Raw genomic sequence first — 72,089 nt, 5'->3', positions numbered from 1 at the left:
AAAAATGCCTCACCAAAGAACATATCATAAAATCATAAACACTTAGAACTACAATCTTATGTTTTTTATTCATGACAATCATAATATGACACAAATATTCATAATGGTTTTTATTATACAATATGTTGTGTTTGTTGAGAATTAAAAGTATGTTTATTTACACTTATTTTTATAAACAGGGGAGAAAAGGTAGTGGGAAGGAGGCTCAGCATACTTGTCAGTTAAATCACAGAGGCAGCCTGGTGAGTCAGTCAATTTTTATTCTGAAAATCTTGGGCAGGTTACTTAATTTTTCTGAGCTTTGAGTTTCTCACCTCAAAAAAAGCAGCGCTAATAAGTTAATCAGTGTAAATAAGGAAAGCATTTGGAAATGCTTTTGGAATTTGTAAAGCATTTGTGGCAGACTATATTTTCCAAATATATCTGCAACAATAGCTCCCATTCCATATACTCACTTTCATATGACTTTGACACTTCTCCTATCAAGAGGTGGGGATTTTCTTAAGACTTCCCTGATGGCCTAGTGTTTTAGATTCGGCAGTTCCAATACAGTGGGCACAGGTTTAATCCCTGGGTGAGGAATAAGATCCCACGTGCCATGTGATGTGGCCAGAAGATTAAAAAAAAAAAAAAAAAGCTGGGGATTTTCTTATTTGAGCTGCCTTTAAAAATTACCATATATTGAATGCCTTAAACAACAGACATTTATTTCTTACAGTTCTGGAAGCTGCAAGTCCAAGATCTGGGTGCCAGCATGGTTGGGTTCTGGTGAGAGCCCTCTTGGTTACAGATTGCTAACTGCAACTGCTAACTTCTCACTGTGTCCTCACGTAGAAGAAAAAAAGCAAGCTAGCTCTCTGGTTTTCAGTCTTATTACCTAATTACCTACCTCTCAAAGGCCTGACTTTCAAATATGATAACACTGAGATTTAAATTTCAACATATGAATTTTGTAGAAATGCAAACCATTCAGGTTGTAACACGGTCTATATTCACTCCCCTTGTATCTGGAAGGGTTCATAATTATGGTGAGGGTGATGCTATGTGACTCCCAAGTTTAGGTCTTGAAAGAAGATGCTGAGAAAGAAAATAAGCAGTTTTTAACATTTGGAAGCTGGCCTGGCACTTATTGCTAGGTCATATTTTTCTCTTATTGAACATAAACAATCTCAGAGTACCGCTCTAAGACAAGACTACCTTGAGCCCATGATAAAATGAGACAAAACAAGGCTACTTCATAATTTTATCTAAACAAACAAAAAAGGTCTCTCACTGTGACACCCCCAAAATACCAACTCTCCCCCTTTAGTCAAAATGAGTGACTGCTATTTCACTGTCAATTGTAGTTTTATCCTCACCCTAGTCTAGTTTATGAGGTACCAATCAGAATTGCATCCAATCTCACAGCATTCAATCTAGGGCAAATCAATTCCTGCTTCCTCAGACCCTCCCTCAAACCACTCAAACATGCATGCATGCTAAGTCGCTCAGTCGTGTCCAATTCTTTGCAACCCTATGGACTGTAGCTTGCCAGACTCCTCTGTCTATGAGATTCTCTAGGCAAGAATACTGGAGTGGATTGCCATGCCCTCTTCCAGGGGATCTTCCCAACCCCAGAGTCTATTACATCTCCTGCATCGGCAGGTGGGTTCTTTCCCACTAGCACCACCTGGAAGCCCAAACCCTAACAGGTCCTTTCTAACATCCTCTTACCAAGATGTCTGGTAATTCTCCCATGGCTTTGTTCTCTCTCACTTCAGGGAGTAATAAATTCAACTTGTTTAATTACATGTATATTCATGGAGAAGGCAATAGCACCCCACTCCAGTACTCTTGCCTGGAAAATCCTATGGATGGAGGAGACTGGTAGGCTGCAGTTCATGGGGTTGCTAAGAGTCGGACATGACTGAGCGACTTCACTTTCACTTTCCACTTTCATGCATTGGAGAAGGGAATGGCAACCCACTCCAGTGTTCTTGCCTGGAGAATCCCAGGGATGGGGAAGCCTGGTGGGCTGCTGTCTATGGGGTCGCACAGAGTCAGATGCGACTGAAGCAACTTAGCAGCAGCAGCATGGTAGATCTTTGGTTGGATCACATAAACAATACTTTGGCTTTTTTATCTTTAGACACTTGCTTGGAGGGCAACCAGCTGCTGTGTAAGCTGTGTAAGCAGACCAATTACTCTAAAGTCATCAGTTTGTGAGGAAGCCCAAATTAGCACACAATAAAAGACCACAGAGCTCAGATGGTAAAGAATCCACCTGCAATAAGGAAGACCTGGGTTCCATCCCTGGGTCAGGAAGATCCCCTGGAGGACAGCATGGCAACCCACTCTAGTATTTTTGCCGGGAGAATCCCCATGGACAGAGGAGCTTGGTGGGCTACAGTGCATTGGGTCGCAAAGAGTTGGACATGACTGAGCAACTAAGCATAGCAGCAAGAGACCACATAGAACTAAATGCAGAGAGATGCTTGTCAGCCATAACACTGGATGCTGTCACCATAACACTCCCACACCCTCACCCCCTTGCCTTCCAGCTTCAGCTACTTTCTGATTGTAATGGCAAGAAAGATTTTGAGCCAGAACTGCCTGGTCCAGACCTCGTTAAATTTCTGATCCACAGAAACCACAAGAGATAATAAAATGATTGTTGTTTGAAACCAGTAAGATTTGGGGTGATTTGGTACATAACAAGATAACTGAAACAGGATTGAAAATTATATTAAGTATTAGGCACACAGTAGGTGCTCAATAAGTGGTAGCTCTTTTTTGGTGCTTCTAAGAAGATTGAAAAGTGAAAGTGAAAGTTACTCACTTAGTCCTTTCTGATTCTTTGCCACCCATCCAGGCTCCTCTATCCACAGAATTCTCCAGGCAAAAATACTGGAGTGGGTAGCCATTCCTTTCTCCAGGGGATGTCCCTGACCCAGGGATCAAACCCAGGTCTCCTGCATTGCAGCTAGAGTCTTTACTAGTTGAGCCACTAGGGAAGCCCCAGAAGTAAGGTTATTATGTGCAAAATCTCCAACACCTGAACACATTTTAAAAATATTTATTTTACACTTTTTATTTATTTATTTATTTGGTTGTGGCAGGCCTTAGTTGTGGCATGCAAGCTCTTAGCTGTGGCATGTGGGATCTTGTTCCCTGACAGGAATGGTATCTGGGCCCCATGGATAGGGAGTGAGGAGTCTTAAGACACAGGACCACGAGTAGTCTCCCTAAACAAAATATTTCAGTAAATTTTCTTTGACAAAAACCTGTGGATTAGTGTCCACAGATCCACTCAATGTATTTTAATCCTGAATCCTTAGTAAGAGGCTGCACTCGTTTTGGAACAAAGCTAGAGCAATACTATTAATGTTACCAAAAGGAGGGTGTGAGGGGTCCGGCTGCTCACTGCTCAAAAGGCCAGTTTGGTGTAAAGGAAAGTTTGGTTTATTTCAGTTGCCGGCCACTGTGCAAGGAGGGTGGTAGACATCTGTTCAAAGGCTGACTTCCCCCTTGACAAGCAGTAGGTGATAGCATTTATAGACAGAGTGGGTGGGGGTGGGGGGATGTCTAAGGCAGAAACAGCACAGTCCTCTCTAACAGTCATCTTCAAATTGGCCATCAGTGGTCTGACCAGCATCATCTTGGTGGTTTTAGGTACAGATAATCTTCAGTTCTGGAAGGCACTTGTTCACACTTCTTTGCAGTCAGTTCTCAGAATTGTGACAGTTCATGTCCTGGGTACAGTCTGGTCATCATGTCGTTAACGTTTCCACCTGGGGTTTTAGTATCTATAAGACAGCTCACAGGATATGTTTCAGAATACTATCTACAGACCTTGAGAAAGAACTAAAGGTCCTTGACTATGCTTAATGAAAGTGAAAGTGAAGTCATTCAGTCGTGTCCGACTCTTTTCGACCCCGTGGACTGTAGCCCACCAGGCTCCTCCATCCATGGGATTCTCCAGGCAAGAATACTGGAGTGGGTTGCCATTTCCTTCTCCAGGGGATCTTCCCGACCCAGGGATTGAACCCAGTTCTCCTGCATTGCAGGCAGACACTTTAACCTCTGAGCCACCAGCTTAATGATTACATTATTATTATTTAGTCTCCTTAGACTGTTTTCCTTTGTCTCAGCATTTCTCACTTCTCTGATTAAACTTATTCTTTGATTAAAGTTTTCCACAGGCAAAAGGCAGGCAGAGGACATCGTCGAGGGGCAAGTACCATATGGTCCTGCTCCATTTCACTAGTGCTACTTTCTGAGGAAGAGTTTATGTTTAGAAAATACATATAACTTTATCCATAAATTTGGAATCTACATCAGTGGTTGACTACATTTCCTGGTCCCCATTTTCCTGTAGGGGTAAAATGTTGAGCCAAACATGATAGATCTTTGTTGGCAAAGTAATGTCTCTGCTTTTTAATATGCTGTCTAGGTTGGTCATAACTTTTCTTCCAAGGAGGAAGCATCTTTTAATTTCATGGCTACAGTCACCATCTGCAATGATTTTGGAGCCCAAGAAAATAAAGTCTTTCACAAATCTAATCTCTTTTAGTTCTGGAGGTCAGAAGTCTGAAATCAGTTTTACTGGGCTATAGTTAAGGCTTCAATTGACAGAGTTATTTACTTCTCATGGTTCTAAACTTCTAGTGGCTGCCTTTACTCCTTGGCTTGGAGATTCCTTGATCTTCAAAGTTATTACTCCAACTTGTGCTTGTGAAACAGAGAAGGGCCATGTGGGGCTCCCAGGCATGGAGAACTTTCTGTCCCCCATTTCTTGTAAGAAAGACTGCAGCCATTATGACCTTTCCTGAGTTCCAAAGGGTGGAATGGAACAGTTGGTAATTAAGGGAGAAGCAGCCAAGAAAACACCTGAGGCAAGATTAAAGGGACCAGAGCAGCTTATCAAGATTAGGAGCCAACAACCTGAGATCCCTCAAACACCAATCTTGTCAGGGACCCTCACCTTTGACTCCCTGTTATAAAATCCCTCATCAAAGTTCTTGGGGTTGAGACACACAGTTTTTTGAGACAGGAGCCTGATGTGTCTCCCTTTGCCTGGCAAAGCAATAAAATTTTCTTTTTCTACTACAAAGAACCCCTCAATGAAAGTGAAAGAGGAGAGTGAAAAAGCTGACTTAAAACTCAACATGCAAAAAACTAAGATCATGGCATTTTGTCCCATTAATTCATGGAAAATAGATGGAGAAACAATGGAAACAGCGAGAGACTTTATTTTCTTGAGCTCCAAAATCACTGCAGATGGTGACTACAGCCATGAAATTAAAAGATGCTTGCTCCTTGGAAGAAAAGCTATGACAAACCTGGACAACATATTAAAAAGCACATATATTACTTTCCCAACAAAGGTCTGTTTAGTCAAAGCTATAGTTTTTCCGGTATTCATGTATGGATGTGAGAGTTGGATAGTAAAGAAGACTGAGCACTGAAGAATTGATGTTTTTGAACTTTGGTGTTGGAGAACACTTGTGAGAGTCTCTTAGACTGTAAGATCAAACCAGACAATCCTAAAGGAAATTAATCCTGAATATTCACTGGAAGGCCTGATGCTGAAGCTGAACCTCCAATACTTTGGCCACCTGATGCGAAGAACTGATTTATTGAAAAAGATCCTGATGCTAGGAAAGATTGAAGACAGGAAGAGAAGGGGATAACAGAGGATGAGATGGTTGGAATGTCATCACTGACTCGATGGACATGAGTTTAAGCAGACTCTAGGAGTTGGTGATGGACAGGTAAGCCTGGCATGCCGTAGTCCATAGGGTTGTAAAGAGTTGGACATGATTGAGCGACTGAACTGAACTGAACTGAACTTTCTACTACACCCAAAACTCTGTCTCTGTGATTTGATATTGGACCAGTGTACAGAGAGGGGCTTCCCAGGTGACTTAGTGGTAAAGAATCTGCCTGCTAATGCAGAAGATCTCCTGGAGAAGAAAATGGCAACCCACTCCAATATTCTTGCCTGGGAAATCCCAGGGACAGAGGAGCCTGGTAGACTACAGTCCAAGGGGTTGCAAAAAGTCGGATACAACTGAGCATGCACATGCAGATACAGAGAGATTTCATTCAAATTTGGGGTTTCTGTAGCTGCTATCTTCCTGGGTCGGGAAGATCCCCTGGAGAAGGAAATGGCAACCCACTACAGTACTCTTGCCTGGAAAATCCCATGGATGAGAAGCCTGGTGGGCTACAGTCCATGGGGTCACAAAGAGTCGGACACGACTGAGTGACTTCACTTGGTAGCTGCTAAACTTGGAGTTCCTCAAGCTACATTTCATTTTCTGAAATCTATTTTCTTTCTTAGAATCTTCTCATGGCCTGCTCCCCACTTTGGCCACCTGAACCTTGCCCTGGGAAGGACGCAATCAGGGAAAAGTGGTCCCAACTCTTTCTCTTGTCTTTCTTATCTCCTTTCCAGAAGCAGGAGTCTACAAGACCCACCAACGTCCTCATGTCAATGAATCAGGAACTTTATGACCCCAGTTCCTAGTCCCAAGGGCCTGCACAATCACGGGAAGCCATGACCCAGGTCCAGAGCACCCTAGCTGAGTGCCAGGGGTTGGCATTCTTCTCTGACACCTCAGAGACAATTCTGAATGTTGAAAGGCAAAATGAACACACCTGTAAGGAAGGAGACACACCTATTTCCTGCCATATCAGTTAAGTAAACATCTTAGAACCAACATCCCTCCAATATGAGCTGGTGAGCCCTAAGGGCAGAGGAAGGAGACCACCTGTGATCTAGCAGCCATCAGACTGCAGCCACTCCCTACATTGACACCAAAGAAGCTCAGGATGTGAAAAAACACAGGTTACTGTCCCCAGATAGCTGAGATACATATGAAAGCAATAATTTCAATGAGCCCAGACTCTTGTATCTTCCCATACATAGAGAGGATCTTCCCTGTAGCTCAGACAGTAAAGAATCTGCCTGCAATGAAGAAGACCTGGGTTCGATCCCTGGGTCAGAAAAATCCTCCAGAGAAGGGAATGGCAATCCACTCCAGCATTCTTGCCGAGAATCCCATGGACAGAGGAGCCTGGCGGGCCACAGTCCATGGGATCGCAATGAGTCGGACATAACTGAGTGACTAACACTAGTACTACTTTTATACACAGAGAAGCCCTAAATCCCTTAACTTGGGATAATCTGGTTTTCTTTAAATAACAATAATCTTTTGATGTTCAGACTACCTCCCCTGTGCTGTAAAACTTCTGTATAATCTGGTTCCTTCTTGTGCCTCTCGGGGCAGTTCTCTCAGGGTCACTTGAGATGCTGTCTCTCAGGCTTGAAGTCCTAAAAGTTTCCACCTAATAAAACATAACTCTCAGCTTTTAGGTTGTGATTATTTTTCAAGTCAACAACATGCTTCCAGGATCCTTTTAAGATAGGACACAAGATTTTACCTGTGTTTTCAGTAGAAAGGAGACACAGAATAAAGCATTTTCAGTTCTTTTAGATGGCAAATATCTTTTATGTTAGTCAAAGGGAGGAAGACTAGGTCAGGGGAAGGGTTAGCTGGTCCTTTCAAGTTAGCAGAGGTCAAGAACTAGAGGCTGTAGTGATGCTGAGCAGCGCCCTGTGGGGCTCCCGGCCATGGAGGCCTTTTGTTCTCTCATTTCTTGTATGCAAGACTGCAGCTTCCAAGACCTCCCCTGAGTTTCAAACAGCAGATTCATACAGTTGCTTATCAAGGAAGTAGCAGCCTTGAAATAAGGCTCATCCTATATTAGGAGAGGCACCACCTGAGACTCTGTACACAGCTTAATTTTGTCAGTTGGTGTTGTTCAGTTGCTCAGTCTGACTCTTTATGATCCCATGGTCTGCAGCACACCAACTACCCTGTCCTTCACCATCTCCCAGAGCTTGCTCAACCTCGTGTCCATTGAGTCGGTGATACCATCCAACCATCTCATTCTCTGTTGTCCCTTTCTCCTCCTGCCTTCAATCTTTCTGAACATCAGGGTCTTTTATAATATCAGCTCTTTACATCAGGTGGCAAAGTATTGGAACTTCAGATTTAGCATCAGTCCTTTCAATGAATATTCAGGACTGTTTTCCTTTAGGATGGACTGGTTGGATCCCTTTGGAGTCCAAAGGACTCTCAAGAGTCTTCACCAAAACCACAGTTCAAAAGCATCAATTCCTCAGTGATCAGTCTTCTTTATGATCCAATTCTCACATCCATACATGACCACTGGAAAAACCATAGCTTTCACTAGATGGACCTCTGTTGGCAAAGTGATGTATGTGCTTCTTAATATGCTGTCCAGGTTTGTCATAGCTTTTCTTCCAAGGAGCAAGCATCTTTTAATTTCATGGCTGTAGTCACCATCTGCAGTGATTTTAGAGCCCAAGAAAATAAAGTCTGTCACTGTATACATTGGTTCCCCGTCTTTTTGCCGTGAAGTGATGGGACTGGATGCCATGATCTCAGTTTTTTGAACGTAGAGTTTTAAGACAGATTTTTCACTCTCCTCCTTCACCATTATCAAGAAGCTCTTTATTTCCTATTAATTTTCTGCCATAAGGGTGGTGTCTTCTGCATGTCTGAGGTTATTGATATTTCTCCCAGAAATCTTGATTCCAACCTGTGCTTCATCCGGCCTGGCATTTCACATGATGTACCCTGCGTATAAGTTAATTAAGCAGGATGACAATATATAGCCTTGGTGTACTCCTTTCCCAATCTGGAACCAGGCCATTGTTCCATGTCTGGTTCTAACTGTTGCTTCTGGACCTGCATACAGATTTCTCAGGAGGCAGGTTAAGTGGTCTGGTATTCTCATCTCTTTAAGAATTTTCCACAGCTTTTTGTGATCCACATAGTCAAAGTTCTTGGTTCATCTACTGTTGAAGGCTTGCACAGAGAATTTTGAGCATTACTTTGCTAGCATGTGAAATGAGTACAATTTTATGATAGTTTGAACATTCTTTGGCATTGCCTTTCTTTCTTTGGAATTTAAATGAAAACTGACATTTTCTAGTCTTGCGGCCACTGTTGAGTTTTCCAAATTTGCTGGCATATTGAGTGAAGCACTTTCACAGCATCATCTTTTAAGATTTGAAATAGCTCAGGTGGCATTCCATCACTTCCTCTAGCTTTGTTTGTAGTGATGCTTCCTAAGGCCCACTTGATTTCACACTCCAGGATATCTGGCTCTAGGTGAGTGATCACACCATCATGGTTATCTGGGTCATTAAGATCTCCTTTGTATAGTTCTTCTGTGTATTCTTACCATCTCTTCTTAATACCTTCTCCTTCTGTTAGGCCCACACAGTTTCTGGCCTCTATTGTACCCATCTTTGCAGGAAATTTCCCTTGTTATTTCTGTTCTTGAAGAGATCTCTAGTCTTTCCCATTCTGTTTTCTTCCTCTATTTCTTTTCATTGATCACTTAAGAAGGCTTTCTTATCTCCCTTTGCTATTCTTTGGAACTCTGCAAACAAATGTGTACATCTTTCCTTTTCTCTCTTGCTTTTAGCTTCTCTTCTTTTCTCAGCTATTTGTAAGGCCTCCTCAGAAAACCATTTTGTCTTTCTTTTTCTTGGGGATGGTTTTGATCACCACCTATTGTACAATGTTACAAACCTCCGTCCATAGTTCTTCAGTCACTCTGTCTATAAGAGTGGTCAATACTGAGGTCAGATTGATTATATTCTTTGCAGCCAATGATGGAGAAGCTATATACAGTCAGCAAAAATAAGACTGGAAGCTGACTATAGCTCAGATCATGAATTCCTTATTACCAAATTCAGACTGAAATTGAAGAAAGTAGGGAAAACCACTAGACCATTCAGGTATGACCTAAATCAAATCCCTTATGATTATACAGAGGAAGTGACAAATAGATTCAAGGAATTAGATCTGATAGACAGCATGCCTGAAGAACTATGGACTGAGGTTTGTGACACTGTACATGAGGCAGTGATCAAGACCATCCCCAAGAAAAAGAAATGCAAAAAGGCAAAATGGTTGTCTGAGGAGGTCTTACAAATAGCTGGGAGAAGAAGAGAAGCTAAAGGCAAAGGAGAAAAGGAAAGATATACCCATTTGAATGCAGAGTTTCAAAGAATAGCAAGGAGAGATAGGAAAGCCTTCCTCAATGATCAGTGCAAAGAAATAGAGGAAAACAATAGAATGGGAAAGACTAGAAATCTCTTCAAAAAACTTAGAGATACCAAGGGAACATTTCATGCAAAGATGGGCACAATAAAGGACAGAAATGGTATGGACCTAACAGAAGCAGAAAATATTAAGAAGTGGCAAGAATACACAGAAGAACTACGCAAAAAAGATCTTCATGACCCAGATAATCACGATGGGGTGATCACTCACCTAGAGCCATGCATCCAGGAGTGCGAAGTCAAGTGGGCTTTAGGAAGCATCGTTATGAGCAAAGCTAGTGGAGGTGATGGAATTCCAGTTGAGCTATTTCAAATCCTTAAAGATGATGCTGTCAAAGTGCTACACTCAATATGACAGCAAATTTGGAAAACTCAGCAGTGGCCACAGGATTGGAAAAGGTCAATTTTCATTCCAATCCCAAAGAAAGGGAATGTCAAAAAATGTTCTCACACGCTAGTAAAGTAATGCTCTACATTCTCCAAGTCAGGCTTCAACAGTACATGAACCGTGAACTCCCAGATGTTCAAGCTGGATTTAGAAAAGGTAGAGGAACCAGAGATCAGATTGCCAACATCTGTTGGATTGTAGAAAAAGCAAGAGAGTTCCAGAAAAATATCTGCTTCTGCTTTATTGACTATGCCAAAAACTGTGACTCTGGATCAGAACAAACTGGAAAATTCTTCAAGAGATGGGAATACCAGACCACCTGACCTGCCTCCTGAGAAATCTGTATGCAGGTCAAGAAGCAACAGACCTGAAATGGAACAATAGACCGGTTTCAAATCAGGAAAGGAGCACATCAAGACTGATTGTCACCCGGCTTATTTAACTTATATGCAGAGTACATAATGCAAAATCCTGGGCTGGATGAAGCACAAGGTGGAATCAAGATTGCTGGGAGAAACATCAATAACCTTCAGATATTCAGATGACACCACCCTTATGGCAGAAAGCAAAGAAGAACTAAGAACCTCCTGATGAAATTTAAAGAGGAGAGTGAAAGTTGGCTTAAAACTCAACATTCAGAAAACTAAGATCATGGCATCTGGTCCCATCACTTCGTGGCAAATAGACGGGGAAACAATGGAAACAGTGAAAGACTTTATTTTCTTGGTATCCAAATTTCACTGTAGATGGTGACTGCAGCCATGAAATTAAAAGATGCTTGCTCCTTGGAAGAAAAACTATGACCAACCTGGACAGCATATTAAAGAGCAGAGATATTACTTTGCAACAAAGGTTTGTCTAGTCAAAGCTATGGTTTTTCCAGTAGTCATGTATGGATGTGAGAGTTGATCTATAAAGAAAGCTGAGCATTAAATAATTGATGCTTTTGAACCGTGGTGTTGGAGAAGACTCTTGAGAGTCCCTTGGATTGCAAGGAGATCCAACCAGTCCATCCTAAAGGAGATCAGTCCTGAATATTCATTGGAATTACTGATGCTGAAACTGAAAGTCCAATACTTTGGTCACCTGATGTGAAGAACTGACTCATTGGAAAAGACGCTGATGCTGGGAAAGATTGAAGTTGGGAGGAGAAGGGGTCAACGTGGGATGAGATGGTTGGATGGCATCACCATCTCAATGGACCTGAGTTTTAGCGAGCTCCAGGAGTTGGACAGGGAAGCCTGGTGTGCTGTAGTCCATCGGCTCACAAAGAGTAGCACACAACTCAGCAACTGAACTGACTGTCTATTACATTTAATCCCTTGAATCTTTTTGTCACTTCCACTGTATAATGGTAAGGAATTTGACTTAGATCATACCTGAATGACCTAGGGGTTTTCCCTACTTTCTTCAATTTAAGTCTGAATTTTGTAGTAAAGGGTTCATGATCTGAGCCACAGTCAGCTCCCAGTCTTGTTTTTGCTGACTGTATGGAGTTTCTCCATGTTCAGGTGCAAAGATATAATCAATCTGATTTCAGTATTGACCATCTGGTGATAAGCATATGTAGAGTTGTCTCCTGTTGTTGGAAGAAGGTGTTTGCTATGACCAGTTCTCTTGGCAAAACTTTGTTAACCTTTGCCCTTTCATTTTGTACTCCAAGGGTAAACCTGGACTCTACACACACCTTAATCTTGTCAGTAACCCCACCCTTTTAAAACTTCGCTGAAGAAAGCTAGAGTTTTACTGCCTTGAGCCTTATCACACTCCCCTGCCAGACTATACAACTTTTACCTATTCACCAGGGACGGGGGCATTGTTCTAGAAACGCTAGCCTTCTGGATTCCCCGTTTGCCTGGCAAAGAAAGCAAGCCACTCTTTCCTTCTCTATGGTTCTGACTCCCTATTTCTGTTTGTGATTGGTACATAGAGAGTCAAGCTTTTGGCGGCAGTAGCTAAATCACCGCTTCTTAGGTTAGTACACTGGCATAACCTCGATTCACCTCATTTGCTGATTTTAAATAAAGAACTTGAAATGCATACTGGGTGTCGCCCAGCAGTGAAGCTCCACTGCCAAGGCGGGAAAAAAAAAAAAAAAAGCGCCTTTTCTCCTGCTGCTGCTTGCTCTCGGAGGTGCCAGACTGTCATCTGCTGATGGATCGTCTGGCCCCAGGGCCTTGACAGTTAATGATTTGCCGCAGAACGAGTCCGCCCAGCAGAGGTGAGAGAGGGACGCCGGCGAGAGCGAGAGCGCGGACCCACTGGCCGAGCCAAGCCCCCACCGGCCGCACAAGCGCCGCCTCCCGTCTTCCGGGACCCGGCACTTCTAGGGGTTCCGGGCGCCGGAGACCGCGGGGCTCCCATGGAGGCCGCCTCGCCGGCGGGACCTAGCGGCCGGCAGCCGCACGCGCCGGGCTCGGCCAGCCTGCTGCTCTGGATCAAGGGCAAACTCTTCACCTGGTGAGTGGAGGGCAGTGCCCCGCGGCCGGCTGGGCTGCGGGCGCCGCAGGGAGCACCCCGGCTCGGGCTCGGCGGCCGCGTGCGCTGGGGAAGCTGGTTCAGGCGGCTCAACACGTGCCGCTGGGGTTTTACTCCTTACTGGCTTTATGAAGCTCTTGGTGTCCCTCCCTGGGCTCCCTCTTAGAAATCGTGGGGATGTGTTTCATAAGATTTGATGGGAAATTCTTTGGGCATCGTTAGGTCTGTCCCCGGTGGCCTCCCAGCCTGCAGGGGATGGAGCCCCCAGGGATGCTGTGAAGGAGGGGTCCCCACCCTCGGGCTTGGTAGGTGGGTAAGCTCCTCTCCCTGGAGCCTGTGTCCACATTCCACTGCTGCGGAGCCCAGTCCACTCAGTTGAGTTCACCCAAGTGAAAAATCGGGGTTGAGTTTTCTGGTGCCGCCTGGAGGTAGTCGAGAGCCAGCTCCTTCCTTGGGCTGAGATGAGAGGCGACGCAGCCACCTTTGGGTCCAGGGTCCTCAGAGAAGCTGCTTCTGTTGTCACCATGCTCTGTGGAAAACAGAAGTGTGTTTAAGGGATTGGGAGAGACTCTGGGTCGGGGAAAACATTTTTGTGGTCGGTGGACGACTTGTATCCTGGAAATAGAGATAACTCAGGATCTAAATAATGAAAGCCAGCATTCATGGAGCATTCACAGTCAAGTACTGTGCTTAGGAATTTTTATGGATAATATTATTTAATCCTTACCACTTTATGAGATGGCACTGTTGTTATCCCTACTTTGCCGATGGAGAAACAAAGAAAGCTAAAGCAACTTTGCAAGGCCATGCAACAACCGGTAAGGAATGACGCCTGTCCACCCCAGTCTCAGCTGACCTGAAGTGCTCCTGGCCACTGGCTCATTATGACACAGGCATTCCCCGCCCCCCCTCCCCTTTTTTCAGATTAACAAATCGAATTTTTCATAAAAGGTTGTGAAAACTATGTCTTGAAAAGTCATACCATTTTCAAAACTAGATCGATAATGGTGTATATATTTTTGTCATGTAAATAAGAATAGTTTTAAACAGCTGTATATCTTTAAAGGGGAAAGGTGGCCAAAAATCACCTTGCATTATCCAGCAATATACAGTATGCCTGATAATTTAGACAGAAGTTCTCAGCTGGGAGGCGGTATCTAAGAGTACATGTCTTAGAGTAATGTCTAAGAGTACAGACTCAAATTCTGTTTGTGCCACTTACCAGCTGACTGACTGTGGATGAGTCATTTAACTCCTCTGTACCCCAGTTTTCTCACTTGTAGAATGGGGATAATAACAGTACCTATTTTGTTGTGATATTGCACCACAGGAGTGGCAGACAGCTTGGTTCATGGTACTATTCATGGGTTAGTTTCATTCATCATCAGCCCCCAATTCTTGGGTAATAGGAAGGCGTGGTGTTGCTTTAGGAGATAACAGCAACCCCGAGACAAGACAGACGATACAGCAGATTAGTTTAGCAAGACACAGGAAAGATGAGCAATATTTTTTCCCCTAATGCTCTAATATTTTCAATCTGTTCCATTTTATTAATACGAGGAATATCTCATAGCTTCCTAGACATGAGATTTCTTCTCTCTCTAAACACACTATTTTTGTGTGCCTCCCTTATTGATTTTTATTTTCTTCCCTGTGTGATAGCTGTTTGTGTGCATCTTACATTCCTGATGGACAAAGTCCTTAACAGCAGGAAGTCAGATCTTTTTTTCCCCTCCACAATCCCACAAGTGAATGAATGAATAAGGGATGACTAGAGTTCTTGAGACTTCCTTTCCACTCTACCATACTCCCTATAATCTTCCCTTTATTGATCTTTATTCTGAGGGTCTTGGGCTGGAGCTTTTGGCAGAGCTCTTTTGTTCATTTAGATTTTCAGTCCTACCTCTGGCAACTGTCCAAACATAAATTCTGATTTGCAGTTTCTCTTTGTCTAACCCAGCAATCAGAAAAATGCATTTTACCCAATAGCCAGTACTCCTTATATTTAGTATTTTAAACTCTCAGTGTTAAAACTCATCTCTTCTGCTAGACTTCAAGAGGTGAAGTAGCTCATTACCTTAGGAGCTGGAGGGAGCTGGGTGGAGGAATGGTTCCTGGCTAGAAAACCTGAACCTTTTTAACTTCTCAGCACTGCAGGAAGTTGTTACAGGGATGGGCAGTAATGCGGTGTAGGGAGGAGGTAAATGTGGACTTTAAAAGCCTTCCACGTGGCCTCTGGCCTTCTCTGCCCAAGGGTATATTCCTCTCCCTACCCCCCGCCCCCCAGAACAGTTCTAGGAATAACCCAAAGGTTATTCCTGCTTATCTCTGCTCCTTTCTTCAGGTTCATTTGGAGGAATATGAGATGGCTGCCAGTGCTTATTTCTCTTCTCAACAGTGCTTCCAGAAAGTATCTGGCGTCTACCTCCCGCTCTAATCCCTATTGTCACTACTTAAGTTTAGATCTTTATCATTACTGGCACATTTGTCACAGCTTCCATTCATGCCTTCATCTACCCTAAATCATCTCATTACAGAGGAACCAGTGAAGTGAGTAAAGTCGTTCAGTCGTGTCCGACTCTTTGCGACCCCATGGACTGTAGCCTACCAGGTTCCTTTGTCCATGGAATCTTCCAGGCAATAGTCCTCGAGTGGATTGCCATTTCCTTCTCCAGGGGATCTTCCCAACCCGGGTATCGAACCCGGGTCTCCCGCATTGTAGACAGACGCTTTACCGTCTGAGCCACGTGCATGTCCAGAGTAATGCCAAGTAACACTGAAGGGTACCAATAACTGCCATCAAATGAGAATTTTACCCCCAATAAGGTATCCTTCAGGCTTCTCTAATAGCTCAGTTGGTAAAGAATCCGTCAGCAATGCAGGAGACCCTGGTTCCATTCCTGTGTCGGGAAGATCCGCTGGAGAAGGGATAGGCTTCTAACTAACATTTCATCAGCCCTTATAAAAAGTTTTTTTAGTCCCTTTGATAGCAGGTTGGACTTCCCTGGTGGCTCAGATGGTAAAGCGTCTGCCTACAATGTGGGAGACCCAGGTTCGATCCCTGGGTCAGGAAGATCCCCTGGAGAAGGAAATGGCAACCCACTCCAGTACTCTTGCCTGGAAAATCCCATGGACGGAGGAGCCTGGTAGGCTACAGTCCATGGGATCGCCAAGAGTTGAACACGACTGAGTGACCTCACTTCACTTTGATAGCAGGTAAGTAATTTGCCTAAGGGCAGATTGCTGTTGATGATCTCACAGAGGCAGCTGTGAGCAGGGGCCTCACATCTTAATTCCCTGCCCAAGAATTGAACCTGGGTAGCGCAGTGGGAGAAGGCGATGGCACCCCACTCCAGTACTCTTGCCTGGAAAATCCCATGGACGGAGGAGCCTGATAGGCTGCGGTCCATGGGGTCGTGAAGAGTCGGGCACGACTGAGGGACTTCAATTTCACTTTTCACTTTGATGCATTGGAGAAGGGAATGGCAACCCACTCCAGTATTCTTGCCTTGAGAATCCCAGGGATGGGGGATCCTGGTGGGCTGCCGTCTATGGGGTCGCACAGAGTCGGACAAGACTGAAGTGACTTAGCAGTAGCAGCTCAGTGGTAAAGAATCCTTCTGCCATTGTAGGAGATGCAAAAGACTTGGGTTTGATCCCTGGGTCAGGAAGATCCCCTGGAGAAGGGAAGGGCTTATTCTAGTATTCTTGCCTGGAGAATTTCATGGACAGAGGAGCCTGGTGGGCTACAGTCCATGGGGTTGCAAAGAGTCAGACATGTGTCCTACTTAGCAAACAGGAGGCTGGTTTTAAGAGTCTGGCATGAAGCCCATCTTTCTCTTGCTCTAAGAAATGTAAACAGGTGGCCAGTTGTAAATGCCTAACTGTGGCCCAACTGTCTCCTGCCCCAGGGAGAGGCAAAGTGGAGATAGTTTCATTTGATTCATGTTGTTGTTGTTTAGTTGCCAAGTGGTGTCCGACTCTTCGCAGCCCCATGGACTGTAGAATCATTTGATTCTAAACTAAACGTTTGCAGTACTGTTTTAGAAATCTCACTGCATCATGTTGAGGGTGAAACCTTTTGGCTTCCTCCCATTACCTGCACAGTGGTTTGCAATTTGGGGAAGCTCTTGGTGAGAGCACTGAAGTTTCCTCTGGGTCCATTATGGGGGCAAGATGGGAAATAGAAGCTGGTGGGCTCCTGGGCTGGCCTTTGGCCCCTACTCGGTCCGTGGCTTTGCCTGTTTTACAGTTGGGCTTTTGTGCAAGGTGTTTGAAGACAGGGTTCTGCAGTTAAAACAAGGCTGAGAGCCGCTGGTTACTGCATGGAGCTCAAGCTGTGGCTGTTGGTACTGCTTCTGGCCGCTGTTCCCTCCTTTTCTTTCCTCTCCCTCTCCCTTCTTCCCTCCTTTGTCTTCTCCTTACCTGAACACAATTATTGTATTTTTAGAGGTTTTTATTATGATAAAATATATACATATATAACGTAAAGTTTACTGTTTTAACCATTTTAAGTGTCTAATTCAGTGACATTACGTATATTCACAATGTTGTGCATCCATCACCACTCTCCATTTCCAGAACTTGTTAATTATTCCAAACGGAAACCCTGAACCTGTTATCCCCTAACTCCACATCCCTTTCTCCTCACAGCCTTTGGTAACCACTATTCTGCATTCTGTCCTTACAAATTTGACTATTCTAGGTCCCTTTTATAAATGGAATCATGCAAAATTTTTCCTTTTTTTGAGAGCTCAAAGTTCTTGACATGAACTGTGAGGCTGTCTATCACTGGCCCACTTCCCTCTCCAGGCTCATTTCCCAGGACGTGCATCTCTCATGTGGTGGCCCAGCAACACCGGCGCCTCTGAGTGCCTTGCTGCCACACGTCATAATCCATGTCTTTATACTCGTACCTCCCTCCTTGAATGCTTTCCCCTCTGACCTCATGGCTGCTTAAAGACTCTTTGCGGACAGCACTAAGTCAGGCAGTCTTCTTCCTTGGCTCCTTGCTGTCTCTCTGTTGGGTGCCCTTCCTGTATGCTCTTCTGTACCTGTTTCCTAACTCATTACATTACCATACTGTAACAAAAAAGTAGTTTTCATGAGCTACAGCTATGGAAGAAGCAAATTGCCTCTCAAGGTAACTGCTTGTGTACATTAGTTTTGGTAGGTTTATTAAAAAGTTATAAAGCTTCCTTATATTTTTATTTACTGAGGAACATCAGAGAAAATGAAATATTTCATGCAGGTGAATTTTACAGGTAACTCACTTTTTAAAAAATATTAAGACTTACTTTTAAACCCAATCAAAGTGGCACTGTTTATGTAATGGATTACTGACTTCTGTTGTCATAATTTTGGGCAACAGTTCTTCACCATTTAATTGGTTTGTATCAAACAACTGTCTAGGTTAGGACCACCCACTGAAATACTTAGTGAGTCCATTTGCAACTAATTCTGGAGATTTTACCAAGGAAAAAATCCGTCATTTAGAAGTCTTCATGGTATATTTAAAATAGAAATGAGACTACTCGCCTTTTAATAAACAAAGTGCATTCAACATAGTACCTTTTCTTAATGATTCAGGATCATCATTATGATGATTATGATAATTAAAATTATTCTGCTGAGTAGTCATAATATGCTAAGAGGCCATTTGAGTTAATATTTTGTCTTATTTTTTTTGGACTTCTTTCTCATAGTTGTCACACATGTTTTTTTTTCTGTATTATGGAGTATATCTAAAAGTCTACATTTTTCTAGATTATGACTTCTAACCTATTGATCCTGTAGAAACTAGATAACTCATTTCTTAGAATTGCTTATAGTCAAAGTATAAATAGGCCTTATTTATAAATCTTTATAAATAGTATAAAGATTTAAATGGTTTTTATTTTAATAAATTATAAAAACTTTAAGTCTACAGATTGTGGGACTTCTTTTTAGATGGTTAGAGGGGTCTTTGTTAATTAAAGTCATCAGATAAGTAATATGTCATGAAAACTTGGTTATTTATGCCAATGATGCAGAGAAAGATTCCATTAAAAACCACCTGTGAATCTCAGACTTCTTTCTAGTCATTTCTTGGAAGTCAGAGTATTTAAGGAAAGTATTGACTCAGTTTCTGCAGTCCAGCAAATCCTACTGAGATCTTGAGGCTAGTATTACTATGCTATGTGATTTAGAGCTTCCCAGAGTAGTACTCTGCAAAAGAGTACTACAGAATATTTTTTGAGTTTTTATTTTATGATGGAGTATAGCTGACTAATAATGTTGTGATAGTTTCAGGTATACAGCAAAGCTACTCAGCCCTATGTATACATGTATCTGTTGCAGGAAGGGGGATCCAAGAGAACTGTTGTCTAACACTCAGAAATGAATTGTCCAAGGAGACATACATGCTGACAAAGCAAGGGATTTTACTGGGAAAGGGCGCCCATGCAGAGAGCAGTAGGGTAAGGGAACCAAGGAGAACTACTCTGCCATGTGAATCGCTGTCTCAGGCTTTATGGTGATGGGATTAATTTCTGGGTTGTCTTTGGCCAACCATTCTGACTCAGAGTCCTTCCTGGTGGCGCACACATTGGTCAGCCAAGATGGATGCCCATGAGAAGGATTCTGGGAGGTGGTCTGACACGTGGTGTCTCCTTTTGACCTTTCCTGAACTGGTTGGTGGTGGCTTATTAGTTCCACTGTAATGGACTAGGACTTCCTGTTGTAAAGTAACTCATGCAAATGGTTATTACTATGGTGCGTGGCCAGGGTAGGCAGTTTCAGTAAGTGTGCTTCCCCTAACATATCCATTAGAAGAATATTTCTTAAGCTTTTCACTGTGGTGTCAAGTCAGAGATAAAATAATGTTAAAAGCCAATCTTTGTTGAGTTAACTTTACTTAGTATACCTAGAGCAACCTCACTATTCCAGGACGTCATGTGGATTAACTCATGTAATCCTTACAATAATCCTCTGCAGTGTTATACTGGCATTTCCAGTCCCCTAGACACATTTGGAAGCTGAGGCACTGGGAGGTTAAATCTCATTCCCTAATGGGATTAGTCACACGGCAGTAAGGAAAGCAGCCAGGTTTCATCTCCTCCAAGTCAGTCTGGTCCCAGCGCCTGGGCTGCTACCACTGTGGTGACCCTGCCTTCTCTGAGCTGGGCACCAAACAGAAAAATCAAGCCCAGGACAATTTTACCCCCTAGAGTTTTTGCTCTGGGCTGTTCATATCCCCTTGGGGTGCCAGGGAGAATATAAAGTCACAGGATAAATATAATTCTTTTCCTGGAGCATCATTTATTTTTTAGATTCCAGTTGCATGGAAGTATATTAATCATAATCCCTGGCCCATGACATGCTTTCATAGTTGGCCCATGAATGACTAAATTAATTTTTTTTGCATGCAAAATGTTCCTATATACCTACTATCAGCCCTAAAACTGGAATTGTGATGGTCATTTTCATCTACCTCTTTCAAACTGTTGACTAAAAAATTAGTCACATCCTGAAAGTAGAGAATATTTCATTTGGTGGAAATGTTTAGGACTCCTAGCCCAGGAGACAGCATCTCAGAGGCCCTGAAAAACTGCTCTGAGCAGGCAGGAGACAGAGTCAGGCAATGTACAAATTTGCAACAAAGGGGTCGGGCAGTCTGACCATCGAAGATTATTGTTAAGTAAGGAAAACCAGGTATCAAGGAATTTAGCACCTTTCTATATATGGGAAGATGCAAGAGTCTGGGATTATTGAAGTCATTTCTTTCATATGCATTCAGCTATCTGGGGCCAGCATCCTGCAATTTTACAAAAGTATTCTTCTCTCTCTTGAATTCCCTTACGGCTCACCAGCTCACACTGGAGGACGGTAATCGCTGATGACTGTAACATCCCTAAGTTCCTTGGGTAGAGAGTGGTGCCATTTGTTGGCAGGGCTCAGAAATTCACATTTGGAGGGCTGGAATTGCAGGTAGTGATGACATTTCTTGCTAGCTGATATGGCAGGAAATATTTCATTTCACACTATCCCTTCTTTCCCAACCAAAGATAATCTCCATCCTAAATCCTTCTTTCACCATTTCCTTGCTGTCATTTTGGTATAGTGTTGTACCTGTATACATTTCTAAAACTTATATTTTATAATTATTTTTTAAAAACTGTTTTAAAAGTGTATGTTATGAATAATCTGTTGGGATTTATTTATACCCCCCATATCGCATTGCTAAGATTCATCCGTATTGTTGCCTGATGCTGCAAAACACTCCCTTTCGCTTCATATAATATTCTTTCCTGTGAGTATACCACAGTTTATGTTCTCATTCCATTGAGGGGCATTTGGGCTTTTTTCTATGTGTTTTGGAATAGTGAACAGGAGTTTTAGGAACATTCTTCTACTGTCTCCTGTTGATCACTTGTAAGAGCTTCTTAATACATACACATGCACACGCACATACACCTATGAGAGGAGTTGCTGCATTAGAGGGTATGTGGTTGTTCAACTTTATAAAGTAAATGCCAAACTTTTTCCAAAGTGTTTGTATGAACTTATACTCCCACCAGCTGAATATGAGAAATCCTGTGAAACAAATATCCTAGCATTTGATGTTATCATACTTTAAGATTTTTACAATCAAGTGAATGTAAAAGAGTATCTTAATTTGTGTATCCCTGATCAGTAATGAAGCTGGGTCTCTGTGTATGTTTATTGGCTTTGTTTCTACTTTTGAGAAATACTCGTATTACCTGTGAAATACCCATCTTTTGCTATTACTTTTATATCAAGTGGCCTCTCTATGGGCTTCTTTTATGGCTCAGCTGGTAAAGAATCTGCCTGCAATGTGGGAGACCTGGGTTCCATCCCTGGGTTAAGAAGATCCCCTGGAGAAGGGAGAGGCTACCCACTCCAGTATTCTGGCCTGGAGAATTCCATGGCCTGTATAGTTCATGGGGTCGCAAAGACACAACTGAGTGACTTTCACACACACATACATAATGCAATTTACATAGATTTTTAAAGATGCCACCTGAGAGCTTAAAAAATTGGAGCTTATATCAGGTTCCCCACTAATGCTCATTTACTTCTCCTTGCCTGATACTGGCAGTTCCAGTTGAAAAGGTTGAGAGTGGTTGAGACCTGGCAGGCATAAATTAGGAGCAAATGAAGCAGACCAAGGAGGAAAGTGAGTTTTTCTGGTTTAAGGTCTGAGGAATGTTGAAAGACTGTCATGACTCACTCCTTTACACCTCCCTTCTCCTCCCAGACCCAATCCTCAGGAACTTTCAGACTTAGATTCCTATTTTCTTTTGGTGCCTGGTTGGTGTTTGAATAGTGTATTAATTTTATTGTTAGCTGAGAAATCCAGCTGACCACTGTTGTAGGTAAAAAGGAAGATTTATGACTTTGCAGAATTCAAGGAGGGTTTAAGTGCCAAACCACAGAGAGCAGAGAAGCACATGGAGCCAGGAACCCAAACCACAGTGGGATTCTCTGCCTGTCTCTTTATTTGTGCTTTGCTGTCTCTGTTGATTTCATTCTTCTAACTGCAGACCAGTTGATTTTCTTCATTTGAGGATTACATCTTACCATTTAAAACACACAAAACAGAAAACAACAAAACCCTCAAATTTTGAAATCCATATTTTTGTTTTGATAATCCACAAGGGATATACATTTAGATTTTTCAATGGTTAAAAAAAACACAGTTCTTCAAAACTTCCTATTCAGCCTCAGCCTCAATGGGTAGGCAGTATTAGGAATTTAAAATTTTGTGGGTGGTGGCTTCTTGGTTGCCGATGGAGAACAGGGTTAGTCTGTTTTCTTCCATGCCTTTGCCAGACTGGGCTGGGTAGAGATATGGTTGTACGTCCGTCACAGGATTTTAAACTCTAGCCATCTAGACTCTTGAAACTGCAGTGTGCTAATTACCCAGGACTGATCCCATCCTTCTGAATTTACCCTTCCCCCATCCCCGTCCCCAGCTTGTCAGCCCTCCTGGAGCTCCTGTTCCTGACCTTAGAGGGTGTTTCACATCGGTTGCCCTTTTTGGAATTCTCACACAGGAGTCTGGGGAGAGGGAGAATCCGAGAGGTGGGAGGCCACATCCTCTACGTATTGCCCACAGTTAGTGCTTCTCCAGCGCCTTCTTGTTCGCGTCCCTGGTGGCTCAGTAGGTAAGGAATCCGCCCGCAATGCAGGAGACCCAGCTTCGATCCCTGGGTGGGGAAGATCTCCTGCAGAAGGCAATGGCAACCCACTCCAGTGTTCTTGCCTGGAGAATCCCAGGGACAGAGGAGCCTGGCGGACTGCAGTCCATGGGGTCGCAAAGGGTTGCACACAACTGAATGACTAACACTTTCACTTTAACCTCCCCCTTGTGGGCTGTAGGACTCAAGTTTCTCTGACCTGTGTCCAGATAGAATAGGCGAGTTGAATATGTGTTTCAGACTTTCTCTTTTCAGCCAATCAAAATTGGAGGGCAGAGAGAGGATACTATAAATAGATTTTTTGTCTTTCTTAATTTCATTAGAACACCCCCTTATTAAAATAATTGTGGAACATATAATCAAATGGATGTGTTAATGCTCATTGTTAGAGATTCAGGGTAATTTGTATCAGTTGATCTCCTTGCATGGTATCATAATCCTCAACATTGTATACTTCATTTTTGTTATTATCAGAGAGGTAATATGTAGGATGGGAAAATACAAACTCAGAACGGCTGAAACTCAGTTTCTTACCTATTCAGTTGTACTTGTAATCCCTTTCTCACAAAAGCTTTTATGAGATTTAAATGAAACAACATATATAAGCACTTGGTATGACACCTGACACACAGTTATTTTTATTGTCTCCTCAATCTTGTTAGGATAATAAGAAAGGGATTTTGAGTCCTTAATAAACGCTGTCCTTGGTTTCAGTTACACATGGTCAACTGAGGCCTGAACACATTAAATGGAAAATTCCAGAAATAGTTCATAAGTTCTAGATTGCATGCTTCTCTGAGTAGTGTGGTAAAATCCTGTGCTGTCTGCTGCATCCACCTGGGATTTGATTCATCCCTTTGTTCTGCTCTCCTGCCCATTAGTCACTTGTGGCATCTTGATTATCAGACTATTTTTGTGTCCATGTCGCCATTATGTTACTTAAAAACGGCCCACAAATGTAAGAGTAGTGATGCTGGCGGTTTGGATACAGCACAGGGAAGCCATAAGGTATTTTCTTTAATTAACATGGTGAAAGTTCTCTGTTTAATGAGGGAAAAAGCGTGTCTGCTGAATTTGCTAAGATGTATGGCAAGAATGAATCTTCTGTGAAACTGTGAAGAAGGAAAAAGAAATGTGTGCTAGTTTTGCTGTTGCACCTCAAACTGCAAAAGTTACAGCCACAGTTGTTCCCTGGCGGCACAGTGATTACGAATCCGCCTTGCAGTGCAGGGAACGTGTGTTTGATCCTTGACTGGGGAACTAAGATCCCACATGCTGCAGAGCAACTAAGCCCATGTGCCACAGTCACTGAGCTGGAACCTGTTCGCCACAATTGGAGAGCCCACTTGTAGCAACTGCTGAGCCCACAACTAGAGTCCCTGTGCTGCGGTGAAGGTCCTGCATGCTGCAACAGACTCGACAAACCCAAATAGAGCAAAGTAAAATAAAAGTTACAGCCACAGTGTGTGATAAATGCTTAGTTAAGATTAGATGGAAAACACATGAAATCTGTACTGTAAAATATTCTGAGAGAGCTCACATTCACATAACTTTTATTACAATATATTGTTATAATTGATCTATTCTATTAGTTACTGTTGTTAATCTCTTCCTTCATGTATAAATTAATTTTATCATGAGTATGTATGTATAGGAAAAAACATAGCATGTGTAGGGTTCAGTACTATATACATTTTCAGTCTTCCCCTGGGATTCTTGGAATGTATCCTTCATAGATAAAGGGGAGAGGGCTACTGTACTTCCAGTATAACAATTATTATAGGCCACATTGCTTGGGCTGCTCCCCAGGTTCTACTGTTTACTAGCTGTATAATATTGGGCAAGTTGCTTAATGTCTTGTGCTTCAGTTTGTTTATATATAAATAGCAAAAAAAATATTACCTACCTTATAGGATTGTTGGGAGGATTACATGAATTAGAATTATGAAATTGTTAGAACAGTGCTTGGTAAGAAATGTGCACTTAACAAGTGTCAGATATTATTGTTACTGTAAACAGTAATAATAGTAATGGTAACAATAGTAACAGCAGTAATAGCAACAGTACTGGATATTATATGAATGTAAGGGGAAGGCACAAAAATCCCCATGATACACTTTATGCATTTATAATCTAGTAAAACAAATGAAACAGGAATATAAAACACTACAGACATAATGTAGAAAATGGGAAGGAGAGTTACAAGGCAAATGCTGTAGGAATTGAGGGATAATTATTCTAGAACTGTGCACCCTTCTTACTATCTTTATTCCCACAATTATTTCATTTTCTTAGCATAGCAGAATGGAAAGAACATAGGCTTTAGAATCTTATTTTAATTTTAATCTAGTGTTACTGCAAGGCTTCCCTGGTGGCTCATATAGTAAAGAATCTGCCTGTAATGCAGGAGACCCGAGCTTTATTCCTGGGTCGAGAAGTTCCCCCAGAGAAGGAAATGGCAACCCACTCTGATATTCTTGCTTGGAGAAGTCCATGGACAGGGGAGCCTGGTGGGCTACAGTCCATGGGGTTGCAAAGAGTTGGACATGACTGAGCGACTTTAACTTTCCTAGTGTTACTATTTATTTGTCAAAACTTGGTTAAAGGACTTTGAACTTTGGCAAAAGAATACCTACATTTTAGGTTTGTATGAAAATCCATTAATATATGTAAAAGCTCAGTACAGTGATTGGCACTTGTCTCCCTTTTATTGTATAGAGGGTGAGTATTAATATATTTCCCCTGTATTCCTGACTATCTTAGAGTCATGCAGGACATGATATGTAAGAGGAAATCTCTGGCTTTCCAACTGTACTTTTGTTCATTTACATAAAACTAGTTCAATAGTTTCTGGTTTGATGGCATGGTTTGTTTTTTCCCAGCAAATGATGAAAGTGTTTTAATCCAGGATGGCTCCTGATCCACTTTGTTTGCAGTTACTTAATAGGCTTTTTACTTGATATGATTATCTTGTTACTAAGGCCATTCATTGGGTTGGATGTAAAGAGTTAAATAACATTATGATTCAAATATTAAGTGTCATATGCAACGAACTTGACTTGGTGCCCTAGTTTTCTATTGCTGTTATAACAGATTACTACAAATTTAGTGACTGAAAACAACAGATTTATTATCTTACCGTTCCTTAGGGCAGAAATCTGACACAGGTCTCACTGGGCTAAAAAGCAAGACATCAGCTGGGTTGTGTTCTTCTCTGGAGGCTCTAGGGAGAGTGGCTAGCCTTACCTCTTCACTTTCTGGAGGATGCCTGCATTCCTTGGTTTTGGCCCCATCTTCAAAACCAGCAACTTTGCTTCTCTTGGACTCTTTTTATGTGGTCATACCACCCTCAACCACAGATGGAATAGGGTCTTCCTTTTAAGGACTCATCTCAAGGTACTTAACCATAATTACATCTGCAAAATCCCTTTTGCCCAAAGGAAAAAACTGTATTTTCCTACCTCAGTATTTCTGACAACAAATGTGGGGGTGGTACTTGTGGTTTTCTCACATCAAGAAATTTACCAGCTCTTCAGACACAAATTGGGTGTACTACAATTTAGTTATGATACTGTTTGGACTTAGTGCAGACTCCACAGGCATTTTTCAGGTGGCTCAGTGGTAAAGAATGCTCCTGCCAAGCAAGAACATGGGTTCAATCCCTAGTTTGGAATGGGTTTTATCTAAAGTGCCTCCTGACTTGCTTTGCTTACAGGCAGGCATGGAATTCTGGCAATGTCCAGGCAAGTCAGAAGCCGATCCGAGGCCTGCTCTCCTACTTCTGAAGCTTGAACAAAACTTCCTCCATTTCAATTTCCCTAACATGCCCCCACCTCCCAACCTTCCATTTCAGACACAAGTCATGAGTCCCAGGTTGTTACCTTGTATTTCTGCTGATCAATCTAAGGTTAATGAATGTTTTCATTGGCGACCCCATGGACTGTAGTCCATCAGACTTCTCAGTCCATTGAATTCTCCAAGCAAGAATACTGGAGTGGATAGCTGTTCTCTTCAGGGGATCTTCCCAACCCAGGGATTGAATCTGGGTCTCCGTGATTTGCTACAGATCCTTTAGGACCTTAGCCACCAGGGAAGCCCCCATTATGTAGCAAAGTGATTAATTCACTGGTCAGTAGTGATTAACACAACCTCCAGCCTCTTTCCTCTTCCTTGGGAGTGGAGCTGAAAGTTCCAGCCGTCTAATTACTGGCTGGTTCCCCTGGCAACCAGTCCTCTACCCTTAGGGGCTTTCTTAAAGTCATATTATTAACATAAACTCTGGCGTGGTTTAAAGGGCCTATTACAAATAACAAAAAATGATTCTTTCTTCTTTATTACTCTGGAGCTATTTCAGGATCTGGAGACCAACAAACAAAAAAAGGTGGTCCTTTCACTTTCTCTGTCTCCAAAATCACTGTAGATGGTGACTGCAGCCATGAAATTAAAATTTGATGCTTGCACCTTGGAAGAAAAGCTATGACAAACCTAGACAGCATATTAAAAAGCAGAGACATTACTTTGCTGACAATAGTCAAAGCTATGGTTTTTCCAGTAGTTATGTGTGGATGTGAGAGTTGGACTATAAAGAAGGCTGAGCATCAAATAATTGATGCTTTTGAACTGTGGAGTTGGAGAAGACTCTTGAGAGTCCTTTGGACTGCAAGGAGATCCAACCAGTCCATCCTAAAGGAAATCAATCCTGAGTATTCATTGTAGGGACTGATAATGAAGCAGAAGCTCCAATACTTTGGCCACCTGATGCAAGAAGCCGACTCATTAGAAAAGACCCTGATGCTGGGAAAGATCAAAGGCAGAAGAAAGGGACGACAGAGGATGAGATGGTTGGATGGTATCACCAATTCAATGGACATGAGTTTGAGCAGGCTCTGGGAGATGGTGAAGGTCAGGAAAGCCTGGTGTGCTGCAGTCCATAGGGTCACAAAGAGTCGGAAATGACTGAACAACAACTCTCTTTTAAAAAAATTAGTTAATTAATTAGGCTGCCTCGGGTCTTAGTTGCAGCATGCTGGATCTTCTATTGTTTTCGCAGCATGTGAAATCTTGCTTTAGTTGAGGGCATGTGGGATCTAGTTCCCTGACCTGGGATGGAACCCAGCCCTCAAAAGTTGGGAATGCAGAGTCTTTGCTACTGGATCACCAGGGAAGTCCCCTTTCAGTCTTATCATTTAGGAAATTATAAGGACTTTAGGATTTGGCCAGGAACCAAGACTAAAATATATATTTCTTATGTCATAATATTGTACCATGTAGGTGAACTATTCATAGGTTGCAGGGTACTAGGGCATGGAGATGTTTCGGGAGACATTATTCTGTCTAGTACATTTGGTGATAGAGTCTAAAATTGGTTCCAGTTTAAAAAAAAATAACTTTAGAGCACAGAGACTATCTGGACGCTGGTACAAATGTAAGCAATAATTCATAAAATATCAAGAAAACATTTCTCAACTCATCTAACCCTCACCTTTGCACATGGTCCATGTTTGAAATAATCAACCAATAATTGGTTCTCTTTTTAGGTTGTTCCACAGGTTTGAAAGAGATTTGGTAGCTGCTAATTTCTTTGGATGAGCTGCATCTCTAGGCTTCAGGCATGCTGGAGAATTCATAATACCATTTTCTGCTGGTACCTATAAGCAGATAAGGCAGAGGGTCCCTGGAGAAAGAACCAGACATGGTTTTCTTGACATTAGAGCAAGACCTAAGCTATTTTGTGATCTAAGCCTGACCACAATCCTTGATCAGGTCTCAGTATTTAGTGATCTTAAGGACAAAAGAACAAATGTGTTTTTAGGCAAGAAAAGTAACAATAGCTAAGGAATAAATCAGTTATAAAGACTCCCAGTTATGTTTCAGTGGTAAAGATAGCCAGTATGTGGGTTCTTGGTCTGTTTTGTGGAACTGACCCCTCCTCCAACCACATGCTCAACCACCAGATCTACTGGAATCTAAGGAATGATGATGTTGACCTTTTCTGACACTGGAGATTTCAGTCAACTAAAGCTTGAACTTTGTCAACCTTAGTCCCAATTCTATGCTGAATTCTTCTCTGCTTAAGGCCCTTCATGAATTTTTGTGAATCCTCAGCTTCAAGCTTCTCCAGCTTTGTTGTTGGTGAGACACTGCTTTGGGAAAGATACCTGTTGTTCTTACTCGCTGCAAGTAGTAATCCTTCCTTCTCCTACTCCTGGGCTTTTGGCTGTGTCTTTTGGCTTAACACCCACTAAGAAGTGATCCCAATTTTCAGGTAGCAGAACAGTTCCTATTCCCTTTCTCTTAACCTGAGCAGCTTGACGAAGTCAGGGAATAGGAATAGAAAGGGAATAGGAACTCCTGTTTTGTTATCTGAAAACTGGGATCACTTCTTAATGGGTGTTAAGTCAAAAGACACAGCCAAAAGCCCTAGAGCGGGAGGGAAGGATTAGGAAATAGCAATCCACTTGAGTGATTCTTGCCTGGAGAATTCCATGGACAGAGGAGCCTGGCAGGCTACAGTCCATAGGGTCACAAAGAGTCAGACACGACTGAGTGACTATCACTCACTCACTCAATTGTTTCTTTACTGTTTTTCTTCACTGTTGTATTGTGAATTTCATGAAGGCAGGCTCTCTATTATTTTTCTATATTCCGAGAGTCTGATATGGTATCAGGAACTAAAAAAAAATTTGCCGAATTGAAAAGAGTACTAATAAGAAGATGGTAATAAAGGTCACCGTGGGTTGTAGCAGTTACCTGCCAGGTTGGACTATTTTCACTAAGCAGTCTCTAGGTAGGAGTAGTATACTACTGCAAAGCCTAGCCCACTCCTGAAAAAAAGACCCAGGTATAAACTTGATTAGATCATCGATGAAGAATTGATGCTTTTGAACTGTGGTGTTGGAGAAGACTCTTGAGAGTCCCTTGGACTGCAAGGAGGTCAAACCAGTCTGTCCTAAAGGAAATCAGTCCTGAATGTTCATTGGAAGGACTGATGTTGAAACTGAAACTCCAATACTTTGGCCACCTGATATGAAGAACTGACTCATTGGGAAAGACCCTGATGCTGGGAAAGATAAAAGGCAGGAGGAGAAGGGGTTTAGACGGTGTGATGGTTGACTGGCACCACTGACTCAATGGACATAAGTTTAGCAAGCTTCGGGAGATGGTGAAGGACAGGGAAACCTGGCATGCTGCAGTCCATGGGGTCGCAAAGAGTCGGACGTGACTGAGCAACTGAACTGAACTGAGATAGATCAGCTCCCTATCTGATCAAGCTGCAGCTTTCTATTATAGGTGCAGTTACTGAAAAATACCTCAAGTGGCTATTTTCTCCATCCATGCTTCTCTGTTTGTGTGAGGATGTCGGTGTTTGTGTGTGTGTGTATCTTTCTGTTTTTGCTTAACTCTAATTTTCTATAGGACTTAATATTGGTGTCTTTCTCATACTGGCTGTGGGATGATATTGCAATGATTAGAGTTGACAGGTATTGCCAAAATTCGCAGACCTCAGTATTGTGCACAGTATTTATTAAATTGCTTGGCATGTGTTTGGATATATTTGCAAATAAAATTCTGAGAAATATGTAAACTAATTATAATTCTATAATAACTGATTTAATTCTATGCAAACTGAGTCTATAGTTATTATGGAATATTTTATCTAATATAAAACATATGGGAAAATATAATTTGAAGTCATATTCAATGATTAGATGAGAAGTCAGGCATTTATAGAAAGAGATGGCATTAGCATTATCCAATTTGTATTTTTGCCACCTTATCCATTTTCGTCAGATATTTGGTTAGAGAAAAAATAAGAAAAGATGAATTTTCTACTTTAAGTTATTTTAACAGAATCACATAGGAGGGAACATAGTGGGCTAGCAGAAGCACTTTATTTGTGCTGGGGCCTTGTATTTTGTACCTAATTCTGCTACTTTTGAACCAACATCAGTTAGGTGATCCATTTCATCGCTCTCAGCCTCAGTTTCTTCATCTGTAACTCCACAGCACTGTCAAATTGATCAAAAATCAAACAAGGTAGAGAGAAGTTTTTGTATCTTGCAATGCACTATAAAAAACATAAAGTAAGTATTTTGATGGGGTTCTTTAGCATGAATGTAATAAAGTAATACTTGATGGTGACAGATGAGTCCACCTTAGCACAAGGATTCAAAATGAAGAGTCAAAGAAGTCTTCTAACGTTAGTCTGCACGGGCTCTTCTGGTCCCTTCAGACTCTCAGGTTTTTAAAGAAAGAACATAGATTTAAAAAAAATAGATTTCTCATTGTTAGAAAACTTGCTATGTACAAATTTGATAAAGAAGAAAACAACCAAAGTCCTATGAACCCACTCAAATGCTCTGTTAATTTTAAGGTTCAATCAGATAATTTGATCCATCTACCAATCTAGTCGTTGATTTCTTACCCCTTTCACTAGTATCCTTTGGCTCTAGGCCCTTTCATGTTTCTGCAGAGTCAGAATGGAATGAGAGTTTCAGGAACTAGAAGAGAGTTGTTAAGGCTCAGAGGTTGAAGTTAATTTTGGTTGAATACATCTTGAGTTACAACCAAAGAGAGTAGATGTAATTCTGGTCCTTGCTGGACCTACACCCATCCTAAGTTTGCTCTTCTCCAAACCTCGTTGTATTGTCATAGAGTACCACAAAAGTGGTTAGCTTTCCCCTCCCCTTCCAGGGTAAGAAGTTCACCATGACATATGGTAATGGTAAGTAGAGAAAAATGTTTTGCTAATTTTGAAGTGCCTTATTCTATTATTCTGTTTAATAGTAATACATAGAAGAAAATATAATAGGTGCTATGATTTATGGGGCAACTTTTGGACACACTTGCTTCATTACTTCATTAAATGATAGATTGTGGTTATGGCAAAATTTTATGAACATCCTTCTAGAATTGTAGATAAGAAAGCTGATGGGGAGGGAGGTGGGAGAAGGGTTCAGGAGTGGGAACATGTGTACACCTGTGGTGGATTCATGTTGATGTATGGCAAAACCAATACAATATTGTAAAGTAATTAACCTCCAATTAAAATAAAAAAATCTTACCTAAAAAAAAAAAAAATTAAAAAAAAAAAAAAGCTGATAGCTGAATCTCTGAATTCCTGTTCCTTGGGGGAATTTTATACTTCTGTATATCTGGAACATCATGGTCAGTTCATTTGGGTGTGGTTGGGCTCTAGATAAAGTGGGGCTCTTGCTGTTGAAACTTACATTTATACTTGAAAATAAATGTATTAATTTATAATGGGGGCTTCCCTCGTGGCTGAGATGGTAAAGAATCCACCTGCAATGCAGGAGATGCAGGTTTGATCCTTGGGTTGAGAAGATCCCCTGGAGAAGGGATCTACACACTCACCAGTATTCTTGCCTGGAGAGTCTCAAGAATGGAGGAGCCTGGTTGGCTATAGTCCATAGGGTCTCAAAGAGTTGGACAGGACTGAGTGACTAAGCACAACAATTTACAACAAGAATTGTCACTGTTAAATTTGACAGCTGGTTACAGTGAAGTCATCCCAACTGAAAAATCTACTTAGGAACTACAAGATCTGATGTTGTTTGGTGAATCTAGGACAAAGACAAAAGAAAGTCTCCCCTTACTTCATGACGTCTTTTTTTCTACTCTTGGTATCCAAGCACTTAGGATTGATTGTCAGTGGACCCTTGCTCCTGTACAGGACTAGAGAAATGTAATACTTTGGCAAAAGCCTGCAACCTACAGTTCAGTTCAGTTGCTCAGTTGTGTCTGACTCTTTGTGACCCCATGGACTGCAGCACTCCAGGCTTCCCTGTCCATCACCAACTTCTGGAGCTTGCTCAGACTCATGTCTGTCTTGTTGGTGATGCCATCCAACCATCTCGTTCTCTGTCGTCCCCTTCTCCTGCCTTCTATCTTGCCCAGCATCAGGGTCTTTTCCAATGAGTCAGTTCTTTGCATCAGGTGGCCAAAGTATTGGAGTTTCACCTTCAGCATCAGTCCTTCCAGTGAATATTCAGGACTGATTTCCTTTAGGATGGACTGGTTGGATCTCCTTGCTGTCCAAGGGACTCTCAAGAGTCTTCTCCAACACCACAGTTCAAAACCATCAATTCTTCGGTGCTCAGCTTTCTTTATAGTCCAACTCTCACATCCATACATGACTACTGGTAAAGCCATGGCTTTGACTAGACAGACCTTTGTCGGCAAAGTAATGTCTGCTTTTTAATATGCTGTCTAGGTTTGTCATAGTTTTTCTTCTAAGGAGCAAGTGACTTTTAATTTCATGGCTGCAGTCACCATCTGCAGTGATTTTGGAGCCCAAGAAAATAAAGTCTTTCACTGTTTCCATTGTTTCCCCATCTATTTTCCATGAAGTGATGGGACCAGATGCCAACATCTTAGTTTTTTGAATGTAGAGTTTTAAGCCAGCTTTTTTACTCTCCTCTTTTGGTCTCATGAAGAGGCTCTTCAGTTCTTCTTCACTTTCTGCCATAAGGGTGGTGTCATCTGCGTATCTGAGGTTATTGATATTTCTCCTGGCAATCTTGATTCCAGCTTGTGCTTCATCCAGCCCAGCATTTCACCTGATGTACTCTGCATATAAGTAAAATAAACAGGGTGACAATATACAACCTTGATGTACTCCTTTCCCAATTTGGAACCAATCCTTTGTTACATGTCCAGTTCTAACTATTGCTTCTTGATCTGCATACAGATTTCTCAGGAGGCAGGTAAGGTGGTGTGTTATGCCTGTCTCTTGAAGAATTTTCCTCAATTTCTTGTGATCCACACAGTCAAAGGCTTTAGTGTAGTCAATAAAGCTGAAGTAGATGTTTTTCTGGAATTCTCTTGCTTTTTCTATGATCCAGTGCATGTTGGCAATTTGATCTCTGGGTTCCTCTGCCTTTTCTAAATCTAGCTTGCACATCTGGATATTCTCAATTCAGGTACTGTTGAAGTCTAGCTTGGAGAATTTTGAGTACTACTTGGCTAGCATGTGAGATGAATGCAAATGTGCGGTAGTTTGAACATTCTTTGGCATTGCCTTTCTTAGAGATTGGAATGAAACTGACCTTTTCCAGTCCTGTGACCACTGCTGAGTTTTCCAGATTTGCTGGCATATTGAGTGCAGCACTTTAACAGCATCATCTTTTAGGATTTGAAATGCCTCAGCTGGATTTCCATCACTTCCACTAGCTTTGTTTGTAGTGATGCTTCCTAAGGCCCACTTGACTTCGTACTACAACCTATCTGGTGAGCCAAATACATACTAAATAGAATACTATATGAGACATTTTATTAGATCAGCAATCTAGGTTTTCCTCCATTATAAACCTGTTTTCATTACTTCTCTCCTGAGAATTTTATATTTTGAAACTTTTAAAACTTGTATTTGTTAAATAATAATGAATTTTTTTTCCCTCTCTCTCTTTTAACTAATCAGATACTAAAGCTTCTGATTAGTAAGAGAAAATGAGTGTTCCTACATTTGGTTGGTATAACTATAACTGAAAGTAAGTAAATGTGATATTTGAGTTTATCTGAATAGTCTTATCATGGGTAAATGTGAGGTTTATGTTAGGCTTAAAAAAATTATGGGAACATTTAAATAAAAGTAGAGACTATTACCTGCTGTGATATACAGATCAACCAATAATTATCAGCTCATTTCTTTCATACTTCTCCACTTCGCCCTTCCTGGATCATCCTAAAGTAAATCTCAAGCATCATATAATTTCATGCATAAATATTTCAGTATTAATCTCAAAATGTAAGATAAGGACTTAAGAAACATAGTCATAGTACTATTATTCCACCTAAAAATTAGCAATAATTCCTTACTATCATATAGCTAGTCTCTTCAGTTCAGTTCAGTCTCTCAGTTGTGTCTGACTCTTTGCGACCCCATGAATTGCAGCACGCCAGGCCTCCCTGTCCATCACCAACTCCTGGAGTTCACTCAAACTCACATCCATCGAGTTGGTGATGCCATCCAGCCATCTCATCCTCTGTTGTCCCCTTCTCCTCCTGCCCCTAATCCCTCTTAGCATCAGAGTCTTTTCCAATGAGTCAACTCTTCGCATGAGGTGGCCAAAGTACTGGAGTTTCAGCTTTAGCATCATTCCTTCCAAAGAAATCCCAGGGCTGATCTCCTTTAGGGTGGACTGATTGGATCTCCTTGCAGTCCAAGGGACTCTCAAGAGTCTTCTCCAACACCACAGTTTAAAACCATAAATTCTTCGGTCTTCAGCTTTCTTCACAGTCCAACTCTCACATTCATACATGGCCACTGGAAAAACCATAGCCTTGACTAGACGGATCTTTGTTGGCAAAGTAAGGTCTCTGCTTTTGAATATGCTATCTAGATTGGTCATAACTTTCCTTCCTAGGAGTAAGCGTCTTTTAATTTCATGGCTGCAATCACCATCTGCAGTGATTTTGGAGCCCAAAAAAATAAAGTCTGACACTGTTTCCACTGTTTCCCCATCTATTTCCCATGAAGTGATGGGACCAGATGCCATGATCTTCGTTTTCTGAATGTTGAGTTTTAAGCCAACTTTTTCACTCTCCTCTTTCACTTTCATCAAGAGGCTTTTTAAGTTTCCCCAATTATAACTTAATTTTAAAAATAGTTTGTTTATATAAAGATGCACATTAAGTACCATGCATTTTTAAAGATTGTTATATCTACATCTCTTCCTTCTATATGTTTCCTCTTCCTCTTGGCTCTTTTCTATTGTCTTTTTCTTTTTTTGACTCTTTTATTCTTGCAGTTTATTTATTTTTTTGGTTCTCAAAATTCATTCTTTATTTTGATATAAAAAATAAGCCCTTCAACTTGTAAAGAGTGTCACTTTTTTCATATTGTTTATTGTTGTAGAGCAAACTTATAGAATAAGACTATCTGTTGCCAGCTCCAAGGATGTCTCATATAGTTTAGAAAAAAAGTCATTGTTACTTAGACTCAGACAAGCATCAGTGTGGAGAAAGGAGTAGCTAATCTGATTTTTTTCATACTTTTACTAAATCATAACTAGAAAAGCTAGTAGTTGGGATGACAGATAATTACGCCAGAATTTGGTAGTGGTGGTAAAACCAGGTATCTGAAAGCCAGCTAAATTATAAAAACATGACCTTTTTTCACCATTCTTCCATTTCTGGAGTTCAAGAACTGTGTTTGATACCCCTGTAGGCTAACAATAGGCTTGAGTTATAATGTGTAGATTCCTTTTGATTATAGTTGCCAAGGAAATCTTTAAATTCTTGAGGGTTTGACTTGTCTTGGAAAGAAGTAAGTTAGGCGGCAGACTGCTGATCTGGATTTGCTTAAATGGAAAACATTTACACTAGGAGTCCAGCTGATAGGCTGTTGAAATCACCAGGCTTGTACTGATCACCGAGTTCCGTCAGCTAATCGGGACACCATCTCCAGATCTTTAAGTGACATGTTTGAAGTTCTCGTGGTAAAGTTGTGGCCTTGATGCCATTCGCTCTGGTTATCTTCTTTGATTTTTAATGCCTAGCATTTTGCAGCAGCTGTAGCAGCCACAGCATAGTAAAATTTTGCCACAAAGCCTGCCTTACCGACCTTCAGCTGCCTGACAAATTCACTGTGCTGTTGCTCAGCCCAACCTCAGAACCATTTATCCCGAAGATGCAACTGGCACTCAAAGATACAAGATAGTGTGTTTGCTCCAGACACACTGAGCCGCTCCAGACTTTCAAGCAGTGGCTGTAATTTTCCCAATACTGTCTTAGCTACCAGGTTCTGTTGGAAAGGTTCACACTGAGAACCCGACCAGCTGGCAAACCAGGAAAGGATACACTTCATCTTCTGGGAAGTGATGTAAGACATGGGGGAGGGGAAGAGTTAGAAGTGTCTGTGACAGAGGATAAGGGAGAAGGGCAGGGGAGCGGCATTGAAGAGGAAGATGATTCCAGGGGCACCCTCCCCTTTCCTCTCACAGGGTACCTGGAGACCATCACAAGAATGCTTGGACTCCAACTATTGTGCTTCTGTTTTCTGAAAACTTGTAAGAAAGGCCAGTCAGGCAACCCAGGCACGTCTGGTCTCTTGCAGTTTATTTTTAAAGAGACAGTTCATATGTGCTAGAGAGTTTTCCACACTCTGGGTTTTGCTGACTGTATCTTTCCGGTGGGTTTACAGTATTTCCTTCTCAGAATAATGTTTTTAAATGCAAAAAATAAAATGCATAGGATTATAGAGGAAACCCATTATGTCTATTTAGGTATTAAATTATTAAAAACACAATATGATGTTAATATATGTGCTCTCTTAAAAAAATATGTTAGATTAAAGATCTCACAATGGGTCTTTAAGTACCATCATTTTGGAGTAGTAATGATGTTTTGAAATTCCAGCCAACAGTTGTCATATGATATGAAAATATCTGTAAAATCTTTGGCAGCAAAGTTATAGGCACCGCTAATAGTAATATCTCTATAATTTGTTACCTATGTTTGCAATCGAAGGGAATTTAAACTTCAGTTTAATGTTACTGAAGATCAGGATGTATTTTTTACCCATCCAAGTTCATGTATTTCCCAGAATATTTTCATGGGCCTGATTCATGGACCCCTATTAAAAACTTTGTGGTCCTACAATTTTGGCAAGACAGTTTTGTAGATACTGTGTACTGTCTTCAGGAAGTGCATAATGTTTGCATGTCTTTTTTCTTTCTGTTATGTTAGGAGCTATAAAGTTTTATTGCCTAGATTCATTATTTTATCAGGAGTTGTAAAGTTATATTGTCTTTCTGTCATTCCATGTTTATTTATTATATACGTATTTCTACAAAGATGAATTTCCTGTCATCAACTCATTGCTCTGAGGTATAATTTGTATAGGAAGGGCAGGATAAATGTTTGCTTCTTTCCATTTACTAGTTTTCAAAATAATGGATTGGTTCCCTGTGTGTGTGTGTGCTAAGTCACTTCAGTTGTATCCAGCTCTTTGTGACCCTATGGAGTAGCCCGTCAGGCTCCTCTGTCCTTGGGATTCTCCAGGCAAGAATACTGAAGTGGGTTGCTATGCCCTTTTCCAGGGGATCTTCCTGACCCAGGGATTGAACCTGAGTTTCCTGCACTGCAGGTGGATTCTTTAGCCACTGAGCCACCTGGGAAGCCCAGATTGGTTCCCTGTTGCTGCTGCTAAGTCACTTCAGTTGTGTCCGACTCTGTGCGACCCCATAGGTGGAAGCCCACCAGGCTTCCCTGTCCCTGGGATTCTCCAAGCAAGAACACTGGAGTGGGTTGCCATTTCCTTCTCCAATGCATGAAAGTGAAAAGTGAAAGTGAAGTCGCTCAGTCGTGTCTGACTCTTAGCAATCCCATGGACTGCAGCCCACCAGGCTCCTCCGTCCATGGGGTTTTCCAGGCAAGAGTACTGGAGTGGGTTGCATTGCCTTCTTCAGATTGGTTCCCTAGCATCCACCAAAGATGGCCAATTGTAGGCAGATAGATTGGGGGTTTCCCAGAGAAAGAGAACCAGGAATGATTTTCCTTTTCTTTCTTAATAACACGAATTTTATTTATTTATTTACCTTTGGTTGTGCTGTGTCTTTGCTGCTGCACACTCAGGCTTTCTCTAGTTGCAGAGAGCGGGGCCTGCTCTTGGTTGCACAGGCTTCTCATTGCTGTGCAGTCTCTTGTTGCAGAGCACGGGCTCCAGGTGTGCAGGCTCCAGGAGTTGCAGCTCACGGGCCCAGTAGTGGTGGATGGGCTCAGTTGCCCTGTGGCATGTGGGATTCCCCCGACCAGGGATCTAACCCGTGTCCCTGCATTGGCAGGCAGATTCTTTACCACTGCACCATCAGGAAAGCCCTGCTTCACGGATTCAAACATACTAGAGGCATTTCAATCCAGTGTAGTTGCTCTTATTGATGCCTAGATGGCCTTTTTGTCATGACTTCACTCAAGTTTCTTGCCATTTGGTATGACTGGGGTTCCAGTCTTTTTCCTGCACCAGAAAGCAATACATTAATATACTTTCTTACTTGTTTTATTCCACAATATGCATACAGTTTCAAAATAATATCTACACTACCTCTCAAGGTGTTTAAGGCATTTTGCAGTTCTTATTGTTCCTATGGTGTATTCTATTAAGAATTTACTATCAAATTAGTGTATTTTTTTAAGTTCATTTATTTCTAATTGAAGGATAATTGCTTTACAATGCTGTGTTGGTTTCTGTCATACATCAGCATGAATCAGCCATAGGTATACATTTGTCCCCTCCCTCTTGAAACTCCCTCCCACCTCGCACCCCAACCCACCATTCTAGGTTGTCACAAATTAGTATGTTTTAAAGTCATTTGAAATAATTCCTATTTGGTTTTGCTACCAACTTAAGACATCCTTTTAGGTTCATGTAACATTTTGTTTTTAAATTTTATATGTAGCTTATTTTAAAATTAAAATTTACAAATCTATAAACCAAGGCATTCAGACATAATATATCTCTTACTTTTTCTCTCTTCTGACTTATAGGTAACTTTAAAAGCAGTTACCTATTTTCACTTGAAAATATTAACATATATAGGTACATGTTTGCACTCCATGCCCATTTTCCTCCACACTTATTTTTTAGTATATCTCAGCAGTCATTTTATAGAGTGTATAGAGATATTTGCTTTGCTTTTTATAGCTACATAGTACTCTTTTGTATTTATTAAGCTAGTTCCCTGAGGTAGGAAGGCAGTGGGACATAACCTTTAAAAGAATGACAGGCATTGAGGACAGGACATAAACTGGTTAGAACCAACTAGATCTAAGATGGCAGATGACTGACTTCCACTAGACCTTAAGACTCAGTATACACTCGTTGTAATAGATCAGCTAAATGACATGACAGTTCTGAGACTGGACCATAAAAGACTGAAAAGTGGGCAGTGGCCCAGTTCCTGGAAATCCCCATCCCTTCCCCAAAATAGTTGGAATAATCTTCCCACTCATTAGCCTATGAGATTACCCACCCCTATAAAAACCGACAACCCTGTACCCTGGTGCTTCTCATCTTCTGAGGTGGCCCATACTCTGTGGGGTGTTTTGCCCTGAGTAAACCTTCTTTCACTTTACTGTGGTTAGCGCTTGAATTCTTTCCTGTGTGAAGCCAAGAACCCTTGCTTGGCAGCCATTCCAGACACTCACCTGAGACCTAGGATGTGACCATTCTCTCAGGCCCACTTTCTTTCCTGCAACACTATTGGGAGACATATAGGATTTTCTCTTTAGACTTTATAAATACTGCTGCAGTGAATAGCCTGTATATACACCTTTTGTATTTTTCCCAGATTGTCTTTGGGGTATTTTCCTAGAAATAAAATTGTTAGAAATTGTACCTCTCCACACCATAAATAATGTATCATTTTTGCATTCTTGCCAGAAAGTGTCCAAAGTGTTGTTAAGCTTTTTGAAGTGTCAAAAACAGCTCCTAGATAGCCCATGCATTGCTGCCACTCGTTCCATGGATTCAGAGCTGAGAGAGCTCAGAATTGGAAGCACTATGTAGAGCCTTGGACTAGAACAATGGAGTAGTTCAAACTGGGAAAGGAGTGCATCAGGACTGTATATTGTCACCCTGCTTATTTAACTTATATGTGAGAGAGTCAATTCCTAGGCAGGTTGATAAGTCTGGTGGTCCCCAAGGAGAGAGGGGTCTGGGGTTCTTGAGGAGGAGATAAGGGTCTGGAATTCTAAAGGAGGAGGAAAGGACAAACTTTTTTCCTCTACATTTCTTAGGATTATATAACAATAATGTATCCTGCCTGAGGACAGTTTCTGGAAAAAACCTTCTGGCTAATCCTGTAATCTTAAAATGTAAATTATGGGAGTGGGTCTTTATAACCTCCAGATGTTCTTTCGACTCATTGTAATAAGTAGTTAAAAAGTGTATAACTCCATTGCTAACACTAACAAGGGGGCACTTTTTCTGCCCCCTTCTGATGTCTATGTTAAAAGCTTTCTCTGTCTTTTTTATACTTTAATAAAACTTTTTTACACAAAAGCTCTGTGTGATTAAGCCTCCTTAAGAATGTGATCATTCGCCTCAAGAATGAATTCTTCTCCTCTGGAGGCCAAGAATCCTGGTGTCTTTTGTGGTTCAGCAACGACCTTTCATATGCAGAATACATCATGCAGAATGCCAGGCTGGATGAATCACAAGCTGGAATCAAGATTGCTGGAAGAAGTAGCACTAACCTCAGATATGCAGATGACAAGACCCTTATGGCAGAAAGCAAAGAGGAACTAAAAAGCTTCTTGATGAAGGTGAAAAAGGAGAATGAAAAAGCTGGCCATTTTGAATATGCCTTTATTACATCAGAATGTTGGTTCCTCAAAACTGCTAGCTACTTATGCTTATTATTAATTAGATGGCTAAATTTCTGAATCATAGAAATGTGGCTATAGAAAGAATATAACAGGTCATCTAGGCTGCTACAATGTAAAGAAAATCTATCATTTATTTTCTAGCTTCCTTCCAGTCTAATTTAAAGCACTAATGTACACTGGATATTCTATGTGCTAAATGTGAGGATTTATTCTTTTCAGATTTGTAATAAGACTTTTTATAGAAGTGCTCAAGTTATTATTCTATCTCAGGTATTTACAGATGGCAGGTATGATAGATTTAAAAATCTCCCCAAGAAGATGGCTCTATAGAAGTCTTTAAGCTTTAATTCTAAATCCTGCCTTTAGCTGATTATGCGCAACCTGGCAGCGTAGATCTGAGACATAACACTGTGTTTCTATAATGTTACTGTCCTCCGGGAGCTTAGAGTCTTGGAAGAAGAACCACAAGCAGCATGGTGGGTGCTAGGATAGAGGCATGTGGGTATTATTTTCAAGGCACACAGCAAGAGCATCTTTAGAGAAGAAGGCCTGGGACCAGGAAATACATGGGCCTTTAAAGTTCTAAATTCTTCATGTATAACACATATTGGGGGGCTTCCCTGGTGGCTCAGAAGGTAAAGAATCTGCCTGTAATGCAGGAAACATGGGTTTGATCCCTGGGTCCGGAAGATCCCCCAGAGAAGGGAATGGCTACCCACTCCAGTATTCTCACCTGGGGAATTCCATGGACATAGGAGCCTGGTGGCCTGTAGTCCATGGGGTCACAAAGAGTCAGATGCCACTGAGCAAATAACACACACACGAGCAAATAGTAGCACATATTAGGCACCCAAGAAACTTTAGTAAGTTCTTGATCAAAGAGTTTACTGACTGAATAAATAAATAAGAGAAATTATAGTTTCATTGGAAAGCATATGCATAAGTATGAGTTTTAGAATGGATGGGATATTAAAATACATACTTCAGGTTTTCTAGAAGAAAGAAGGGAGGAAATAAAATGGCGTGGAATCTCTTCTTCCTTTATTCCTTAAATTCTTAAATTTGTACAATATATCCAATGAGTAATGTGGTCAGAATGAGTAATGTGGTTAGTTACATTTCTACCTGTTTCCCCACCCCTACCCCTGATGTCCATGACTTATTTGTTCTGCTTCATGCTGTGTGGGCCATGAAGCTGCCTTGGGAAACACGTCTTGGAACTGGATCATATCCTGTCATTGAAGTTCACTTCAGTAGAAGTTCCGTTTGAAAAACAGTGACAGGATATGTCCCATGGTTAGATGCACGTTGCTTCTGGCAACTTCCCTTAAAGAGGACAGACTTTATTATGGTATAGAGAGAGTCCCTGTGTTTAACTCAGAATTCATATGAACTAGGATTTTGTGAAGTTCAAATGCTTACATATGAAGCCATAAGTAACAAAAGTTGTTTTGTGGCCTTTGGTATCTCTCTGTACATGTCTGAGTCGTTTCCTCTTCTTTCTCCCTCGTGCGGCCTCCAACCCCTTCAGCTCCTCTTTCTGTCTCTCTTTCTCACTTTTGTTCTTGCTCTCTTCCTCTTCCATTATAGATGAGGTCATTATGATTTGGAGCCAAGAGAAGTGCATTGCTGTAACTTTAATCTCCATACTCAATTTATGACTCTCTCTTTTTTTTTTTTTTTAGAAGATAGGTATACTTTATAGTGGGAGGATAACTTTCTTAAGTGTGCTATTTTAGAATGTAAATGGATCTCACCTGGTTGGCTTAGATGGTAAAGAATCTGCCTGCAATGCAGGAGACTGGAATATGACTTCTGGGTCCAGAAGATCCCCTTGAGAAGGGAATGGCAACCCACTACAGTATGCTTGCCTGAGAAATCCCATGGACAGAGGAGCCTGCCTACAGTCCAGGGGGTTGAATAAGAATCAGACACAACCGAGTGACTAACACTTGAATGTCCTCCTTATTGCAAATGTCAGACTTAAATTGAAGAAAGTAGGGAAAATCACTAGGCCATTCAGGTATGACCTAAATCAAATGCCTTAACGATTATACAGTGGTAGTGGCAAATAGGTTCAAGGGATTAGATCTTATACACAGAGTGCCTGAAGAACTATGAACAGAGGTTTCTAACACTGTACAGGAGGCAGTGATCAAGACCATCCTGAAGAAAAAGAAATGCAAAAAGGCAAAATAGTTGTCTGAGGAGGACTTACAAATAGCTGAAACAAAAGAGAAGAGAAAGGCAAAGGAGAAAAGGAAAGATATACCCATCTGAATGCAGAGTTCCAAAGAATAGTAAGGAGAGATAAGAAAGCCTTCTTAAGTGAACAATTCTAAGAAATAGAGGAAAACAATAGAATGGGAAAGACATGAGAATGGGAAAACAATAGAATAGAAGTCTCCTCAAGAAACTTAGACATGCCAAGGGAACATTTCATGCAAAAATAGACACAATAAAGCACAATAAGGAAACAGTATAAACCTAACAGAAGCAGAAGATATTGAGAAGAGGTGGCAAGAATACACAGAAGAACTATGCAAAAAAGATTTTAAAGACCTGGATAACCATGATGGTGTAATCCCTCACCTAGAGCCAGATATCCTGGAGTGTGAAATCAAATGGGCCTTAGGAAGCATTACTATGAACAAAGCTAGTGGAAGTGATGGAATTTCAGTTGCGCTATTTAAAATCCTAAAAGATGATGCTGTGAAAGTGCTGCACTCAGTTCAGTTCAGTTCAGTTCAGTCGCTCAGTTGTGTCTGACTCTTTGCAACCCCATGAATCACAGCACGCCAGGCCTCCCTGTCCATCACCAACTCCCAGAGTTCACTCAGACTCACATCCATCGAGTCAGTGATGCCATCCAGCCATCTTATCCTCTGTTGTCCCCTTCTCCTCCTGCCCCCAATCCCTCCCAGCATCAGAGTCTTTTCCACTGAGTCAACTCTTCACATGAGGTGGCCAAAGTACTGGAGTTTCAGCTTTAGCATCATTGCTTCCAAAGAAATCCCAGGGCTGATGTCCTTCAGAATGGACTGGTTGGATCTCCTTGCAGTCCAAGGGACTCTCAAGAGTCTTCTCCAACACGACACTTCAAAAGCATCAATTCTTCGGTGCTCAGCCTTCTTCACAGTCCAACTCTCACATCCATACATGACCACAGGAAAAACCATAGCCTTGACTAGACGGACCTTTGTTGGCTCAATATGCCAACAAATTTGGAAAACTCAGCAGTAACCATAGGACTGGAAAAGGTCAGTTTTCATTCCAATCCCAATGAAAGGCAATGCCAAAGAATGCTCACACTACCTCACAATTGCAGTCATCTCACATGTTAGCAAGGTCATGCTCAAAATCCTCCAAACTAGACTTCAACAGTACATGAACTGAGAACTTCCAGATATTTATGCTGGATTTAGAAAAGGCAGAGGAACCACAGATTAAATTGCCAACGTCTGTTGGATCACAGAAAAAGCAAGGGAATTCCAGGTAAACATCTACTTCTGCTTCATTGACTACATTAAAGCCTTTGACTGTGTGGATCACAACAAATTGTGGAAAATTCTTCAGGAGATGGGAATACCAGACCGTATTGCCTGAGAAACCTGTATGAAGGTCAAGAAGCAACAGTTAAAACCAGACATGGAACAATGAACTGGTTCAATATTGGGAAAGGAGTACATCAAGACTGTGTATTGTCACGCTGCTTATATAATTGATATACAAAGTACATCATGTGAAATGCCAGCATGGATGAACCATAAACTGAAATTAAGATTGCCGGGAGAAATATCAATAACCTCAGATATGCAGATGGCACTACCCTAATGGCAGAAAGCAAAGAGCCTCTTGATGAAAGTGAAAGAGGAGAGTGAAAAAGCTGACTTACAACTCAACATTCAAAAAAACAAAGATCATGGCATCTAGTCCCATCACTTCATGGCAAATGGATGGGGAAACAATGGAAACAGTGACAGACTTTATTTTCTTAGGCTCCAAAACCCCCGCAGATGGTGACGGCAGCTATGAAATTAAGACACTTCCTCCTTGGAAGAAAAGCTGTGACAAACCTAGACAGCATATTGAAAAACAGAGACATTACTTTGTCAACAAAGGTGTGTCTAGTCAAAACTATGTTTTTTTCAGTAGTCATGTATGGATGTGAGAGGTGGACCATGAAGAATGCTGAGCACCAAAGAATTGATGCTTTTGAACTGTGGTGTTGGAGAAGACTCTTAAGAGTCCCTTGGACTGCAAGGAGGTCAAACCAATCAATCCTAAAGGAAATCAATCCTGAATAATTCATTGGAAGGACTGATGCTGAAGCTGATGCTTCAATACTTTGGTCACCTGATGTGAAGAGACAACTCATTGGAAAAGTGCCTGATGCTGGGAACGATAGAAGGCAGGAGGAGAAGGGGGCCACAGTGGATGAGATGATTGGATGGCATCACTGACTCAATGGATGTGAGTTTGAGCAAGCTCTGAGAGATTGGGAAGGAGAGGGAAACCTAGTGTGTTGCAGTCCATGGGGTTGTAAAGAGTCAACACGACTAAGTGACTGAACAACAAGAATGTAAATTTGGGCTTATTAGAGGAATTTTGTTGATTCGTGAACAGGGCTTAGTTCCACATTTCTTATTCTCATGTTTCAAATTTATAGTTGCTTTTGAGCCTATTATGGTGGGCAAAAAAATGTTCTGAATTTAATAAAATTATCAGCTCCTTTATTAACTTTTTGGTGCCCAGTACTTTGGACAGCCAATGTCCTCCTGACATATGGGGAAGCAGTAGCAGAGAAATCAGTTTCTCTGGTAGCAGAGAAATCAGGCTAGACCCTTTCTTTCCTGACCGCAAAGTGAAGTGCACGGATCCTTTGAAGAAGGTGGCTTCTAATGTAAGGTCTGTTATAAAATCATGGAGAAGTGAAGGAGGGTGGGAAAAGGGGTGTGGGGATAGGTGAGTGAGGACAAAGAGGCTCAGGAGTAAGAAGATAGCAGCCGTGAGAGATGACCTCACTTCCTATCCTAAGACCATGTTCTCCAGTGGGCACAGCAGATGCTTAATGGTCAGAGAACTTGCATACATTTGGCTCCGATGTTTTCTTAGGCAGTACACTCAGCTCTTCTGGCCAGTTTCCTCATTTAAAAAAAATGGAGATTAACAATGAAGTCCAGCAAGTCTTTGTTCCATGGAAGAGAGAAAGAGAAATTTAAAGAAAGGAAGAGTTCATTAAACAATGAAATACAAGAAAATTGGAACCATTTCCTTGCCAGGTACCCTTCCTCACATATTCCAGAGGAAAGTGTGTGGCTGGGAACAATGACACCAACTGAATGCACTTTTTCATTCTTTGGCTTTGGCCTATACACTTGTAGGTTCCCAGGTCATCATACGGGACGAAGTGATGAATTTCGTTTGCTTAGGATAGGACAGCATACTTTCCAGAATCAATGCAAACTTGTCTCCTTCAGAAAGAAATGAATGCAAGAGAGAGGCAGCAACCCGCAGATCCAGTTTGCCTCATCAGCCTGTGACCAGAAGAGCATCCCTGGAAAGAATACTACTCTATGGGAGCAAGTCCTGAACCTTTTGCTCACCTGGGTGAATAATTCCTACAGTAGCCTAGTAAAATGTCTTTGGATCTAAACAGTTCTTGATACCATTTCTGCCTCTTGAAGGGTGAAATTTGCCTCATTTTCTTCTGTTTGAAAGTAACAGAGTAGGCTACATGGAGTAATATAACCCTTTGAAGAGAATTTTAGCAAAATAAGTAAAGCTGAAGACATGTTCTAAAACCAATTATTCTATCAAATATATCTCTAAAGCAAATGATTCCTTTAAACTTCATGACACAAATAGAAACTTATTATATTTGTAGGGTACTCTGAGTTCACTGCTTTCAGAAGATGTCTAGGTGTTACCCATCAGGCCATCCTGAGTGCTGAGGAGATTTTACATTACACATTAGTAACTCATTTGCACAAATTTTATAAAACCTAGAAAAACTTAGATATGCATGTTGGGAAACATACATATGAATATTTATAGAGGCATTGTTTATAAAAGCAAAAAAATTTGGAATACAACCTAATAATCAATAAAAGAATGGGTACATGAAGTGTGATATAATCATGTAATGGAATACTATACAGGAGTGGAAAGGAATGAACTAGAACTAATGTATCATTATCAATGAGACAATGTTGTTCAAAACAGCAAGTTGCAAAAAGTATACATATAGTGTGATGCTGTTTATATAAAAATTTAAAAGTCAAAACAATTGTTTATATTGCACAGGGATACTTACATAAGTATGAAAATATATGGAAATGCATGAGATGTTAAATTCCAAGTTCTAGAAAGTACTTATCTCAGGAGAGCTAAGATATTGTGGAGAACACAAGGGGGAATGTTGATGTCACCAGTATTTTACGTCTTAAGCTGCCTGGTAGGTACACAAGTACATGTTGATTATGCTTTGTACTTTGTTGTATTTTAATATTCTATAAGAAATTTCAAAACTTAAAAATTAAACTATGATGGGACTGTCCTGTTGATCCAGTGGCTAAGATGCCACGCTCCCACACTCCCAATGCAGGGAGGTGTTCTGATTAACATGCAGAATGTTGACTCCTCTATAGTGTAGAGATTGGGTTTGTGGAGAGTAAAGAAGAAAGAACAGGAGAAATTTGCTGCAGAGCACTTTTGCTTGAAATGCCACTTACTCTTGCTTCCAGTATTTTTTGCTTGGTCTCTCCCTGCATCTTTCTGGCCATGACTTTTCATCTGCATCTCTAATTCCTCTTCCTCCTCTGCCTACTAAATGTTGCTGTTTCCCTGGGTGTTTCTTTTTTACCCTCTTTTCTTTTCAATTTTTAGGTATATGTTTTAGTGATCTCATTTATATCCCAACTTCAATTACCACTTTTATGATCATGATTCCCAAATTTATTTCTCCAATCCAATCTTTTTATCCCAACTCCAAACTGTCTATTGGATATTTCTTCTTGACTGTCTCATAATTTAAACAAAATCCAGCATGTCCAAAATGGAGTTGTTCTTTTTTCTAAATGTGCATTTTCCTTTTGCCTTTGGGATCTTGATTAACCACACTGTTATCTACCACATGTCTGATTCAGAAAACTGCGTATTTTATTAGACAGACCTGCCTCTGACAAATTTCCTCTTTAATTTGGCAGGAATTAAGAGTAAGGTTTTGGTGCTGTGTTATGACATATAGGCACCCAGGCATGCCCGGTTTCTGCCTTGCTAGTCACTTTTTTCCCTTCTATTGAGAAGATTTCAATGAGCTTGCCACCAGCAGATAAGATACCAGCTTTAGAACTGACTTTAGATCTTTTCTTGATCTCACTTTTATTGACTTTTCCATCATCTGCTGCCGCTGTTTTTCTCTCCTGTCCTCTGAGCTACAGCTGTACTAACTCACTTGAAATCCCTGAATGTGCCATGTTGTTTTAGAGCCCTGGGCCTTGGTACTTGTATTCCTTCTGCTTGAGATATCTCTCCTTACTGTGCCTGTCTAGTGAATTCATGAAGTTTTGGTAACTAGCCTATTTTTGTGCTTGTCTGTCTGTGCCCTAGTTACTAGTTTAAATGCCTGCTTATCCCCAGTGGTCTCTGAGCCTTTGAGGCACAGAAAGTGCCTATCCAGTTTTTGTATTCTCATGGCCTGGCACATGGTAGATGCTCTATAATTAGGGTTGTCTCACCCAGCAAGCTTCCCCTTTTTATTTTTGCCTGTGTTGGGATTGTTTGAGGTTAATTGCAAATTACTGAAACAAATATTCCAAAAAATACAACAACAACAACAAAAAACCCCAAACTGTAAATTCGTAGAACAGATATTCTGTGTCTTCTGTGGTATTGGTATTTTCTATTTTGCTAAGAGCAACTCTGGAAGAAAGTATTTATGTAGAGAACATTTAAATAAAAGTTCCAGGATTCTCAGTCCTGCTCCCTGAAACTTCCATGAACTATATGTCTTCATCATCGCTTTTAATTTTTTTTAAGTTCCTTTTAAGTTTTCACCATATTGCCTTCTGCCCATCTCCCAATCTTGTTTAAGTTTCCTTGGTCTACAGACAAGATAATAGTTAAAAAAACAAGCTAGCAGAAAACTTGTCCTCAACACTGCTGCTTATTCTTCAAACTCTTTCCCCATTCCTGTTCTCCTTTTCATCTTTTTTAAAAAATAGAGCTGTTTATGTTTGGTGCATTGTTGTTCCATCGATCAGTCATGTCCAACTCTTTACAACCCCATGGATTGCAGCACGCCAGGCTTCCCTGTTCTTCGCTACTTCCCAGAGTTTGCTCAAACTCATGTCCATTGAGTTGATGATTTTTCCCAGAGTTTGCTCAAACTCATGTCCATTGAGTTGATGATTTTTCCCAGAGTTTGCTCAAACTCATGTCCATTGAGTTGATGATGCCATTCAATCATCTTATCCTCTCTTGGGCCTTCAACTCCTACCCTCAATCTTTCCCAGCATCAAGGCCTTTTCCAGTGAGTCAGCTCTTTGCATCAGGTGGCCAAAGTTTTAGCAGCAATCTTTCCAATGAATATTCAAGGTTAATTTCTTTAGGAGTGACTGGTTTGATTTCCTTGTTGTCCAAGGGACTCTCAAGAGTCTTCTCCAGGACAACAGTTTGAAAGCATAAGTTCTTCTGCACTCAGATTTCTTTATGGTCTGACTCTCACATCTGTTAGTGGTTACCGGAAAACCCATAGCTTTGACTATATGAACATTTGTCAGCAAAGTAATGTCTCTGCTTTTTAATGCACTGTCTAGGTTGGTCATAGCTTTTCTTTCAAGGAGCAAGTGTCTTAATTTCATGGCTGCAGTCACTGTCTGCAGTGATTTTGGAGCCCAAAAAAATAAAGTCTGTCACTGTTTCCATTGTTTTCCCCATCCATTTGCCATGAAGTGATGGGACCAGATGCCATGATCTTTGTTTTTTGAATGTTGAGTTTTAAGCCAGCTTTTTCACTCTCTTCTTTCACTTTCATCAAGAGGCTCTTTAGTTCTTCTTTGCTTTCTGCCATTAGGGTAGTATCATCTGCATGTCTGAGGTTATTGATATTTCTCCTGGCAATCTTAATTCCAGTTTGCAATTCATCCACGCTGGCATTTCACATGATGTCCTCTGTATATCAGTTAAATAAGCAGGGTGACAATACACAGTCTTGATGTACTCCTTTCCCAATATTGAACCAGTTCATTGTTCCATGTCTGGTTTTAATTGTTGCTTTTTGACCTTCATACAGGTTTCTCAGGCAATACGGTCTAGTATTCCCATCTCTTGAAGAATTTTCCACAATTTGTGGTGATCCACACAGTCAAAGGCTTTAATGTAGTCAATGAAGTAGAAGTAGATGTTTATCTGGAATTCCCTTGCTTTTTCTGTGATCCAACAGACGTTGGCAATTTAATCTGTGGTTCCTCTGCCTTTTCTAAATCCAGCTTGAACATCTGGAAGTTCTCGGTTCACATACTGTTGAAGCCTAGCTTGTATTTTGAGCATGACCTTGTTAGCATGTGAAATGACTGTAATTGTGCAGTAGTTTGAACATTCTTTGGCCTTGCCTTTCTTTGGAATTGGAATGAAAATTCACCTTTTCCAGTCCTATGGCTACTGCTGAGTTTTCCAAATTTGTTGGCATATTGAGTGTAGCACTTTCACAGCATCATCTTTTAGAATTTGAATTACTTTAGCTGGAATCCCATCCCCTCCACTAACTTTGTTTGTAGTAATGCTTCCTAAGGACCACTTGATTTCACACTTCAGGATGTCTGGCTATAGGTGAGTGACCACACCATCGTGGTTATCTGGGTCATTAAGACCTTTTTTGTTCAGTTCTGTGTACTCTTGCCTCTTCTTTTTAATATCTTCTGCTTCTGTTAGGTCATACCATTTCTGTCCTTTATTGTGCCCATCTTTGCATGAAATGTTCCCTTGGTATCTCTAATTTTCTTGAAGAGATCTCTAGTCTTTCCTATTCTATTGTTTGCCTCGATTTCTTTGCATTGATCACTTAGGAAGGCTTTCTTATCTCTCCTTGCTATTCTTTGGACTCTGCATTCAGATGGGTATATCTTTCCTTTTCTCCTTTGCCTTTCATTTCTTTTCTTTTCTCAGCTATTTGTAAGTCCTCCTCAGACAACCATTTTGCCTTTTTGCATTTCTTTTTCTTGGGGATGGTTTTGATCACCGGCTCCTGTACAGTGTTACAAACCTCTGTCCATAGTTTTTCAGAGACTCTATCAGATCTAATCCCTTGAATCTATTTGTCACTTCCACTGTATAATCATAAGGGATTTGATTTAGGTCATGCCTGAATGGCCTAGTGATTTTCCCTACTTTCTTCAAGTCTGAATTTTATTGAAATCAGTATGGTGTTCATGATCTGAGCCGCAGTCAGTTCCCAGTCTTGTTTTTGCTAACTGTATAGAGCTTCTCAGTCTTTGGCTGTAATGAATATAATTCATCTGATTTCAGTATCGACCATCTGGTGATGCCCCTGTGTAGAGTCATCTCTTGTGTTGTTGGAAGAGAGTGTTTGTTATGACCAATGCATTCTCTTGGCAAGAAATTTTGGTGCATTAATTTACTGATATTCAACTCAGTCAGCCCACTGAAATCTGACTTTAGTTACTACCACTAACAAAAAGCTTTCTTTCCAAGCTATCTAGGAGCTTCCAGCTTGCCATTTCAACTGTGTCTGTTTAGCCATGATGACCCTTTTTCTGTCTCTTTAGGTTTTGGCTGTTGTATTGTTGATATCATCTTTCTTAAAATATTTTTGTACTCTTAGTTTCTGTATCATGGCACTTTCGTAATGTGTTGTCTTTCTTCGACTATTACACTTCATAGGACAAGTGGGAAAGTGTCTTATATTTGAGGTGACCATATGTTTGGGCATATCTGGTAATTTCTTTATCTATTTACATTCACTTGACAAATATTTATTGAGTGACAGCAAAGTGCTAGCACTGGATATGTAGTGGAGAGCAAAACAGATATAGATACAGTCTTTCTGAAGTTCAGAGTTTCAACTGTGTATTTTTTATCTCTTGCTACTGTATAACAAATTGCCTCAAATTTAGTGGCTTAAAACAATACACTTGTTATCTTATAGTTTTGATGGATGAGGCATTTGGGCATGGCTTAGCTCTGCTCTCCGCTTCAGATCTCTCATAAGGCTGCAGTCATGATGTTGGCTAGGGATGGAGTCTCATCTGAAGCCACGACTGGGGAGAAAATGCTTCCAAGCTTGTGTTGATGTTGGTGAGATTTATTTCCTTGGAGACTGGTGGACTCAGGGTCTCAATTCCTTACTGGTTGTTGACCAGAGGCCACCATTTGTTCCTTGCCATGTGGGCCTCTTTATATAGCAGCTTGTTTGATTAGAACCAGTAAGGAAGAGAATCAGTAGAGTTGGCTAGCAAGATGGAAGTTATAACCTCATCTAATGTATTCATGGAAGTGGCAGCCTGGGGTTTTTTTTATATTGAAGTATAGTTGATGTACAATAGTATATAAATTACAGCTGTACCATGTAATGATTCACAATTTTTAAAGGTTTTACTCCATTTGTAGTAACTATAAAATATTGGGTGTATTCTCTGTGTTGTACAGTCTGGTATCCCATTATTTTATTTGAATTCTAATGGTTAGAGTCAAATTAAAGATCCAACTCATGTTCAAATGGAAGAGATTACACAGAACAGAGCTATCCAGAAACAGAGATTCACTGTGGCCGTCTTAGAGTCTGCCTGTCACAAATGTCTTAATGTTTTTTTCTTAGACATTCCAGCCACCTCAACTTCTAGTGCTCTCACACTGAACTCATACTCTCCCTTTCCTAAACCTACATCTCACCCTATATTCCCTGACTTGGTCAGCAACCTCATATCCATCCAGTTGTCTAGTCTAGAAACCCAGACATCATTTTTAATACCTCCTCCCTGATAGCTCAGTTGGGAAAGAATTCGCCTGCAATGCAGGAGACCCTGATTCAATTCCTGGGTCAGGAAGATCTGCTGGAGAAGGGATAGTCTACCCACTCCAGTATGCTTGGGCTTCCCTTCTGGCTCAGCTAGTAAAGAATCCGCCTGCAATGCAGGAGACCTGGGTTCAATCCCTGGGTTGGGAAGATCCCCTGGAGAAGGGAAAGGCTACCCACTCCAGTATTCCGGCCTGGAGAATCCCATGGACTGCACAGTACATGGGGTCACAATGAGTTGGACACAACTGAACAACTTTCACTTTACTCACCTGAGATACAATGGATCAGTAGGCTCTGTGAGTCTTTCATATCATTCTCTACTTAACATCCATATTGCTGTAGCTTTAGCTCAGCCATGGATCTTTATACTGATTTTCTAACCTTTGGTCCGCCTTTTGGTCACCAGAGTTACCATTTACAGCCTGGCCTCCAGTTACTTTTCCAGGCTTCTTGCCCACAGCTCTTTGCACTTGTGCCCTAGGCATAGACCACTTGCTTCCAGAACCTACTATTGCATGTTTGTGCCTCTACACTTGGGCCTACAGTTACTTATTGGATTCCCTTCTCCCTACTTCTTCCTCTAGAAACCTCTTATACACATCCAAATCTAACTGAAAAATCATCTGTTTCATAAAACTTTTCTCAGTTTTCCCTCTGCCTGCTAACTCCCTCATTCAGAATTAACCTTTGTGCTCTCTCAGCCCTTTTTCACTTGTACCACTGTTATAAGATTGCTTTCTGTAATGAAAAACAGTGGTTTGTGTGGTTTGCTTTCTGCAATTTTTATTTGGTTGCTAAGGTACTTCTCTTTTAAAATGCAGAAGGGTAGGCTCTAGATCTTATTCTACTCTGGATACAAAGTATGCATCTCTGAAGTGGTGATTCACAGTCTTGGCTGCTTTTGGGATTACTTGGGGAGCTCTGAACATCACTGACCCCTGGACCCACCCCTCGAGGTGACAATATAATTGGTCTGAGGTGCAATCTGGGGTATTAATATTTTTAAAAGCTCTGTGACTCTAACATGTAGGTAACACTGAAAGTCTCTGCTTCTAGTTGAAGAAACCAAGTCTCTGGGAGAATGAAAGGATAAGAAAATGTTAAACATTTAATGAACAGAAAAACTTTAAAACTAGAGTTAAAGTTGAGTTTTAAAAAATAACACACACACCATTCAAATAATACATGACATAGCTAAGTAATCAGTTCAGTTCAGTTGCTCAATCATGTCTGACTCTTTGCAACGCCATGAACTGCAGCATGCCAGGTCTCCCTGTCCATCACCAGCTCCCAGAGTTTACCCAAACTCATGTCCGTTGAGTCGGTGATGCCATCCAACCATCTCATCCTCTGTCGTCCCCTTCTCCTTCTGCCCTCAATCTTTCCTAGCATCAGGGTCTTTTCCAGTGAGTCGGCTCTTTACATCATGTGGCCAAAGTATTGGAGCTTCAGATTCAGCATCAGTCCTTCCAATGAATATTCAGGACTGATCTCCTTTAGGATGGACTGGTTGAATCTCCTTGTAGTCCAAGGGACTCTCAAGAGTCTTCTCCAACACCACAGTTCAAAAGCATCAATTTTTTGGCCCTCAGCCTTCTTTATAGTCCAACTCTCACATCCATACATAACCACTGGAAAAACTATAGCCTTTACTAGACAGACCTTTGTTGACAAAGTATTGTCTCTGCTTTTGAATATGCTATCTAGGTTGGTCATAACTTTCCTTCCAAGGAGCAAACATCTTTTAATTTCATGGCTGCAGTTACCATCTGCAGTGATTTTGGAGCCCCAAAATATAAATAAAGTCTGTCACTGTTTCCACTGTTTCCCCATCTATTTCCCATGAAGTGATGAGACTGGATGCCATGACCTTAGTTTTCTGAATGTTGAGCTTTAAGCCAACTTTTTCACTCTCCTCTTTCACTTTCATCAAGAGGCTCTTTAGTTCTTCTTCACTTTCTGCCATAAGGGTGGCATCATCTGCATATCTGAGGTTATTGATCTTTCTCCCAGCAATCTTGATTCCAGCTTGTGCTTCTTCCAGCCCAGCGTTTCTCATGATGTACTCTGCATATAAGTTAAATAAGCAGGGTGACAATATACAGCCTTGACGTACTCCTTTTCCTATTTAGAACCAGTCTGTTGCTCCATGTACAGTTCTAACTTTGCTTCCTGACCTGCACACAGGTTTCTCCAGAGGCAGGTCAGGTGGTCTGGTATTCCCATCTCTTTCAGAATTTTCCACAGTTTATTGTGATCCACACAGTCAAAGGCTTTGGCATAGTCAATAAAGCAGAGATAGATGTTTTTCTGGAACTCTCTTGCTTTTTCGATGATCCAGCAGATGTTGGCAATTTGATCTCTGGTTCCTCTGCCTTTTCTAAAACCAGCTTGAACATCTGGAAGTTCACGATTCACGTATTGCTGAAGCCTGGCTTGGAGAATTTTGAGCATTACTTTACTAGCATATGAGATGAGTGCAATTGTGCGGTAGTTTGAACATTCTTTGGCATTGCCTTTCTTAAGGATTGGAATGAAAACTGATCTTTTCCAGTCCTGTGACCACTGCTACTAAGTAACCAAGATGATCTCTAAATAGATCATCAGTGAACTGGGGGAATATGTATTTTTGTGGGAGAAGTTAGAAATATAAAAGAGAATAAAATTGTAGTCGCTGAAAATCCAACACTTTTTGTGCATATGAAGTAAGTGATAAAATGAAATAAATAGTCACCTGGAATTATTAGCATTTTCCTTTTTGTTTAGCCCTAAAAAAATGTGTGTGTGCGTGTGAAATACATAAATTATTTACCAGTAACTCTTATTTTCTCCTTTATTTTCCAGGAATATTTTGAAAACAATTGCCTTAGGTCAGATGTTATCCTTGTGTATATGTGGGACAGCCATCACCAGCCAGTATTTGGCAGAAAGATATAAAGTGAATACTCCCATGCTTCAGAGCTTTATCAACTATTGTTTGCTGTTTCTAATTTATACAGTGATGCTGGCATTTCAATCAGGTATGTCAAATTACCTTTTTAACAAATTATCTTCATAAAAATGTTTGGCTCTATACATTCAAAAAATAAAACATGAGCCCAAACCAAAACCAAGAACAGGAAACTACTGCTTTTTTTATAAAAGTCACTAGAAAGGTATGACACCCCGAATTCTATGAAGTTAATACCAGAGATTTATGTATAGCTCTCTGAAATTGTTTATTAAAATGAGTAGCATCAACCTGTAACATAGGATTTGTCAAAAAAAAAAAAAAGTAAATGCCATTATAAGTTACACCTTTTTTCTCGCCTGTGGTTGATCAATTTAAAAGACAGTATTAAAAACACCTAAAAAGTTAAGAACCTCACTTTCCAAAATACATATTTCCAGCTAAGTGGAGAATGCTAAGTAGAGCACCACTGCCTGTAAATGTGAGAGAAACAAAACACGGAATTAACATCTTATCACAAGATTGATTTCAAGAGTGTAAAGACAATGGGTAACCCAGACTGGGAGGGTGGAATACTACCATTTTAATCACATTTAAAGCATATGATAAAATTACAAGTGTGGTGGTTTTAATATGAACATTAATACATCAATGGTATTCCTATATGTCAGGATAAAGAACTTACTTTTGAAAGAAAGTGGAAGCCAATTATGAGAAGGGGAAAATATCCTAAGGGGATATCACCAAATTTGGCAAGAGCTGTAGGAGCTGGAAATAGAACCGGTATGTCGTGGTTAATAGCCCCAGAATTTGCTCCTCTCTGTAAGAACTGGCCTTTAGGAAGTCAGTATGATTTGTAAATGTATCAGTGAAGTCCCTCTAAGGGATGGTTATTATTGTGTTTAGTTGCTAAATGTTGTCTGACTTTGCGACCCCATGGACTTTAGCCCACCAGGCTCCTCTGTCCATGGGATTTCTCAGGCAAGAATACTGGAGTGGTTTGCCATTTTCTTCTCCAGGGGTTCTTCCTGACCCAGAGATTGAACCCCCTTCTCCTGCATTGCTAGCAGATTCTTTACCACTAAAAAAATGATATATAAATAAGTCATTGAAGTCCCGCAACGGATGGTTATTATTAATAGATGCCTTCCATGCTATCTCATGTTAGGAAGACTGTGTTTTCAGGATATTCCTGCTAGTTGGGATTTAATGATAATTATTGAGGATGGTGACTGTAGCCATGAAATTAAAAGACACTTGCTCCTTGGAAGAAAAACTATGACCAACCTAGACAGCATATTAAAAAGCAGAGACATTACTTTGCTGACAAAGGTTTGTATAGTCAAAGCTATGGTTTTTCCAGTAGTCGTGTATGGATGTGAGAGTTGGACCATATAGAAAGCTGAGCACTGAAGAATTGATGCTTTTGAACTGTGGTGTTGGAGAAGACTCTTGAGAGTCCCTTGGACTGCAAGGAGATCCAACCAGTCAATCCTAAAGGAAATCAACCCTGAATAATTCATTGGAAGGACTGATGCTGAAGCTGAAGCTCCAGTACTTTGGTGACATGATGCAAAGAGCTGACTAACTGGAAAAGACTCTGATGCTGGGAAAGATTGCGGGTAGGAGGAGAAGCGGGGAACAGAGGATGAGATAGTTGGATGGCATCATGGACTCAATGGATATGAGTTTGAGCAAACTCTGGGAGATAGTGAAGGACAGGGAAGGCTGGCGTACTGCAGTCCATGGGGTTGTGAAGAGTCAGACACAACTGAGTGACAACAATAACAGAATTTGACTATAATTCTCTCTACCTTTATTTCTTTGCAGGTTATCTTACCCATAAAGCCTTCTTGTATATCTGCCAACTCTATATCTCCTTGTGATGCTAGATTCTCCAAAGAATTGATTCACAGTTAACTTGAATAAATAGAATTTAGATGCCACTAAGTTGTTTTTCCAAACTTACCACTGGCTTAATTTCCTGTTGAAAGCAGATCTTTTCCAAAAGAATGACCACAAACAGAGTTTTGGTCTGTTTGATAAATTTATAAGACACACATTTCATTTCCTAGGATGATCTGGATGTTATATTTCTGTTGCAGTAGGAAAGAAAAAGGAATTCAACAAATTTAACCACTCTTACTTCCTTTATCTTTGGTGTTTTCATTGAGCACTTGGTCTATGATGACACCTTAGCTTGGGCCTCATACTAGAAAAAAATCTGACTGACTGCTGAGCTGTTGCAGGAGTTTGAGTTATGAGTAATGGACATTAGGAGGGACCATGTTCAATGTACATAGTGGTAAAGTATGTGCCTGTAATGCAGGAGACCTGGGTTCGGTCCCTGGGTTAGAAAGATCCCCTGGAGGAGGGCATGGCAATCCACTCCAGTATTCTTGTCTGGAGAATCCCCATGGGCAGAGAAGCCTGGTGGGCTACAGTCTGTAGGGTCACACAGAGTCAGACACAACTGAGCGACCAAGCACAGCCCAGCGCAAACACTAGCTTTCACTATCTCTAGATTAACATGCATGGAATAATTTTCAAGTAACATGTCCTAATCTAGATTTCTTTTAACCAGGTAGTGATAATCTTTTATGCATCTTGAAAAAGAAATGGTGGAAGTACATCCTGCTTGGACTAGCAGATGTAGAAGCTAATTACCTGATTGTCAGAGCATACCAGTACACAACTCTAACCAGTGTCCAGGTAAGAAGGAGTCCTCTGACCAGTTTGGATTTTTTAACTTTAAGAGAGGAATCTGAACTCATATGTACTCAGCTAATTTGCCTAAGAACCTGTTCACTCAGAAAAAAACTAAAAACAGTGGATGCTATCTGTTTTCCAGTGGAGCATGTGTGCTAATGAGAAAGGCTTCCTGAAATTAGTGAAAACATGTAGAAGTTAATCTGTTCCCAAACTGCTAATGCTATAGATGAATAGAACAGTTGCTACCAAGTAAACATAAATACTTAGTTGGCAATCAATGCTGTGATATTGGCAAGAGTTCTATTTTGTGTGTTGCTTAAAAATGGCATATAAAGTGAATATACTATTGTGTCCCAGAAAAGTTGGAGTCTTACAAGTAAAGTGGATATCTAAGACAACAAATAGGTTGTTGTCTTTTTGTTGTCTGTTGTCTAAGAGGGCATTAGACATTTTGGGTAAGGGTGGTAGCCAAAAGTAAAACTTATATCTATTCCTTTTCTAGGTTATTCTCATTAGATTGAAAGAAAAATGTTCCTACATTGCAGTACTTTTCAACATGGTGGAGTTGAGGACGACTGATTAAGTTGTCTTAACATTAGGGAGATCCCTGGTGGCCTTAGTGGTTAGGATTCTGGACTTTCACTGCTGTGGCTGAGTTTGATCCCTGATCGGGGAACCAAGATCCAGCAAGCTATGTGACACACCCTAAAAAAAGAAAAGAGTTGTCTTAACGTTAGCAAACTGTGGGATGTATCATAACACTGACTCCTTATCGCTAACAATAAAATGTGTTGTAAATGGAGATTTACATCTCCATGTAAATCATGTAAAATAGATTCCCATGTCAGGTTTAGACTTCACAGTTCACTGAATTTATGACTTTAAAAAAAATGGTTGCGGCATGTGGTATCTACTTTCTTTATCAGGGATCAAACCTGAGCTCCCTGCATTGGAATCGCAGAATCTTAGCCAGTGGACCACCAGGGAGGTCCCTGAATTTATGACTTTGGATGCATCTTTTTTTTTGGCTGTGCTGTATAACTTATAGAATCTTAGTTCTCAACCAAGGAGAGACTGGACCTGTGCTCTCAGCAGTGAAAGCACAGAGTCTCTACCACTGGACCGCCAGAGAATTCCTGTTGCTTCACTTTTTCCTATAAAACAGAGATGGTCTTATCTCCAAATTTAAGGAACATGAAAAATTGAAGATTTAAAGAGAAAGATGAATGATTAATGAAACTCAGTATTTTTCTGATGTGAATATGCATTAAATGCTATTATTACCAGAATGCTTTTTAATACTGTGCTAAGCATTGTCCTCTGGGCTTCCCAGGTGGCTCAGTGGTAAAAAGAATCTGCCTGTCAAGCAGAAGACGCGGGTTTCATCCCTGGGTCGGGAAGATCCCCTGTAGAAGGAAATGACAACCCACTCCAGTATTCTCGCCTGGAAAATCCCATGGACAGAGGAGCCTGGTGGGAAAGATAGGAAATCTTTTGTAAGACAGACATCATAAGAGGCACATGAAAAACTCAGAATTTCATAGAAATTAAAACCAGGAGTTACCTAGAAGATTCATTCATCACAAATAGTATTAAGTGTACTTTTAGCAATGAATAATAAGAGTGTAAGTATATAGAAAATGTACTCTATATAAAAGAGCCGACTCATTGGAAAAGACCCTGATGCTGGGAAAGATTGAGTGCAGGAGGAGAAGGGGGTGACAGAGGATGAGATGGTTGCATGGCATCACCGACTCAATGAACATGAGTTTGAGCAAACTCTGGGAAATAGCGAAGAACAGGAAAGCCTGGCATGCTGCGTTTCATGGAGTTGCAGATTCAGACACAACTTAGTGAGTAAACAACAACAAATACAGAAAATGGCATTTTTCTAGTCACATCTACCTGTGATCTCACACACAATTTAATTGCTTGATTATAATTTCCAGAAATTTTGATCTGTGACAGATGATGATTAGAAGTTTTGAATTGGTACAGGTCTAAACAGAGCTAAGCAAAATACTTACACTGAGGTTTTATGACTAAAGTTCACGCCTTAAACTAATCTCAAACAATTTCTTTCATCCTAGCCTCTTAGAAAAACCTAAGCATTTGGTTGTCAAAAATTAAGTACTTATGGTCCTAGGAAGCCATATTATAACAAGTGCATCTAACAACTAAACCTCCTTCCAGCAGTGAAGAGTGCCTGCCATTGGAATTCTTCAATCAGATTATCTCCTTGAGTAAACCTCTAGTCTGGTTAATCTGAAAGGGTGGAAGTTTGCTTGTTTGTTTCTTTATAGACACACAACATGCAGGATCTTAGTTTACCAACCAGGTATGGAACCAGTGCCCCTGCAGTGGAAGCACAGAGTCCTAACCACTGGACCACCAGGGAATTCCCCCTGAGAGGGTGGAAGTATAATTGGATGGTCTTGGAACCTCTTTCTTAAGGATTCTCTTCCTTCAAGGATTCTGTAATTGTAAATACTAATGCAGTGGTTCATGATGTGTGCCACATTGCTGGCCTAGCTTTCCACTCATGTTACTTCTCATTTCACTTGCCACATCTACACATTCCCTACCCATAGCCAGCTTCTCTCATGTTGCTGTATTATTTCTAGAATGCATCCTTTTCAAAGCCCCTTCTCAAAGGCCTAATTTGATTTCATTTTCTTCTCTATAGAGTATACTCCATTGTATCACTAACAAAGTCTGATTTATGTTTATATCCATCCTTCCCCCTCATTCTAGGTTCTTACTTCTTGTGTCTATATAATAATTTTTTTAAAGCAAAGATGAATATTTTTAATGATAAAAGGAGCAATTCACAAAGAAGATAGATATCATAAACCATTAGATATCTTATCAACAAAGAAACAAAGATACATAAAGGAAAAATCAGAAGAAATATAAAGGAAAAGAAAAAAATATAATCATAGTGAGACATATTAACATTTCTCTGAGAATATTTTATCAAGTGCAGAAAAAATAAGAATAGGAGCATCTTGAATGATGTCATTAATAATTTAAATATAATAGGTTTATATTCAATTAATTTGTATTAATCATATCCTACACAAATATATTTAAAATTTTGTATCTCATATGTTGTTATTAGATGTTCATAGGACATTTAGAGAACCTGGCAAAAAGATAAACATTACTTAATTTCAAAAAGTAGAATTTTTTTTGGTGTTTGATTCATTTATACGCACGTTATTTTTGAAATTATTTTCCATTATAGGTTATTACAAGATATTGACTATAGTTCCCCATGTCACACAGTAAACCTTTGTTGCTTGTTGCATATCTATTTTTTTAAATTAGAAATCTAGCCAATAATTTTTAAAGGTTAAATTAAATAGATGGCTCTTAGAACTAAAAGCATCAAGCAGAAGGCATCTGTCACCAGGAATACATTTTGATAAGCTTCAGTTTAGATACATGACTGACTGTAATAGATACCAGATTAGAAGTCAGGGAACTTTAGAGTGGGCAGGTACCATGAGATCATTTGGTCTGACTTCTTGATTTCAGATTTTGACTCAAGAGTTGACTAGCTGGAGATCACACAGCTGGTCAATGGCAGGGCTGGAGCCTGAGGCCTTGGGAGCTCTTACCAAGATATAGGTGCCTCCTTTATATGGCCAGTCATTGCCCACCAAAAATGGTAAAAATAGAGGAGGTTTACGTTTGATTTTAAGACACAATTTGAGGATAGAGAGTCTTCTGTGGTAGTTTTTAGAGTGATTTTTGTCTACTTTTTTTGTCTAAGAAATATAGTTTCTATTTTATTACCTCACTATGGCTAGATTCTTTTGGTATCTTCCAGGACAAGCTATTATCATTTGCATCGTTTAATGGTTTGTTATTCAGGCAGGCTCAATAAAGCACTTAAGAGATTAGAGTTCTATAGATGGAATAAATAACAGAAGGCAAAGTGCCCGTTCCTATACCTGACATTGCAATGAAAGGCAATCAGTAAACAACTGTGGACAGGATCAAACAAGCTGCTGAGATTTAGGGGCCTGCCTTGTCCTAGACTAAATAGATACAGAGCACATCAGGGACAAGGTTAAAAAAAGAACAGGATGAGCAATCAAATAGCAACATCAGGAACATTATTTGTAAAAGGAATATATTTTATCCTTGAATGCAGTCTACAAATGTGTGCCTTTGAGAATCGAATGAATGAAATCTCTTTTTCCTTTATCTTGCAAAGATTTTGGATTTACTATAATTTTGGCACTCTTAATCCCCCTGCCTTTCAGACTGGCAATATCAGGGGTGTAGCAAGTATTTTCTGGACCCAGGATCAACAGGTGGTGGAGGAGTATATGATGAAGATGAGCGAGAGTATTTGCTGTGAGCAAGTATCTGTCTTACATGGTGGGGTTGGACACTTTGTCAGGGAAACGGTGTCTGTTTGCTTTCTCATAATAACCTGCTCTTTCTGTTGTTCTTAAGCCCAACTGCAATTAAACATTGGTTATGCTATTTTTCTCTGTCTAGTTTCTAAATCCTCCACTTTGTACCTCTCTGGTTCTCTACATTCCACCTCCTCCATTAGTGTCTCCCACATATCACGTACTTCAATATTTATTGACTGAATTGGTACATGTCTACTGGACTTAAGGACAAACACAAGTGAGAATACAGAAGTAAATTGCATAGGCCGTTGGGCAGAATTCCTGGGTTCATCAACTGACTCCCAAACTTTTAATTGTGTAGTTTTGGGCAACTCATTTAACCTCTCTGTGCCTTTGGTTTCCTCACGGATAAAACGGAGGTTGAAGTTCCAGTTTCATAGAGTTCTTGTGAGGATTAAATGAGTTCATCCAGATAAAGCATTTAGTACAGGGCTGGCAATAATAAATGCTCAATAAACACCGATTTCTGTTATTAGTCATCTTTTCACTAATGAGAGATATTTTAAGGTATTTATTTCTCCTTTCATGCAGCTTTTGGATTGCTTTGGGATTCCTGTGTTGATGGCTCTTTCGTGGTTTGTTCTTTATGCAAGATACAGAGTGATCCACTTCATTGCTGTGGCTGTCTGTCTGTTGGGTGTAGGAACTATGGTTGGTGCAGACATATTAGCAGGGAGGGAAGACAATACAGGTGAGACTGTGTTACTTGTTTCTGGTGTAGTCACAGAAGACAGTTTGCTTATGTCTTCACTTTTATTTTGCAAAGATAAAGTAAACGGCAGAGAACATGTCCTGATTACCTATCTTAAAATTTTTATTTTCAGATTTGTTTGCTTCTGCTACTATGACCACTTCAACAAAGCAGTCTATGTTCCTACCTGCCCAGAGTCCTTACTTTTTGTCACACTAGTTTGTTCTGTGTCCTGAGAGAGAACTTTCTTTATATATTTGCAATAATCTTCTTTTGGCCCATACATTTAGATTAGTTGCTGGAAACCCTACTGTAGATTTTGTTTCCATCAAAAAGGAGACATTGTGTTCACTAAATGACTTCTATTTCAGTTACTCTGTAGATGAGAACATTTTGATATTCTTTATGTCAAGGTTGAGATAGTTCATATTATAAAATCCAAATAAGGTCTATGAATTTCCCCAATCTGCAAGCGACTTCAGTGTCTCCTTTAATTGAGAAAATCACCTTGCTTCCCTGTAGTTATCAGTGAATTCCTATTAATAAATTCCATTAATTTCCCATGTCATAGAATCATTTTCTGGGGCCTTACATTATGGTATACACCACCATCTTCCAATCTGTTAGTCTCCTGAAGATCCAAAACAAGAAAAATGAAAGCAGAATTGTGCCAGAAAATGAGAAGAGTAAGAGTCTTTAAACTTTTAAAAATCAGGGTTTCTTCTTCTGTAAAATCTTATTTAGATGATTATGAGCCAGATAAACTTCTGGAAGCAAGCTGGAGAGTTTTCCCCTAGTGACAATGTATCCCTTTTTATGGCTTCTCTATAGGTAATAATGTACTGATTGGTGACATCTTGGTCCTTCTTGGAGCTTCCCTCTATGCTGTTTCTAATGTGTGTGAAGAATACATCGTGAAGAAGCTGAGCAGAAAGGAGTTTTTAGGAATGGTGGGCTTATTTGGAACAATTATCAGTGGCATACAGCTGTAAGATTCTAAACATATCCTTAAAAACAAAATCAGCAAATATGTCATAGATGATTAGTTTCCAGCTACTAACATTCATTGTTTATTCGGCCTAAATTCATATTTGAAATTAGTAACTTGCTAAATATCTATTAGAAGATTGTTGAAATGTCAGTAATTATGCCTCATTTTTTTTTACACGTTTGATGCTTAAGATTCCTGCTTATAATATCATTAGACTTTATATTACCAGTGAAGACTTTCTTTTTCAGTTATTCCTGGAAAATATTAACTTCCTATTCATAATATCATGTTTCCCTCCTGTAGCTGACTACCACTAAACAGTGCTTCTAGGGGTGTCAAACATGTGTTTATGGACTCCTTTGAGTTTTATTCTTTGTCATTTAATTAAAGATAGTTTTTTTTTTTAATATTTTATGAAAACCAAAAGTCAACATAATTCATCACCTTAAAAGCTGAAGCACTTAAAGTGAAGTACTTAAAGCTTGAAGCAACTTACTTGTTTATAAAACAGTGAAAATTTATATAAAGATGTCTCTGTGACCTCTTGTTTTCATCACAGATTGATTGTGGAATATAAGGATATTGCCAGCATTCACTGGGACTGGAAAATTGGTATGTATATATATATATAGTAATTTTTTTTTAGTCTTTTCCCTGACACACACCAAGAAATATTTTAATAATACTATTTAGGCATTTTTATATAAAATCACAGAGTAATTTAGTACACAGAAAACTATAGTGGTTTATGTCAGGTTTTCTCTGAGAACTTGTAAATGAACCCCCGTAAAAGTTAATCCTTAATCTTTACCTTCAAGAATAACCTTTCTTTACTCGGAATTCGGAATAAGACTGACCTTTGGTCACACTAGCTTTCAACTAGATCTGTATTTCGTGTCCTCAGACTTCTTGTGAAGATTGCCTGCCTGATATGGTCAGTGAAGTATTAACTTAAATAATCCGATGGTGTGTAGTCACTACCACCTTGCATTACTCCTCTCATCGGATAGTCTTAAGCATCTGCACAGATAAACAACAGAAGAAAGCAGTAGTGGGACAGTCAGGGAAGATTTGAACCTTATGGATGGAAAAAAGTAGTGCATGAGTGTCACTGAATTGAAATTCATTTACCATGCTTGGATGATTTCATTCAAGTAAATAACTTAGACTTCCTATGTGTGTACTGTGTGTGTGTTGAGTGAGGTTGGAGAAGCGATTGTGAAGCAGAGATACTTAGTACTCAGCACCCACGTGACTAGCTCTCTTATGGGATGAACAAAAGTTAAGACCCTAACAACCGCCTTTGATGCCCTAAGAATACTTTACTCAACCACACAAATCGTGTCCAACCATGATGGCTTTTATAATTGGCACCTCTCCGGGCAGGTGTGGATAGCGTGGAGTGAAAAGAGCTGTTAACTTACACCGTAAGCAAGATTCTATGGCCTTGATCATCTAACACTCAGTTGGGTTTTTTAAGTTCTTCATCTACATCACATGAGAACTTTGTATGTCTCATTTGTAATGCTTACTGTTAACGAGGGACTTTGTGGACAGTATGTTAAAGGACCAGGGAATTTTACGTCAGGCAAGCTTTGTCCTTTATCTTTTGATTTCTTCCTTTAACACTGGATATTCCATTTCCCCCCCACAGCCCTGCTATTTGTGGCGTTTGCCCTCTGTATGTTTTGCCTGTATAGCTTCATGCCACTGGTGATCAAAGTCACCAGTGCCACTTCTGTCAACCTGGGCATCCTGACAGCTGACCTCTACAGTCTTTTCTTCGGACTCTTTCTGTTTGGCTATAAGGTGAGCAAATAGATCTTGTTCGAATAAGGATGGGGAACACATGTATACCTGTGGAGGATTCATTTTGATATTTGGCAAAACTAATACAATTATGTAAAGTTTAAAAATAAAATAAAATTAAAAAAAAAAAAAAAGAACACTTGTTTGGTGTAAAAGAAGCAGTGGGTTTCTTTAAAATTTTAGATCCCAAAATAAAACCTTCTCATCTCCTTAGCAAGAATTTCTTACTGCCTTAGAAATCTATCTTTCCATAGCATAAAGCTTGTTAAACTGCCTGCTATTACAATCATTTGAACAAATAGAATGTCAGCTGTTGCTTGGTAATGTTACTTTTAGCTGGGTATAGCAACTGTATTTCTTTATCCTTACAAAGTTTGAGATCTGGGTGGAAATTACATGGTGTTGATTGACACTATTCCCAGGAATTGACCATGAACTCAGAATGCCTAGTTCAGTGTGTTCCGAGAAATTTCTGCTTGAGAAGCGTAAACCATTTTTGCTTTTCAAGATTATGTCATAGGAAATAGCTGTTGTCTTTGCAAAAAAAACCTGCTGGTTGTGGTATTCACGAACTAAGCCTGAAGAAGTATTTATAGCTTTTTGGTGGCATCATTAAAAAGTGACAGATGTCAGAGTGAATCAGAACAGTGATCTTGATGGCTTTAGGTTCTTTCCTGTGATAACAATCATTAAGGGGTACAAAGCAAGCCTTTCAAGTGTGTTAGCTGTTCTGTGCTGGTGTTATTGCATTTCACATGGCTACCTCTAGAGGACCAGGGTGATTTTATTCTGCAGTTCAAGGCCAGGTGACGGCTACCAGAGAAAGCTTGAAAGCTCTGCAGTATAACTTGTGGCCTGGCTCACCTGTGCTTTTTTTTTTTAAACTAAACATATTGAGATAGCATTAGTAGTTTAATATTTACCTTTCCCTCGTAAGTAAAATAATGTCCAAGGAGGAAGTAAGCTTAAAGAAATAAAAGCTTCAAAGTGCAAATACACTTGTCGCTACCTATTATAAGCTCCCTAAATGTAGATATTTGCTCTTTAACTGCTACTAACTTTAATGAGAAAAAGCCTTTTTGTGTGTCATTTTTTTGCCTATGTGATTTACACTATTGTTTTCAAAATGGAACATGCAAACAACAAATTCCTTTGCAGTTCTTTTGCTTCGTGTTTCTTTGTCCCTGCATGTCTAGCAGCTCACTTTTAACTGGATCAGATTTTATTCTTTTTGGTCAAGTAAAGGAAAGAGGAGGTCCACTGTGATCTTCAGAGTAAATTACAGAGGTTGGAAATCATACAGAACATAAGGAAGATACCTAGGAGTTTAGAAGAAAATTTTAAGTAAAGGATCATAACTTAATATATCACCAATTTAAAAAAGTGTAGCATCTAAGATAACTTGGGCTCTGATATTTTGAAACAGTTGAAGAAGATGTTAAAAATTTCTACCTTCATTGGTGTCAGACTCCATCCCCCTGGACTGATCTTTAGTAAATACTCACCGAACAGAGTAGCCACAGAAACTTCCTGTATAGGTCCAGACACAAAGGGTAGAATTAAAAAAAAGGTAAGAGCCTTTAATTCAGGAGACTTATTATCTCACTCCCTCAGAGTCTTTCTCTTCTAATAAAAGTGCCTCCATTTAATCACCTGGAGGCTCAGATGGTAAAGAATCTGCCTGTAATGCAGGAGACCTGAGTTCGATCCCTGGATTAGGAAGATCCTCTGGAGAAAAGAATGGCTACCCACTCCAGTATTCTTGCCTGGTGAATTCCGTGGACAGAGGAGCCTAGTGGTCTACAGTCCATGGGGTTGCAAAGAGTCAGACATGACCGGGCAATTAATACTTCTTAAGAGGAACAAGACTTTTTTTCTTATAAACATTTAAAACCTCCAAATCAAGCAGAACATGTTTTGAATAAGTTACTTAGGTTTCCTCACAGTTAAAAACGAACATTCTATGGCAGAGCACAATTGACTTTTATGATACTGTCTTCAAAAGTTTAGGGTACTCTAAATAGCTTTAACTATCCCTTAATCTTCTCTGAATCACATCCCCCACCCTGAACCCCACCCCCCCCCCCAAAAAAAAAAAAAACACACATTTATTCAATACTAGCTATGTGCTGGGTGCTGTGCTGAGATTGGATCCAAAATGAAACCCATGGAGGAAATTAGTTTGGCTCCTGCTCTGCTTGAAATGATCACTGGCTTTACATCATCACTGAATCCATTGGAGGCCTTCCAGCTTTGGGGAGGGCCCTGGCTATTCCAGGGTTCTAAAAGTTTAAGGTTAAGAAGTAATTGAGCATCTATGAAACATTAACATGTTGAAAACAATGGTGACCTGTAGAAGCCCACAGCTGGAGGTGACCAGCAATCTATGTAATACTCATTTCAAAACCTATTTCGTTTCTCTTTACCCTGGGAATGTCTCTCACTTTTTCTTCTCCCTCATTTTATTTCTCTTTTCCTTCTCCAACCCATTCTGTTTTCTTATTGTTCCATGCCATCGTTATGTGTTGTGTCTAGGGTCCAAATCTGGGTCTTTCTGTTTTAGTCTCTCCACTAAGTAAGTGGGACTGGTTGTGAGGTGGGATGTAGCTGTATTATTGCAGAGAAAGGCAAGAGGTCGTTTCCTAAGATCTAAGATTTTTCACCCAGTTGACTGATGGGCTGGGTAATGTTGGCCGAGATCACACGTTCACCAGTACACATACTTGGGACAGTTTTGGTCCTTAGTATCTCCTTGGACAACTTTCAGATAAAAAGATTATGAGAAGGCAACTCTCCAAACTCAGTGGACAGAAGGCAGCAGCAAAGATATGTGTATGTGAGAGAGCACTATCCATAGCCTATCCTCTCCTCCTAGTTTTCAGGACTCTACATCCTGTCCTTCACCGTCATCATGGTGGGGTTCATCCTGTACTGCTCCACCCCGACGCGCACGGCAGAGCCAGCTGAAAGCAGTGTACCACCAGTCACCAGCATTGGAATTGACAACCTGGGACTGAAGCTTGAGGAGAACCTGCAGGAGACCCACTCTGCAGTCTTGTAGCTGGAGAAGAAGGCATACACGTCCCCCTGAGGTTTCCTGGGAAGCTGGGAACTGTCACCTGGATAAAGCAGAGCCTACGGCTTTGGGACACTTGAAAACTTATCAGAGTGAACACTCCATAGCATTGGGTTTGATCCAGTTGGATTTTAAAAGGAATATTAAAATAATGTATCAAAAGTGGAAATGCCAAAATAGAGCAGAAGCTGAGGCTAGGATTGTGTTTCTGTGTGTTTCGGGCCCAATACCTGTTAGTGTCAGGGAGACAAGGTATGGGGCGCATCCTGGGCTGTTAGAAGCACAGGTGGGAAAGCAGGATTGGGCAGATACTTGGGTGTGAGCCAGACTCAGGCTGTCCAGGATGGGCTAGGTAGTCAGGAGGAGGGGCAGCCCAGGGTGGTTGGGAGTAGCTTTCCTCATTTTGAGGCACCTGATGTGCTGAGCCAATTATTGTCCACAAGCTTTGTGGCCTTTTAGGAAAGGGAAAAATGGGTGGGGCAGCACTTGAGAAATCCTGAGATACAACTGTGAGTACCATAGAAGCCGTCAAGTAGAGTACAGTAAACCTAGGAACCTTCTCCCAATTGTTACTATGCTACTTCTTAGCAAATAATGTGCCATGCGATTTTTATGATACCTCTTCAATACAGAGTGTTAATATGCAGCGTCATTATGATATCAACTGCCAGAATACCACTTTGTAAAAACTCTGTATGTGAACTTTTTGGGGTGAAAAATATAATAATGAAACTGAGGGTAAATTCGTATTATTAAAAGATTTTGATTTCATGGAAATATATTTACTGTGTGGTTTCTTTGATTACCTAATTCCCCTTGTGGATTTTAAATGACAATATATTCAAGATTTCCTCATATACAACTTTTTAGAATCATGTCTTCTTAAGGTGGGACAGCCTTATCTATTTGGGGTATGTCAGAATGGAGGGGAAATCAGAGCAAGCTCCCAAGTTGTTTGCTGGGATAAATATTTAAAACTTTTGAATTACCTTAATGAATTTTTTAAGAAAACTTTTTAAAGTGAAATAATCTTTCATTTCCTGCAGCCAGTTAAAACTGATGTTTGGTTTTCACTCTTTACCGTTAACAACTGTCAGTGAGTGGAAAAAGGTTATGTTAAAATGTTTGACTCTTTGGAGAAGACTTCCAGTTTGATTAATACACTGATTATTTCTTAAAATACCTTGATTAACAATAAACCTGTATCTATGGGGATAGTGGTGAACTAGCCTCAATGGCTCAAGCGGTAAAGAATCCACCTGCTATACACAGGAGACACAAGAGGCTTGGGTTCCCTCCCTGGGTTGGGAAGATCCCTTGGAGCAGGAAATGGCAACCCACTCCAGTATTCTTACCTGGAAAACGCCATGGATGGAGGAGCGTGGCAGGCTACAGTCCATGGGGTCGCAAAGACTTGGACATGACTGAGCAGGTAAAAAGACAGAGACAGACAGATGGAGAATCTCAAGTGACAGTATCCCACTGGATACTCAGTATCCAGTATTCTGAGTCTGAGCTCAAATGAATCTGTGCTACTATGAAGCCTTTTTTAGGCTGTCTAGGCTGGGTCTCCCCCTCCTTTATGTTCCCAGGGGCCCTTGCTTATTCACGTCTTCGTTATAACACTTAATGAATTGAGGTGCTTGTCATTTACTTGTCCCTTTTCACCACAGGTTGAGCTCTTCCATGTCAACAGCTTTGTATCATCTTTCTAGTCCTTCTTGAGTGAAGTGAGATTAGTGAACTTTGTCTTTGGTCCCAGTTCAGAACATTTAAGGAGAGTCTGATCTAAAGTAAGGCCTTTTACGCAGATACATGTCTGTT

General features: G+C 40.5%; 1 protein-coding gene and 1 pseudogene across 1 annotated transcript; one reads left to right on the top strand and one right to left on the bottom strand.

Annotated features, from left to right (window-relative positions):
- Positions 1 to 12,642: 12,642 nt before the first annotated feature.
- SLC35F2 (solute carrier family 35 member F2) lies at positions 12,643 to 71,046 on the top strand. Its single transcript, XM_061440224.1, has 8 exons — positions 12,643 to 12,998; positions 56,448 to 56,623; positions 59,138 to 59,265; positions 64,230 to 64,389; positions 65,221 to 65,377; positions 65,940 to 65,992; positions 67,035 to 67,189; positions 70,065 to 71,046. Exons 1-8 carry the CDS (start codon positions 12,901 to 12,903, stop codon positions 70,248 to 70,250), a joined length of 1,113 nt encoding a protein of 370 aa, XP_061296208.1. The 5' UTR covers positions 12,643 to 12,900; the 3' UTR covers positions 70,251 to 71,046.
- Positions 36,052 to 37,262, bottom strand: LOC133261685 (uncharacterized protein C14orf119-like; annotated as a pseudogene).
- Positions 71,047 to 72,089: the final 1,043 nt, after the last annotated feature.

The sequence above is a fragment of the Bos javanicus genome, chromosome 15 (genome assembly GCF_032452875.1).
Source record: "Bos javanicus breed banteng chromosome 15, ARS-OSU_banteng_1.0, whole genome shotgun sequence".
Lineage (NCBI taxonomy): Eukaryota > Metazoa > Chordata > Mammalia > Artiodactyla > Bovidae > Bos > Bos javanicus.
This window is presented reverse-complemented; position numbering and strand designations above follow the sequence as displayed.

Excerpts from the sequence above, each read along its gene's own strand:
- SLC35F2 (XM_061440224.1), top strand. The coding sequence starts at position 12,901 with ATGGAGGCCGCCTCGCCGGCGGGACCTAGCGGCCGGCAGCCGCACGCG. Across the intron at positions 56,624-59,137 it reads GATGCTGGCATTTCAATCAG|GTAGTGATAATCTTTTATGC; the intron begins GTATGTCAAATT and ends TCTTTTAACCAG. Across the intron at positions 65,378-65,939 it reads ATTATCAGTGGCATACAGCT|ATTGATTGTGGAATATAAGG; the intron begins GTAAGATTCTAA and ends TTTTCATCACAG.